The following is a 72,089-nucleotide window of genomic DNA, read 5'->3' as shown; positions in this document are numbered from 1 at the left end:
TGATGTAAACACATAATACAAAACACTCTTCGGCATTATTAGCTTTTCCAAGACTAAGTGGCCAAAACAGCAGAAGAATATTCTAGAAAGTGCATTTCAGATCCAACAGTCATTTACAGCCAGACCAAAAGAAAAGAAAAAACACTGATAAGGCTTTCCTTAACATGTTGTGTGAATACATTTTTCATGCTCCTGTTTCGTCTACAGTATGACAGTAAGTTATGTGTGTGTGCCCACCTGTTTAAACTGTTTGTACAGAACTTTGCTTATAGGATCAGATGGCCTGACTTTCCCAGCCAGAACAGAAGAGAGCATGTTCCCCAACGTAACCATACCCAGAATCTGCCTACAGAGACAAAACATTAACATTTATATTTATTAATTTAGCAGATGCTTTCATCCAAAGCGACTTACAAAAGAGGAATAATACAAAAATTATTTATGTTTTGAGCTGTCGGGATGGTTTTGGCATTGTTTCCACAACCTTATGCAACATCACAACATTTATTTCTGTCCAGAGCTGCATTAATTTTTGGCCGAGATCTTGTATTGATGATGAGGGAGTCAAACCATTCTGTAAAGTCTTCTCCAGCACATCCCAAAGACTTTCAATGGGGTTAAGGTCAGAACTCTGTGGTGGCCAGTTCATGTGTGAAAATGATTCCTCATGCTCCCTGAACCACTCTTTCACTCTGTCATCCTGGAATATGCCCGTGCCGTTAGGGAAGAAAAAATTAATTGATGGGATAACCTGGTCATTCAGTATATTCAGATAGTCAGCTGACTTCATTTTGTTGCCGCATAACATTGCTGAGAGTAGACCTGACCAACTGAAGCAACCTCAGATCATAACTCTGTCTCCAGAGGCTTGTACAGTGGGCACTATGTATGACTGGTGTATCGCTTCATGCGCTTCCCTTCTTACCCTGATGTGCCCATTGCTTTGGAATAGGGTCAATCTGGACTTATCAGACCACATTACTTTTTTCTATTGCTCCACAGTCCAATCTTTATGCTCCCTAGCAAATTGAAGTCATTTTTTTCAAATTAGCATCACTAACAAGTGGCTTTCTTGTGGTCACACAGCTGTTTAGTCCCAATCCTGTAAGTTCTCATCACATTGCGTGTGTGGAAATGCTCTTACGTTCACTATTAAAACATAGCCATGAGTTCTACTGTCGAAGCGTTTTAGTGATCTCCGATCACGATCATTCAAGATTTTTCTTCCAACCACATTCCTTCCGCAAAGCTGTCGGTTCGCTACTATCCTTCCAGGTTTTAATAATGCGTTGGACAGTTCTTAACCCAATTCCAGTGATTTCAGCAATCTCCTTAGTTGTTTTCTTTGCTAAATGCAGGCCAATAATTTGCCCCTTCTGAAACACAGTAACATCTTTTCCATGACCACGGGATACGTCTTCCGACATGGTTGTTTAAGAAATGAGAAGCTACACACTGCATCAGTTAGGGTTAAAATAATTGTTGCCAGCTGAAACATATTAATCACTGCAATAATGATCCAATCATAGGCTCTTAAGTATCTGCTTATTTAATTCCAAACAGCGACTTTTTTTTTTGGCCAGGCAGTGTATTATTGACTCCAGGGTATTTTTTTTAACTTGGCTGTAGTTTTGAGGTTCCCTAAGTGTTTGTGTGTCGTGGTTTTCTCATTTAAGTTATCACATTTCATTGTCCTTTTAGCAGATTGTCTGTTTAAAAGCCACTTTAGCCATGTAACAGATTCAAGGAATGAGGACGAGGGAGACGGCGAATCCAACTCAAAGGTAAATTTATTTACACACACAAACACATTCGCTTTTCTGCGTAACGGTGAAGCTTTATATATAAGCACTCAAACGGGAATGGCAGCGCCAACACACACGAAGCTTGTCAGCTGGGGCTCTCTCTCCCTCACTCTGAGGTCTGGCCCCTTTTATTTCCCCATCTCTCACTGTGAACAAAGAAACAGCAATTGCCAGCAATTCATCTCAGGTGACAACCCTTACCGTTTCCTCTTTCCCCAGACAAACGCTTAGCCACGCCCTGGTCTCCACAAGCTACAAGTGACTACAAGGAAGTTCTACATGAAATGTATTATCTCTTGTTGTTTATCATGTACCGATGTCATAGCACAGTAATAGTAATTTGTTTAGCGCGTAACCATCTCTCTATTATAACTTTTAGCTAAGGAAATGATTAAGGAAATGTATTATTGTAACTGTTATATTGCAAATTTCTGCATATTATTTTCATGTTTAATAATGTATATCCCCATCATTATTGAATCCTTGTTATATGTTTTTAGTTTTGGTGTTATTGTGTGCAGCGCGTATACATACTATTGTAGTATTATGGTTTACTTCCATTATCGACTGAGGCTGTACAATATAATATAAAATTGAAATCTTCCATTGAACTCGTATCAGCTCAACAATTCCACTTCTTAAAAAGTGTAGTACAATACAAATATTAATAGTAGATAAAACACTTGAATAGGAGAGTCCCCTGTTCTCTATATAAATGCGCTTTGAGTGCAGTGTCAGAATAGCGCCAAGGGTAAAATTCATTCATTCAAAATATGTAAATAAGAGTGTTGTTTATCTTCCTCAAAGCAAGAAATATTTCGTTTTAAAATGTTTATCGAAAAACATATTAACATGAAAATAGCACATTATGAGCCTAAATATCTTTGAGTCATGATCACAGGTCATGTCCAGGTGACCTCAAATGAGATTCATCTGTGCAGAAGAGCAGAGCCGAAACAACTCATGTAAAGTGTTCTTCCGCAAGTTGCTTGCAATTTTAAGTTTCAACCACAGATATCGCTAGAGAGCACTTTATACAGACAATGGCTTATTCTACAGTGGCCAAGAAGTGCACAACACAACCAAATTAGCAAATAAAAAAACAACAAAAACAACAACAGAAAAACTATAACACAATGGAAATAAGCCACAATACAAATAAGCTATAACACAACTAAATTACACAGCACAGCGTAATTAACAGAAAATAAATATTTTTTAAGCACTGTATTTGAAGTCATGAGGCAGTCTGACTCAATGCATGAGAGATCATGAGCTGCTCGGAGCATACAAAGAGGTGCTCGTCCCACTGCAAGTCACTACAAGAGTTCCCCAGTCAACACAAAGGAGAGAGTTAACCAAAATGTCCCCCCCCCCCGAGCACTTTAGTATCCAAGCAGGGGCTACAGCCAGCATACAGCCCATTTTCACAGGTCCAGGACACCTTTTAAGAGCTGCTGGTAAGCAAGAATAGCTGCAGGTTCTGTGACGTGATTTTTGCATCATTGCGCGGTACGGATTCGAGCAAATGTTGATGAAGTTATGTGCATCAAGTGTTCTGTAGAAACCCAACCAGATATTGGCCAGGGCATTTAAGTACAGGACAAATAAGTACAGTGTTTCTATAACATTTTTTTTTTTTTTTTGTGTTGTATTTTATTAATTTTGTTGTGTTGTGGCTTATTTCCGTCATGTTTTCAGCTTTTATTTGCTTTGCTAATTTGGTTGTGATGTGCACCCCTCGGACACCATATAATTCAACTCTTCTATGATGAACATGTCTTAAATTTCTGAATACAATTATTTATTTTTTTGTCAAAAAAGAGATTGTAATAAAGAGTCACTTTAAAAGGCTGAAAATCTTTCAAATGTAAAATGGTAAAATCAAGAAAACATCTTGATAATCATGATTCAGAAATATACTCTACCTTAAGGTGTAAAAGCATTTAGTAATTTTTAAGTCATTAAATCAAAATGTATGGTGAAATTGTATAAATGTTTTCCAAAAATGTATGAAAACAACATGTACTACAAAGATTACATTTCTAAGAACTTGGCACATTAACCCTTGATCCCATGCATTGCATTCATATTTCTGTCAAAACATCCTTATGTGGCAATAAATACACACTGTGACATTCCATTAATTTATTAGTATGCATGTGTGATCTCCTCATGGCCAGATGACTAAAATATTAAGAGGCTTAATAAGTTCTTGATTAACCGGTTTCTGGATGAATAACTTACCCAGCCTCATCCACCACAGGTGCTTGGTCAAAAGCTTTCTCTTTCAGAATCTGAATGGTCTTCTTAATGGACACAGAGGGAAGCACAGTGAGAGGGGCGGAGAGCCGAAGTTCCTGCAGAGTCAAGTTCCACCACCTACAGAGAGAAGAGAGTCCATGGAAAGAAGAGACACATACATATTAATTTAAGAGCCTGGTATCCTGCCACTACATTTAGAAGCTTAACTATAACAGTACTGCAGCCTAGTGTGATAATAACAGACTCAGACTGTATCTATAGAGGAAATCATAAATAGGAAGGTGCTTCCAAAGAGAATATGTCTATGTGCATGTGTGTACATGCTCACCATGGCTTGTTGACAACAAGATCCTCCTCTCTCAGGAAACCCTTTTCACACATCCACTTGTCACTAAGAAATTTAGACCTGGCGGGAGGGGGCAAGGAATGTTTGAAGCTTTATGCAAGAGACTTTGTGTTATCTCAGAAATAAATACATGCTGATAGAATATTCATTTTTGGGTGACCTATCCATTGCATCAGAAATGCATCAGAAGTTACAAATAACAAACCACATTTCTTAACCTCACCGTTTCAGCTGTATTTGTCACTTTTAGTGCCCCAAGTTTTCATTAACCCTGGTGCTCAGTGGACATATTGTATTCAAAATGGTTGTACTATAGTAGTATAAAATTCCTTTCATACCGGCTGTCTAGGTTGACGTCTAAAACACAGTAGCATTGTGGTTGCTTAATCTACCAGGCAACACAAAACATACATTCACGGCACAGCTAAGCACATTAGAACGCTGGGAACACTGAACCGTACATGTAATTGCGGATGGAGTCGGGCAGGATCACTACACAGCGCTGGCCTTCCTTAAGCTCTTTAGCTACGTGCACTGCTGCAGACATGGCTGTGCCTGAACTGCCACCTACATAGCGAACAAGAACAGATCTTAGCTACACACTTAACATTTCACACACATTAAATGTAAGAGACTACATGTAAATGTAACTACAATTCACATACCACAGAGAAGCCCCTCATCTCTGATGAGCATTCGAGACATGGCAAAAGACTCATCGTCATTAGACTTGTACCAACTATCGACCACCTGAGACAAAGCAAAAGATCATACAATATAATTGTAGCTCATCATATGTAATTGACACTTTCCTGAAGTTCCACCACCCTTGGTTACTGCTGCTCATTCAGACAAGCAGTATGGAACAACCCATTAGAATGAATGAGAGATTGCAGTAAACCTTGTGATTTCAGTTAAATGTGCTTGTAAAGTGGAACATTTTATGGATATTATTCTTAAATGGGCTAAAATAAAGTTTTACATTGCAAAGAATCTTTCATAAGCCGCTAATCAAGGTAATTGTTAAATTAAACCGCAACATGATTCTGGAGACTGCAAATCAGAATCAGAGTCAATTAGAAGAACACAAGCTTGTCTAATAACATAGCGGATAGCTACATTTGCTAATGTAGGATTGATCAGTAATGATTTAAGTAGTACCTGACTGATATATCAGTTGGCCGATATTAGCCTTTCACCGATATATCGGTATCGGCGTATATGTTTACCGATATGCGCAGATATGAAAACTTTTTTTCAGAACATATAATGCAGAAAACAATGCCTTAGAATTGGTGTCATTACGTAGTTTGTCCAGCAGAGCGCACTCCAACTCCATTGTTTACAGAGCTGAGCTGTCGTGGCTCTGCAGACAGGGTGAATTTAAGTGGTGCCGTGTTAAGCAGTGTCTTCATGGTAAGTTGCTAACTAGTTTGTGAAATACATACTGGAAAGTTAAACAATGACCCCATCGTTTTCCCTTTTCAATATAACTAATATAACATTAACCCTGTCCCTGACAACCACGTCACTCATGTTTATCACATCTGTTTACATTTTAAACAAAAAATATTTGTTTAAGAAACAGCCTTCTGAGTACCTTTGCATAGTCATATCGGTGAACAATCCACATAGAAAAGGTCTGTTTTCATTCCAGCTCAAAAATTAATGAATTAGTGAATTTTCCCCCTCTAAAATCAGTATCGGTCTCAAAAATCCCATATTGGTCGGGCTCTAGTTTTAAGGTGGTGCTTAAGTGAAGGGTCAGTTGCCATCAGTAAACACCAAACAGTCAAACATTTGTTGTGTAAATACACACTCACAGATCGGTCCAGGACAGTGGGGATGAAGTCATAACCGATGCCCTCCACCTCATACTGAGTTTTATCAGTCTTATTAAGCTCCTCCGGCTCAGCAAGAATAGAGCCCTCAGGGTCCACTCCAACAATCTAGGGCACAATGACACACACACTTATTACACATTTTTTGGTTTTGGCAAAGCAAGTGAAATTCTTCTCATTATTATCCAAGATAAAGTATGCCTTGTATGCAGATAAACCTAGTCACTAGAGGGAAATTCCTGTTGTTGTCTACGAAATGCGGGTTATTTCATTCAAGGGCAAATTAATGTGGATGATCCACAGGCTTGGAAGTCCTGCTACTGAACAACACAGCTTTACTCTAAGCTGTTCATGGGTTGATCAATGACAAAAGAGATGATGGAAAGGAGAAATCTTTTACAATTCTAGTTTAAAACAGACGTGCAAAGTTCTTAATGTAATTCTGTATTAAATGTTTCATACCATTTACGTTTATACTGGTGCCGTCAGTCGATAAAAATTTTGAAAGTGCTGAAATTTGACCCTCTATTTATACTTATTTTCCTGTCAAAATGCACTATTTCCATCATAAGAAAAAAACAATATGTAACAATATAATGCTTTATTAACATTTTCCAAACAAAGCCTTTCACAATATAAAAGATAGAAATGCACTAAAATAGCACCAATTCAAGTAACATTAAACCTTTTTCAAAGTCTAAATGGGAGTTTGACTTATTGAAAGAACTAGCACCCACATAAATTTCATTTTTATTGCAATGGGCATTAAATCTCTTAAACTCTCATCCTCCACAATGTTAATCAGCCGGTAGACTGTAGCTATCTGCTTTGCTACAGTAATCATGAATGATTCGCGTCAGGCCGCCACTTTGAACTCACCATGAAAGCGCTTGCAGACAAAATCCTCTCATTCTGTGATAGTTAAGACTTGATGTACTTCTGTGATACTTAAAATGCACCTTACTAAGCTGAAAAATACTTGCTTTCTCTCACAAGTTCCATCTAGGCTTGTTTTGTACAACAAATAGCATTACAAGCTCCTTTCCCCATCAGTTTATCACGGACACTGAATCACTGCTGTGTGTTTGTGTTGCACGTGTCAGTGTAATGACTCCGTGCGGACACATCGCAAAGGATCTGCCCTTACAAAAAGTGTTTATGCTGTTTTAATGGTAAATGCATTAATCACGATTAAGAAAAATTTACGCATTAAACTTTAATTACGTAGCATACATTAACATGTTAATTTTGACAGCTCTAGTTTATACCATTTTCAACGATTTAATTACTGTAAATATCAAGTGTTTTAACAAAATAATAAGTAATAAAATATTTTACTTACACTTTGAATACATAGTGTAACATCTCAACCATTAAGTTTTCAAACATATTTTTTCCCAGGATAAAAAAAAGAAATAAAATCATTTATTTATTTTTTTTTTCCCAAATATTTTTCATGGGTTTTATTCCTTTAGTCAAAAGAGTCAAAATATCTGATCCTTTTTTGTGGATTTTTTGGTCACATAAACACATAATGGCTTTCTGCATGTGGGTTACACAACACTTTTGAATGACAGACAGGAAAAAATTAATAATATTTTTTTTCTTAGTCTTTTTAATATGATTTATTTTATATAATGAAACTTTGTCATAGAAGATGCATTTTTAAATCATTGTCTGTATGAATTGCATTTTTTGTACATCACTGATTGTATTTAAATGCACGATCTGACAGCGATCATGCTTAACAAGCCGACAATGTGTAAGGTCATGTGAATGCCTTAAACGGTGTTCTTTAATTGGTCATAAGCATAGAAAGTCATTAAATGTAAGCAATAACTGATCAACACTGGTAGATTTTTGCACATTACCCCTACTTCACTTTGCATGCAAGCAACTTTACCAGCATTCTTACCTGCTTATTCAATGTGTGCAAGTGTTGTGTGCCTGACTGTTTAAATATTAAAGTGTCAAAACAAGAGAAGACCCAATGATTTCAAACATCACGTAAACAGTTTCCTTGCACCGTCAATGCCCCTTTGTTCATTAAGTGATATTCGGAATTTGTAAATAGATCTGAGGCTCACCTTGATATTAGGGCATTTCTCTTTTAGCTTGCGGGCGATGCCAGTGATGGTGCCACCAGTGCCGGCTCCAGCCACCAGCATGTCTATTTTACCTAAAGAGGGCAGACACAACACTTGGTGTCTACCTACAATGTATAACAAGAGCAGAAGCAACCGATCCAAATAACTCAAGGATACGGTGTATATTTTTGACAAAGCACTAAAAGGCACAACTTTGCGCCAGTACATATATTGTAGTTACCATCACACTGCTCCAGAATCTCTTCTGCAGTGGTGTCAAAGTGAGCCAGAGGGTTGCTAGGATTACGGTACTGGTCCAGAATGTGAGCATTAGGAATCTCATTCTTCAAACGCCAAGCCACACCCACATGAGACTCAGGAGAATCAAAGCGGGCCGAGGTAGGGGTTCGAACAATCTCGGCACCAAGAGCTCGGAGCACGTCCACCTGAGAGCATGAAAGGAATTTTAATTGCATTGACCATGCCCAACAGGATGTTGAATTGGAATTTCAATTGGAATGACAAGATGTGGAATTTAGTGAATTGGAATTCAAAGCTTTTACACAACAGTTAATTCATAGTCTAACACTGCATCCTGTTTGCTACTTCAATTCAAATTTAGGAAATGAATTGGAATTTAAAAGGCATTCTCAATTCTGAATGGCACAAACCCCGGGTAAGGACGCACAAAAACAGATGCCCACAAACAGATAAAACAGTCACATAAACACAAATTATTACTTGGACATTATATCATTACACCCACACAGTTTTGATCTTCATAACAATCTCACCTTTTCCATACTCATCTTCTCAGGCATGACAATGATGCAGCGATAACCTTTGACGGCAGCTGCCAGGGCAAGACCAATACCTGACCACACACACACACACACACACACACCGACACATGATGGCAAGTCAGTTTTTACCACTGTCTGAAATCAAAATAATATATGCTACATACTGTATAATTAGTAAATGTTAGATATATTGAATAACACTGTGCAAACTACATTTTTGTTATTCTTTGACTGGTTTAACTGGTACTATAGTATTCCAGTGTCTGAACTACACAATTAAAATGGAGTAGAGGCAGCGTTTCAGCAGGGCACAGTTGAATATAGACAGTAGTTGCTTAAAAAGATTAATAATAAAATTACACAATGAGAATAAACACCACAAGAAAGCCCAAATGGCAGCACACACATACACACCTGTGTTTCCTGATGTAGGCTCAATGATGGTGTCTCCAGGTTTAAGCATACCATCTCTCTCAGCATCCTCTACCATGCGCAGACTGATTCGGTCTTTTATGCTGCCGCCAGCATTGAAAAACTCGCATTTAGCCACTGAAATTACATGCAGAAGACATTGATTTAAACAAGTCAACAAAAAAAATGTTTTGTAAACCACCTTGTGTTTGTGTTAGAGCTGTAATATTGTCTGAAATCATCTTTTTAGCAGTGGGACAACTGTTTTAAGTAGATGAACTTCTGGTTATGTGCTAATGACATTATTTATGTGGGTGGGGTTTGCTCCATAAAAATGGTACTTTGAGGATAGTTACAGCATGTACCTTTCTGGCATCCTTGATCGTATCATTTGAAATTGGTGAAGTCATGACAGGGGTTGAAAGATTGGATTACAACTGCACAGACTAAATAAGTAAGGGATTCTATTAGACTGGTCCTTGATAAGTACAATGTTGAATCTTGTGTCTAAACTTTTAAAACCTTGTGCACTTTAACGTTTATTCAAGCACAACTGCCCTTTAGGCTTCCATTGTTTTCCCTTTGTTTTTGCATGTAAAGTCAGTTTAATTTTCTGTCGACAGGATGTCACAGGTTATTGAAACTAGAACATTCCTTTATTATAGGGAAAGAAAATATGACAACGTATGGTCTGAGCATAACATACACATGTCCCCATTTAACTGTACAACCTCTCCCCCCATCCCTAAGCATCCCAACCACACACACGCATGCAAATATGTACCTTCTCAGAAGCTATTAGTCAGCTACTTTCAAGTCTCCAATTCTAAAGCTTCTCAGCTCAACTGGCCAAAGAGTAATCTGTTTCACATGAATTCACCAGCTGTATTGAACTGTATTGAATTATAAAGCTTATTAAAGCATTTAAAATCAAAAGGCTTAGACTTCTACAAAATAATACTTTTAAACTTAGCTTGTTACCCTATAGAGGGGATTAACTACAGGCCCCCAACACTTTTGACCATGCGGCTAAACTCACTCACCTTTCACTAAAGGAAAAAATTGTTGCAGCCATTTTACAAGACTGTGCTGGTCGAAACATGCATAGAGTTCATTTAAACCAGAGCTGTTTTCAGCTCCTGTCCTTCCTGATGGAATGTTTTTGTTCCAAACCAAAGCCAAAACACACATAAATGCAACAACCTGGCTATATGCAAAGAAACCCTTTAAAAAGATCAGATGCACTTTTCAAAGTATGCTTGGGTCAAGACCCTGATAACTCTTATGGGCTTAGCAATCTTCTCAGCTGTCACCTTGAAGATTATCTTGCATGAAAGATCTTTAACTAACAGCCCAAACAGTAAGACGCATATTCCAGAAATAGTAATTCCTCCAATCATTTGAAACTCTGTTCCAGATTATGGTAACTAAGAAAGTGCATGTAATTTTCCGAAATAATGATTTATGCTCTCAAATGCCTGTCTGAATCTTTCATTTTGCACAGGGTGTGAAATTAATACCCGCCATTAGCTAAATGAGGGTACTATTTGTGCAGTGGTAGGTAATACTGCCTACCTACCAGAAGCAGCCAATGTGTCAGGTGACCTGTAAGACATCTCCAATTGAGATTTGACAAGAAATGCCATTGCTTAGAAGCAACAATGCATGCTTGAAGAAACTCATTTGATTTTTTTTTATTTCTTTTGTAGTATTTAAAAAAAAAAAATAAGTATGACAAATAGTGTGCAAAAAACAGTGTGAATAGAGAGTGGACTGAAGTGGCCCAGAAAGAGATTAATTTTTCATTGGATAGCAAATGGAATTTCCAATTTCCATTGGAATTCCGTTTTCTTAAGTTGTACCAAAGAAAAAAAAAATGTAGGTGTTGGGGAAAAAAGAAAAAATATCTAAGAAATCCCTTCCAGATTCTGCAACTGAGTATAGTCAGTCTGGCAATGCTCGCCCTTCCACGTCCTCCTCAGCCAAGAATGAAACATAACACCTGCATTCCTCAGTACAGCTACCCCTTCCTTCACATAAACACAGCTACTCAACCAGCAGCACATGCCGACACATGCATTTTAATGGCTGCCTTTCAGGTCCTCATAGTAACACTACAAATAATTAAATGCTTGTTTCTTAAAACTTATCTTGTTTCTCTATGTATTGTTTTATCCTGTTTTTTAGATATTCATTCCAATTAGTTTTGAAATATTTGCTTATAAACTACACTATTTTAAGTATGTGGACACACAATCACCACACCTAGTAAATGTGTTTGTTGAGCATTTAATTTCCAAACCATGGGCATTAATAGGGAGTTGGTCTTCCCTAACAGCTTCCACTCTTCTGGGAAGGCTTTCCACTAGATGTTATAATAACATAGCCATTGGGATTTGCTCCCCTTCAGAGACAAGAGCATCAGTGGGCTCAGGCAATGCTATTGTGTGATGGGGTCTGGTTCACAGTCAGTGTTCAATTTATCCCAAAGGTCTTCAGTGGGGTTCAGGTTTGGGCTTTGCGCAGGCCAGTCAATTTCTTCCACGCCAGACTCAGTAAATCATTTTACTGATGGCATCCAGTGACAGTCCCACTTTGAGAATAACAGAGCTCTTGTAGTAGAATGGGGTGTATTAAAATGTTTGTCTAAGAAGACTGTACGACCATATGGTTGAATTTATACACTTGTTAGTAAAGGGTGTAGCTGAAATAGCAAAACAAGTAAATTATAAGATGGTGCCCACATACATTTGGCTATATAGTGTATTTGTTTCTGCTCTACAACACTTTTGCCCAACTTTTGTTGCTTTAAATTTTCTGTATAAATAAATTACTTGACTTGAGAGCTCAAACTAGTGTGAAGAGACTCTGTCTCTGCACCTATAGTAAACAGATACTCACAGAGCTCACACTTGAGGCCAAAAGCTTTGGGAATCTTGTTCATGCGAACCAGTGGGGTCTCTCCAATCATACTCAGAATGTTGGGAAGTATACTGGGCCTCTTTGTCCTGGGAGAAAATGGAACATTTTGGTTTCACACATATATATATACTCACTGAGCACTTTATTAGAAACACCTGTACACCTACTTTTTCATGTGATTGTCTAAAAAGTCAATCATGTGACAATAGTGCAATGCATAAAATCATCAAATACAGGTCAGGAGCTTCAATTAATGTTCACATTAACCATCAGAATAGTGTTCCTAATAAAGTGCTCAGTGAGTGTTTGTTACCATAAACACACATTAAGGGAAATGTAAACCATCGCCAACCACAAGTTAGTAGACTGGAATTGATTAAATGACTGAAATCACTATGACTCTGCAGACTGTGGCATTGGTTTACACCAACAGTGGATAACCACACCTGTCTTTCTCTATTACTCTCAAATTTCTAGAGTCATTCTTCCTGAAAAAACACTGTTTACCTTACAGCATGACTAAGCAAATCTCTCCTGTTTAAGACTCTGACTAACATGACTAACATAAGCAAGACAAACATGCAAAAAAAAAGAAAAGCTAACAATTAAATACTACAAAGGTGTAGATTTGAGGATGGACATTTGCCTAACAATAAGAGTTAGATCAGAGACTGCTGAATAATCCCAATCAATATTTCTAGCAATTGCAGTTGGGACTGAATGTGGTGCATTTATGAGTCATGTTTTAATTCATACAAATAAATTAATTTATTTCCCTTTATAAAGTATGTGGTTATATCCTTGCTTGACGCAATCAATCTGCCGTGAATTACTACAGACACTTCAGGTGAACAGTATACTCACACATCATCTATTGCACTATTCTACAAAATGACAGGTAGCAGCAGGGTGGAGAAAATATCAAAAGAACCAGCAAGAACAGCAACTTTAAATTTGCAAAACCCAGGTACAGTGTAAAATAGTGTAAAGGCCTTTATGGTGCCACTAGCTTACCGTTGGAAGTGGTTGTGGGGTGATTTTGTGTTTGGGTCACCAAGTTTCCAGGTGCATCTGCTGGGCAAATCTGGGCGAATCCATTTCCTCTCCATTATGACCTCAGATTCATTCTCCATTTGCTCATCATTCATGCTGTTTACATGGCGACCGTTCGTTTCATTCATATGGGAGCCATTCGTACTCGACTTGTGTCCAGTCTTAAAGTTCAAGATTGCTTCTCCTTTCAGCTTGCCTTCACCTGTGATCACAGGTTCTCCATTGGTAGAGTCCCCATGCTTGAGGACCTTGGCAGCATGTGGGCAGATGGACCCACTCCCAGCAGTCTCTGAACTAGATGGTACTGATGGCATGGCTTACCTACGAGAGAAAAAATTATAAGTGTCAGAAACCAGGTTTTCATTTATACCTACTGTTTTAAAGTTCTCAAACTACCCAAATGACTGTCATAAATATTATTAGAAGACCCTACGCAACCTACACCCCACCCCCATTTATGTGGGTGTATCACTGTAGATTTTCAACTCCAATTTTTTTTTTTTTTTTTTGTACAGTACTCATATCATCCAAGCTCTTACGTAACATCAACGGATCACAACATGCCACAGAGACAGCCAAACCTGTACCAGTGCGATGAATAGCTCAAATACCTTTCAAACAAAATGTATTTGCTCATACAGCTCAAATTCAACCTCAAATGCTCTACAAGAGAGGTGTGCTTTGTGTGGAGAAACAGTACTAGCCTAAAGACATTAACCAAATGATGTAGCTGTTAAAGTTTCATTTAAAAGCTTTGATAGTTTCAGTTTCATTCTTTCAAAAAAATAGCTTAAACCAACAAAAGCTGGTTTGCTGGTATCCCAACCTGGTCAGACTCGTCTGGTTTGTTAGTTTTATAGGGGTTTGGGGCACTTGTCAGTTACCTCTGAACACCATTTTGGCCAGACTGGTAAAACAGCTTGACCACCAACCATTTTAGGCTGGTGAAATATAACAGAATATAATATTTTCTAATTGTCTTGAAAATGCTCTTAAAATATTGCACTATTACACTATCCATTTTTTGATCCATTTGTGATAGATATACGTGCCAGATCGCTAAAGACATGAGGCATGTAGGCTAATAATGTTTGCCGAAACATCAATGCATTAAGATGGTTTAAAGTTGTAATATGTAACTATTTTCATGTAATAGTCGCCTTTTTTTTGCCAATGTGTGAACAGCTTGTAACGCAACTTAAAAAAAGGTTGCCTATTAAAGCCTGTAGATTTTCATGCGAAGGGAGTGGGCCGCTTTTGCCGGGAAAATCCAAAGGATGTGACGTTTACGCACGCTCCTGAGAGCCTTACCTCAACTGTCTGCAACACTAGGTAACGCTATCTTAGAGATGGAATCCAGAAAACGTCCGGCTTCCAGCACAACACCGACTCCTACACAAAAAAAAAAAAAAAAAAACATTTATCTACTGAATCCTGTCTGGCTAAGCGGGAACATGATCGTGGTCGAGCGAAAACTAGAGTGAACATCGGCAGGGCATTTGATTCCTGGAGGGACCTTCATTCGGTTTTGGGGATCAAAATTGGCATTCTTCTTATTGGACAGGTAAGATTACATAACTGCAAAGCATGTGAAATATAGTGCCATAAGGATTGATCTGTGTCATTTTAGCTAACTTGATCTTGCCTGCACAGTAACTGTCATAATCAATGTTAATCTGTAATTATTCAGCAAGGTAAACTACAATAACACATGAAATGAATACTATACAATGTTCAAGATAATGCAAAAAGACCCATTCATTAGTTTAACGTAACTTGGTTATACAGAAAACATATACATTCTATTATTATAAAACAATAGCGCATTGATATATCAAAATGACAGTTGTGATGGAATCACTTCAATACTGAATTGTGTCAACATATTTATAATGTACAGTTTATTTTATAAACAGCTACTGTCATCATCCACCAAATTTAGCTAACAGCTATTGATAAATCAGGCTAGCTAGCTAACGCCGACATAGGCTATCGTATAAATGCAGTCAATGTATCATGCAAAGAAAAGTGATTACTTCAAACTACAGTCTGGCATAGTCAGACCTATATCCACACTTTGTTTTAGCCCTGTTCCAGCACTGGAGAGTCAAATATAATATACAGTCTCAAAGTTTGTATTAAAACAATCATAACTGTGTAATTTTAATTATGCTACCTCATCTGTCAACATGATGTCGGTGAATCACGTTCAGTCTCTTTGTATGTTACGTCATTGTTTTGGCCAATGCTCGCGTCCCTATGGAGTGTGTGCGTGAGCACGAGCAACAGGTAGCTGGCTGCAGTTCACTTAATGGCCACAGGTGTCATTAATAACAAGGGTTTTTGAATCTTACATACTGCACATTTAAGAACTTTTTTTTTCAGCAGGGTGTAAATAACCCTGTAATATAAATCATAAACATATACCCAACTGATCTTTTCGACAAGCACAGACGTCAAACAATGATCTCAAATTATGAAGATACTGCTTATCAAAGACAAAGAGAGGAAGAAAGTAACCCTGTATTATTCAGAATGTGTACAAAAACACTCACTTCTTGATAACACTATTAATCTATTAGATTATAACCATCATTTTCTCTAATCTCAAATGCCAACAATCACGAAGACTGTAAAACAAGCACCTATTACTCCAATCTGTTTCCACAGTATGGATAAGCAAAGGTTGATCCCTAATAAAAAGCTATTACCATTGATGAACACATCAAATAGAACACCATTTGGAGATCTATTGGGTAACATACTGTAAAACGGTCAATGTTATCTCTATGAAAAACTTCTTTCAGCACAAAACACATCCAGTAGGAGCTCGAGATGGATCTCTCTTGAGAACCGAACGGCTGTGCATGACCAAGTTTATACCTCACGTGTTGGTAGGTTTGCCAGGAAGAGCCTCTTACGCAATAAACGATGAGCTGAAACACAACACCAAACAAGCAGTTCAGCCAAAAGTAAACATAAGGACTGACTGAGCTTCTCCGAGAGGAAAAACCCATTGTGCATAGTGCTTAATTTCTAGGACTAATGTTTTGTTTTGTAATGTTTACCACTGTCAAACAGTATGATAGCCATGAAGAAGAAAATGGAACTCACACAACTTTCCTGACTGGCAAAAAAACCCTCTTCTGCTGAAAAGATACAATATAAATTGAAAGCATCATAAGTAACATTTGTGCCAACATGACAAACACTATAAAAAGAAAGATTCAGCTAAAACCACAACACTTCTGCTTTCCATAGTCACCCTTCAGTGAACACGTAAGGTGGAGTGAATTTCCAGACAACTCTTTAAAAATAAAAACCTGGCAATAACTCAGAGACAAATTCTTAGAAGTGTAATGCTTCCCAAAAATGTTCCCAACCAAAACATAGCACTGGATAACCACAGATGTATGCCTAATAATGATAGGACTGCACAAAAACAGGCAAGAAATTTACAGACTTGTTAAAGGGTTCCTCTAGAAATCTCTGTGAATTGAGATCCCATCTTTTGAGGACAAATAGCCCAATCTTCTGTAGACAAGTATTCCAAAATATGTATATAATTGTTATATGGGTAACTGATGTAAGATCATTATGGGAAATGGTCATTGATATGCTATACTCCAATGAAAAACTATTTTAAACAGCATGTTGCTGATTTGTGTACAGGCAATTCTCAGGGAATTAAAAAAGCTTAGCCTAAAAGAAATCGTAAACAATTAAAAGATTATTTTATGAATATAAATGAACATATATACACACACACACACACACACACATATACATACACACACATACACATGTTGGTTTTGCTATACTTGTGAGGACCCTCCACAGACATAATAATTTTTATACTGCACAAATTATAGATTCTATCCCCTAAACCTAACCCTCACAGAAACCTTTTTGCATTTTTACATTTTCAAAAAAACATCATTCAATATGCCATTCCCATGTGAGGACCACCCAAAAGGCCCTCACAACCAGAAATGTGCTCACAGAACAGGCTGATTCTCAATACACACACATACACATATATATATATATATAAAACGAGCACTTTAAAGAGTATAAAGTATATTTTCTTTTATGCTTTAAAAGAAAAAGTATAATACAGCGTAGTCATGCGGCTTAAACGTGTAATATGAGAACGGATAACAATTATTGACTCCAATTAATTCTACATTGCAGTATGCACAGCCAGTATATGTAGGCATGGCATGAAAAAAAGAATAATTATTACACGCCATAGTAATGAAACTACATACTAAAACGTAAGATGACGCAATAGCGGGTGTGCTAATCGTGATGCTGTAAAGCAGTGGGTCTATTTCATCATGCTCGCGCAGCACTCAACATCGCATTCTCATCATTTACAACAGGTGAATACAAATTCATTAAAATGTAAGAGACGAAAACCCTCTAACAAAATAAAATAGCTTCAGACGTATTCATCATCTCCATACATCATTGTGTCTTTGTGTGACATGTTGATGCTCTTACCGAGTCTTTGTGGAGATATTATTTAAATATTTTCCTTAAAGGGTTACAGCGGCTGAATGAAAACTGTCTATTTTACTCACCTGCGTTTCAGATAGAGTAGAAGTTACAAGCCGAGGAGGTCCGATTGCACAGATGGCCTGCCCGAATGTGAAAAGGAATAGGCGTGCCAGCTGCTCACATGCGTTAAAGAGTCAAGCAGGCGTCCAATCGTGAAGCAGTGTGGCTTGTTGGGGTGGAGCGATGATTGGTTACGGCGGGGGTGTCTGCACTTTCCTCTTGACCAATTACATATCGACATTTAGTCGTGCCCTCGACATGTTTAAAAGCCCCGCAGTTAGCAGTGACTTTTACCATTCAAATGTACTTAACTGACTTCGCAGGGGTATTTCTAACGTTTTAACAAATAATGGCTTTTAATTAAATTTAACTGGCAGAAAAAAGTGCACTAACATCAAGTTCTTTGAAATATGCATATCCTGTATGCTTACTTAAAGGGATAGTTCACCCAAAAATGAAAATTCTCACATCATTTATTCACCCTCATGCCATCCCAGATGTGTATGACTTTCTTTCTTCTGCTGAACACAAACGAAGATTTTTAGAAAAATATCTCAGCTCTGTAGGTCCTTACAATACAAGTGAATGGTGACCAGAACACCAAAAGCTTTATAAAGGAGATAAAGTCAGCATAAAAGTCATCTATAAGACTCAAGTGGTTTAATCATTGTCTTCTGAAGCGATCCAGTTCGTTTTGGGTGAGAACAGACTACAATGTTACTCTTTTTTTCCCCCTGTACATTTTGATATTGAAGTCTCTTGGCACGATCAAATTATTACTATTAAACTTCCTAGTGCTTGATGCATGCGCAGAGTGCTAGATGTCGCTGTAGAAAGTGTAACTGTGCTTAAAATCTTGATCGCAGTAAAGTAGACTGCACTGCAGGTGTCAAGATGTATAGTGAAAAAGGAGTTATATTGTGGTCTGGATCGCTTCAGAAGACATTGATTAAACCACTGGAGTCCTATGGATAACTTTTATCTCCTTTTTGGAGCTTTTGGAGTTCTGGTTACCATTCACTTGCATTATATGAACTTGCAGAGCTGAAATATTCTTCTAAAAATCTTTATGTTCAGCTGAAGAAATAAAGTCATTCACTTCTTGGATGGTATTAGGGTGAGTAAATGATGAGAGAAATTTCATTTTTGGATGAACTATCCCTTTCTCATTTGAATGTTTTTTATTTATTTATTTTATTACTTTTTATTCTTATTTCATGTTCTTAATTGGTTTTTCTTTTTTTAATGCATCTTGTATTTTCTTTAAAATGTATATGTAAAGCACTTTGAATTGCCATTGTGTATGAAATGCGCTATATAAATAAACTTGCCTTGCCTTAAAAAGCACTTTTTTAAATTCTATCTGTGGTCTAAGTTCTAATCTCTATTTCTATTATAATATTAAAGTTCTATTTTTAAGATTTGATCTATTGAAATGTAGAACAAATTAAAAACTAATATCTGAAGCAAATCACATTGTCCTTTTATGAACTTTGGTGTGTTTATAACATTTCTTATCTTTTGAAATGTAGAACTAAGGGTTACAATTTTATTATGACCCTTGTATTTTATTAGGTCATTCCCTGAGGTGCAGTTTTGTTGCAGGTACTCTGATATTTACAGCTTGAAATCTTAATTGACTGGACTCTATTAGGCAGATGTACATTGCCCTTCCTGCCATTAAATTAGCTTTTCAGAGCTGTATTAGTCACCTCTAAGGATTACAGCAACTTTGAGAACAGTTTGATCATTTTCATAAAACCCAGAATTGTACAAGCACTGCCTTCATTGTGAGAAGGTAAATGTAAAAATTCACACACAGACTGGCAGATCATGCCATGAAAACTGCTTATTTGATAATACAGTTGTGCTCAAAAGTTTGCATAATGATCATTGTTTGCATGTTGTAATCATAATGATAACAGAAATCACCCAAATGGCCCTGATCAAAAGTTTACATACCCTTGAATGTTTGGCCTTGTTACAGACACAAGGTGACACACACACACACACACACACACACACACACACACACACACAGGTTTAAATGGGAATTAAAGGTTAATTTCCCACGCCTGTGGCTTTTTAAATTGCAATTAGTGTCTGTGTATAAATAGTCAATGAGTTTGTTAGCTCTCACGTGGATGCACTGAGCAGGCTAGATACTGAGAACTGTCAAAAGACCTGCATAACAAGGTAATGGAACTTTATAAAGATGGAAAAGGATATAAAAAGATATCCAAAGCCTTGAAAATTCCAGTCAGTACTGTTCAATCACTTATTAAGAAGTGGAAAATTCGGGGATCTCTTGATACCAAGCCAAGGTCAGGTAGACCAAGAAAGATTTCAGCCACAACTGCCAGAAGAATTGTTCAGGATACAAAGAAAAACCCACAGGTAACCTCAGGAGAAATACAGGCTGTTCCGGGAAAAAGATGGTGTGGTTGTTTCAAGGAGCACAATACTTGTTGACCCCTCTCCAAACATAGCGCTTATGGTTGTGACCATAAAGCTCTATTTTGGTCTCGTCACTCCAAATTACAGTGTGCCAGAAGCTGTGAGGCGTGTCCAGGTGTTGTCGGGCATATTGTAACCAGGCTTTTTTGTGGCATTGATGCAGTAAAGGCTGCTTTCTGGCAGCTCATTTTTGTTCAAGTATCGTTGTGTTGTCCTGCTTGAAACAACCACAACATCTTTTCCAGAGCAGCCTGTATTTCTCCTGAGGTTACCTGTGGGTTTTTCTTTGTATCCTGAACAATTCTTCTGGCAGTTGTGGCTGAAATCTTTCTTGGTCTACCTGACCTTGGCTTGGTATCAAGAGATCCCCGAATTTTCCACTCAAGTGATTGAACAGTACTGACTGGCATTTTCAAGGCTTTGGATATCTTTTTATATCCTTTTCCATCTTTATAAAGTTCCATTACCTTGTTACAGTTCTCTTCTGCTCCCCATGGCTCAGTATCTAGCCTGCTCAGTACATCCACGTGAGCGCTAACAAACTCATTGACTATTTATACACAGACACTAATTGCAATTTAAAAAGCCACAGGTGTGGGAAATTAACCTTTAATTCCCATTTAAACCTGTGTGTGTGTGTGTGTCACCTTGTGTGTCTGTAACAAGGCCAAACATTCAAGGGTATGTAAACTTTTGATCAGGGCCATTTGGGTGATTTTCTGTTACCATTATGATTTAAAAAGGAGCCAAACAACTATGTGATCATATGGAGCCATGTATTATCACTATCATTAAATAAAAGAGTTTTTTTTTTTTTTTTGCATGATCAGTCATATTTTCAAAATCAATGCCACAATTTCTGCCAGGGTATGCAAACTTTTGAGCACAACTGTATATAGGATAATATAAATAACTCCTGAAATGAGGTAAAACTACTAATGTATCTTTATTGAAAAGCAAACAATTCTTGCATAAAAAGGCAAAGAAATCAGGAAGGAAATAAATTCATCACATCAATTTAATCAGGACAGAGTTGGACAAGGCTTGGGGAATGAAAGTTGGCTTGGAGAAGAAAGGTTTAAAATCGTCCAGAGCGTTCTCTATCTCTTGACCTCCGTCTCTCTTTGTCTCTTCCACCACCTCTATTGCGGTCCCTAGAACGAGAGCGTCGCTCACGAGAACGTGAGCGGGAGCGATGCCTGTGGAGGAGAGAACACATTTTACTAGTGAGGCAATAAATATACATTTATATATATATATATATATATATATATATATATATAAATATACATTTATATATATATATATATAAAATTTGCTGTTCATCTCATGTTTCACGAAAAAAAAAAAAAAGGCAAAACTCAGTTTATTATTATAAGTGCTGTCTTAATAAATCTATAATTACAGTAGCCCAATAACACCAATATGGAAATTACAAAAGTCCTGCAAACTGACCTCTTTCTTCTACGGCCATACAGTTCTCTTCTGAGTTCCCTTGAGATTGGCTTCAGGTGCATGAAATTGCAGAAGCCACCTCGAGTGCACTCTCTGCGTGAAGACACAAGTACTGCAGTCAGCCACAGAAAAGCTCGTGGAAAGCAGTTTAACAAGCTTGCACAGAATGAAAGACTGACACTGTATACCAGTACACACCTCCACCTGAACCAACAAATCATGTGCAACGTGACTTGTCGTGACAAAACCAACAGGTATATGGAGAGAGGGTGCAAGTGAAAAACAGGTTTATCTGTGGGAATGCGGCATGTGAGGAAGTGTTTTTGTTTTGTGTTCCTGTATATACATAAAAATGTGTACAATACTCTCTGCAGGTTATTCAGTTACTTACCCCATTTCATACTGTCGACAACAAGCCTCTCTGAAGTCAGTGACAGGCGAGAGCTCAGCATGGATGGGCTGGCCATTAAACCAGCGGTTATTCAAATTAATCACCGCTTTCTCAGCATCTTCTTCACGACGGAACTACACACAAAACAGTTTTTGTTTTTACTTAGCATCAATTAACCATAAAATAATAAATCAGGAAAGGATGTGCATTACAGTGATTTTACTACAGGAGTGTTCCTAGGGTGTTAAGCCCAAAGTAAACTTCCGTATTGACGCTTAGCGTCTGTGTATTGTGTATGCTAGCCTTTCAAAGTATACTCCATTTGACTGTGCACCCATACACAGACGGCAGGTGCATGCGCACTGTGAATGCTATGATATACTGTACTATTTATCTTCAAGAGTTTAGACTAGAGGTCGACTGATAGTGGGTTTTGTCGATACCGAAAACAAGGTAGGAAAACAGGCCGATAGCAGAAAACTTTCCACTCAATGTAAAATAGTGCTGAACTTTAGTAAGTATTATTTTCAATGGCAATCCTTTAATACATTTCTCTCACACTGGTACTATCTTTAAAGCCTTTGCCATCTGAAATTAATGAAAATACTACAGGTCAAATGTATGTATGACACTGCCTTACAAAGACAAATAGCGTTTGTATGCTTCATCATTATTTACAATATTTATTATTTTATTGTCATATTAAATATATGATAGGGAGAGAGAAAAGGGTATAGAAATAAAATCAATTCTTGTCTTGAAGAACCATAAAAACACAATTAAAGTTGTTCATAAGACTCATGCATTTTATTCAAAGCCACTTGAAGACGTGCAATAGCTCTGTGAATCACAAAAGGTTTTATAAGTAAATATATAAAATGCACGCGCAGCTCCAGCGCGTTATTGAATGGCGCTGCTCTGTTCACACACACACACACACACACACTCGCGGCTATTTTTAGCCTTCACAGCGGTGCGCAATATTTGAGCGCTACTCACAAAAACATCTCAGATGTAGATGTCCAAAAGTTCGGTTCACTTATAATATGCATTTAGAATGGCACTGGAGGAGCAATTTGTTTTTTTGGTTTTTTTACCAGAATTTGAATAAGAACCAAATTAATCTACTGTGACCTTGCCTATAAATAGACACATACAGGACTTCCTGGAGATTTCAGTATGTCATAATAAAAGCGTGAAAGTTTAAAAGGTGTACGATTGAGATATATTACTATATATTACTATTATAATATATTATTATTATTATCATTTGTTTACGAATTATAATAATATTTAAGTTGAATGAGTTCCAAAAAATAACTGTGTGAAAAGTGAGCTAAATTGAACAAAAAAGAGATCTGAATCCTTTAAAGTACAGATACAAGTTGAAAAATGTTTGTACAAAAAAAAAAAAAAAAACGGCTTCTTTTCTACTGATGACTTATACTGGAAATACTGTTAATTTTGCTGCTACAGCATAGTATACTAGTTAACAATGAAGTTGTTCTTAATAGACTATACATTTATATTGAAATGTGTAGTTAGAGGTTTGTGTTTCTTTACATATTAAAGAGTACTCCCAATTAGTTCCACACAATAATGTAAATATATTCTAAATTGATTATGCAAAAAAACAACAACACTGGTATCGGATCGGGATGGGCCGGTTCTGAGATTTTTTTATATTTCGGAATCGGTTAGGAAGAGAAAAAGTGGTATCAGTGCATCCCTAGTTTTGCCAAGTCATTTAGGACATCTTCTTTGTGCATGAGTAATTTTTCCAACAATTGTTTACAGACAGATTGTTTCACTTTTAATTGACTATATTACAATTCCAGTGGGTCAGAAGTTTACATACACTAAGTTAACTGTGCCTTTAAGCAGCTTAGAAAATTCCAGAAAATGATGTCAAGCCTTTAGACAATTAGCCAAATAGCTTCTGATAGGAGGTGTACTGAATTGGAGGTGTACCTGTGGATGTATTTTAAGGCCTACCTTCAAACTCAGTGCCTCTTTGCTTGACATCATGGGAAAATCAAAATAAATCAGCCAAGACCTCAGAAAAAACATTGCTGACCTCCACAAGTCTGGTTCATTCTTGTGAGCAATTTCCAAATGCCTGAAAGTACCACGTTCATCTGTACAAACAATAGTATGCAATTATAAACATCATGGGACCACACAGCCATCATACTGCTCAGGAAGGAGACGCATTCTGTCTCCTAGAGATGAACGTAGTTTGGTGTGAAAAGTGCAAATCAATCCTAGAACAACAGCAAGGGACCTTGTGAAGATGCTGGAGGAAACAGGTAGACAAGTATCTATATCCACAGTAAAACGAGTCCTATATCGACATAACCTGAAAGGCTGCTCAGCAAGGAAGAAGCCACTGCTCCAAAACCGGCCTAAAAAAGCCGACTACACTTTGCAAGTGCACATGGGGACAAAGATCTTACTTTATGGAGAAATGTCCTCTGGTCTGATGAAACAAAAATGTAACTGTTTGGCCATAATGACCATCGTTGTGTTTGGAGGAAAAAGGGTGAGGCTTGCAAGCCGAAGAACACCATCCCAACCGTGAAGCATGGGGGTGGCAGCATCATGTTGTGGGGGTGCTTTGCTGCAGGAGGGACTGGTGCACTTCACAAAATAGATGGCATCATGAGGAAGGAAAATTATCTGGGTATATTCAAGCAACATCTCAAGACATCAACCAGGAAGTTAAAGCTCGGTCGCAAACGGGTCTTTTCCAAATGGACAATGACCCCAAGCATACCTCCAAAGTTGTGGCAAAATGGCTTAATGACAACAAATTCAAGGTATTGGAGTGGCCATCACAAAGCCCTGACCTCAATCCAATAGAAAATGTGTGGGCAGAATTGAAAAAACGTGTGCGAGCAAGGAGGCCTACAAACTTGACTCAGTTACACCAGTTCTGTCTGGAGGAATGGGCCAAAATTACAACAACTTATTATGAGAAGCTTGTGGAAGGCTACCCAAAATGTTTGATCCAAGTTAAACAATATAAAGGCATTGCTACCCAATACTAACAAAGTGTATGTAAACTTTTGACTTCAACTGTAACAATGTGCCCTCTCATGAATATCAAATATATATTTCATATTTATATATTTTACCATGCTCTTTCATTCTTTTAGTACATAACTACATCATTACATTGGAAGCATGGTAGTTTATTTTGTCAGAACAGAGAAAAGTTTTGGGAAACTTTATAGGCAAAAAACTACAAAACTGTTCCCAAAGTTTCCGCTAAGAAATTTGGGTGCTGCCAAAGTGTCTGAGAATGATAAAGTTTGCCGGACAAATTGGAATAATTCCCGTCATCTCATTTCGGTATTTTTATTTATTTGTGCAAAATAGGCTAACAATGTCACGATCAAGTCAAATGAACGATAAACGTTTGTTCATTATAGCTGCTTTTTCATTTACATTTTTATTTTTTACATAAGCCTGGTGTCCTTCTCTTCAGAAGATGCAACACAAGGCTGTTTTAATGTGATTCTAAAATGAGAAACTTCTCACTGTGGGCATGCGAGACAGGAATAACGCAGGCTACTTTTGCCAGTGTGCGTGATACAATGCGCTGTACTCACGGATTAGGACTTTGCATGCTTCGGGAAAGTTTAATTATCCATGACAGTGAAGCACTGTTATCATTGGCATAGCGTCACAATATACACTTGTTGCATCAACTAAAGGTGTTGCTGACTTATGTTAATATTTTCACCTGACATTGTGTCCGATCATGTTTGAATTTATTGGACATTAAGACATTTAAACGGTCAAAAACCGGTAATTACCAGCTAACGGAAACCCTGGTGCGTGCATGTACTGTGCTCGTGCTTTGTCTTCTGAAGCAAGCAATCAGCCGAGCAGAGGTAAAAACTCAGGCGGCCATGGAGGAATTAATAAAAATAAAAAACTATCGGAGACTACCGGTTTTGATATTTTCCAAAAGCCAATAGTCAAAAAACGCAAATATCGACTGGATTAACCTGTAAATACAACATACTGGTCGACCTCTAGTTTAGACACATAAAGATGTCTTTATATTCCTTCACACTTAAGTTATACAAATGTAGGTATCTCATGACCACCTCACACACACGATCTTGAAGAACACATCCACTGTTGTTGTCTCTACATTCGTCTCCTGTTGTTTAGTGGTGATAACATATTCTACCACTTCTTCGTGACAGCAACAGCTCAAATGTGAGTGTTGCCACCTTGTGGACCCACTAATTAGTGCAAATAATTCCAGGTGCATTGCTCAGAGTATGCACAGTTAGAAAAATCTGGCGGCATGCTTTCAGTGGTAGAGCACTCTGCCGATGACAAAATTTGTCACATGTCCTGTACACAGACGGCAAGCATCCGCATCTGTCTGAAGTATACTTTGGGCTTTAGGCTCATCCAATCAGAATTTAGGGTTGGAATTATCCATTTTATAATTTGAAGTGCACTGATATTAATATACGCATATTTAACTAGTTAAATTGACAGTAAAGTATCTCACCTTCACATAGACATTTCCCACCAAATGATCTCCCAAGTTATCACAAACATTCATCTCCTCAACCTCTCCATACTTCTCTTCCATTTCAGTGAAGACCTCCTGTAGAAAATAAAATACATTTTAGTATAAAATCTGCAGTTTTATTTACTTTTTTTTTATCATAGAAACACTAATGATACAACAAGCACTGTCCCCTCTATGTTTCCATCATTCTGAAAGAACGGTCATGATAATACATACCACAGTCATAAAATACATACCACAGTCATATCAAGGTTATACAGGCAGCAGTAATATTTGGAGTCTTTGGCCGAAATCAGGGTTCCCAAACTTTTTGATCAAGGAATTCCCATGACCTTTCCAGTCATTTGTAAATACTGGAGAGGAAATGTAAAAAAATTATTCTGATTCAGATTGATTCGCTAAAGAATCATTCCTACTAATTTGTGAGCTGGTTCTACCAATTCATTGAAACCGACTCGACTGCGATGTCTTCAGTTAAATCTACACAAGCTTTACACAGAGCAATAGCTAGCTTATCAAAAATGTGTATTCACAATGGAAATTTCCACGACATAGTACCCATTGGATTTTATTTATTTCCATAACTTTTGCGAGCCTAGAAAACTCAATTTGAAAATTCACTGTTTTTCCATGACTGTGGGAACCCTGAAGAATGGCTTGAATCTGAAATGTGCAATATTCTGGTAGGCATGGCCACCTTTCTCACCATTTTCCACAACTCTCATAGACAGGACACCTACCTCAAAGAACTCATCGTAATGTTCCTGCATCTCAACGTCACTGACAGCATCTGATGAAAGAGAGGACATGGTACACAGGTGATACAGAAAATCAACTGCAGTTATGACAGTAAAGAGGATGCAGTTCATTTATGTGAATGTGAAGCCTAACATTAAGTCCTCTCACTCACTCACACCACCTGAATATCAAGTCATCAGTGTAGACGAGTAAAAACTTACTTATGCCATCCGCAGACTGAGCTGTGTTTTGTGGGTTCCGGTAAATGTTTAATAGAGCAATAGTCTGAAACACATTAAATTCACAAGATTACTCTGAGAGGAAATATACATTAAGCAGTACTGCATCCAATGAAAATGTATATACAACCAGGGTTTTCAACTGGGGGTCACTGACGTTACTCTACGGCAGCGCTATGATTTCCATAGTGTCCATTTTCGGAAGTATTTACGGAAGTTCTCTATATTGCTGAATCAAAATAGCCTAAACATAGAATTTTCTTAACTTTCTAACCAATATGAAGTAGTACTGTTAGGTTATGCTCTTAAAGTAATTTACTATAAAATTTTACTGAAAAATATAGGCTAGCATTTTTACATTAGGGGTTGTTGGATTGGCTGAGAGTCTGGGTGGGGGATCCGGCATCTGTAAAGGTTGAAACCCCTTGTATAAATAATAATAATAATTATAATAATACAACTATTTACCTGGCTGAAAGTTGGTTTATTGTGGAGTCTGGAGCATCGGTCTCCATGGCGACATGCTCCAATTTTAAAGTAGAAAGAGCAATTAACCCTGTTCAAAAAAGGAGAGGTACAAAACAAACACTTGTACAACAAAACAAACACAATAATGATTTGGATTTGTTTATACACAAGTTAGTGACTGTTCCTCCACACGATAGTCTGACACACCATAACTGCAAACGAAACGCAAACAATTATACTATTGTACTAATAAATTATTTTAGATAAGCTTATAAATAAGAAAGGCAATGAAAGAGACGCACTGAGACCATGTGATAAACAATACAATAACCAAAGTTTTATATAAAATAATATGATTTTTTTTTACATAGTTCATATGCCTATGAAAAACAAATATGTATTATCATTTCCATTATTGGGCGCGATGTTAGAAAACATCAGCGGATGACCACACGAGGCGTTTGTATATTATTTTGTAGCCAAATATATTATATTGTGCCCATAACGGGCGGTTAGCAACAATGCTGACGACTATTGCAAACAATCAAATGCATGCAATATTTCAAGAATAAGCTACCACTTACTTGTCTTTTTCTGTTCCAAAAATCGACGCCAAGTATTCCGCCATCTTGAATAAAGAAAGACGGTGGGCGATTTTTCTTCTACTGGTGAATCAGTAGTGGATACTTTGAACACGGACTGCCAGACTGCTGCCACCTTGTGTAGAGGAGTGAAAACAGAAAACAGAACCCCCTTTTTTCCTTTTTTTGCTTCAATAAACACCATTATACAATTTGTATAATTCTAAACATTAAACATTAATAAAGTAACTATAGAACTACGTATAAAACATATATATATATATATATATATATATATATATATATATATATATATATATATATATATATACAGGGTTGGGAGGGTTACTTTTGAAATGTATTCCACTACAGATTACAGAATACATGCTGTAAAATGTAATTTGTAACATATTTCGTTAGATTACTCAAGGTCAGTAACGTATTCTAAATACTTTGGATTACTTCTTCAGCACTGGTAGATTTTTTCACTTGTTTTGACTATAAAAACTCTGCCAGTACAGTAAGACAAAATACACATGTTAAAAATACATTCTCTGAAAAACCTAAATATCTTATGCAGTGTTGCTTCTAAAACAAGACTGAAGAAATTGATCTTGTTTTAAGGATTTTTAGATATTTTTACAGGAAAACAATACAAAAAATATTATCAAGAATATGATTTTTGCCCTAATATCAAAGGTCTTACTAGAAAAAAAGAAATTATGATCTAACGTGAATTTTCTTGATAAAAAAATATGATCGTGCCTGGTAACATGTGCATGTAAAATGGCTAGAAATAGCATTTTAGCTTAGCGTAAAACTGACAATTTACACAAGGTTTATTTCTATTTCTTCTGCTCCAAACTTACTTCAAACGTACTTCTCTGTCTGCTCGTATGAATGTAACACATCATAAGAAAATATTTCACCGCTGTTCAAATGCACTTTGGATCGCATAATTTATATGTATAAATGTTTTCCATCTGAAAAGACTAAATATTAAATGAAACAAATGACAATAAAATGCAAAGTAATCTCTTCAGTAATCAAGATACTTTTTGAATGTAACTGTATTCTAATTACCAATGATTTAAATTGTAACTGTAGTGGAATACAGTTACTTATATTTTGTATTTTAAATACGTAATCCTGTTACATGTATTGTGTTACTCCCCAAACCCCGCACACAAAATCAGCCTGAGATTTGAATCTAGCGGCTAGATTCTAGCTAGCCCAATGTAGTGCCCCCTAGAGGAAGACAACTTGGTTTGCTGCGTTTGTCTGTGTCAAGGACCTCTAAAAGTTTGTGTCAAGGACCTCTAAAAGTTTGTGTCCAGCAAGACAAGCAACAACCACTACACGTAACGCCCTCCTAGATCATAAAGCGATTCTATTAGCTAAAAGAACTATTAAAATCCTATGCAATCACTGTATGATTCATGTTGTCTTAACTGTGTATACATATAACAAAGAATAACTTTTAAATTATACGTCACATATCATATTAACAATCAGAACATATAACATGATGAAATTAAACAATTCTCTATTCTGTTTTCTCCAGTTCGCTCCCAAGCTAACCGGTTAGTCTATTCGCTTAGCATATCCCTGGCTTCTTCTCTTCATTTTCATCACATTTGTCGTTACTGTCGATCCTATTCAATAGAACTTGTAAGTTGCGGTATATTTAACAATTTTACGAACTTTTCATTTTTTAATGTTTGTGATTAGGGTTAGGTTTAAAGATAGGGATAGTTGTAGATGTAGGGTTGCTGTGGGACTCAAATAAACGCAACAAACACAGTGTATGAATGTGACATCCAACTGTTGTAAGACTTTAGCATTTCACCTGTTATTTGGAGACTTGTGTCTCGGCAGAACAAAAATGGGCGTTTACCAATCAGTGGGGGTTTTCAAACAGGGATGGACATTTTTCAACCACTATACTACAACACTGAAATTCCCTACTTTCATTGGATAGTTAAAAACGCCCATCCTGAATTGAAAACGTCCACAGATTGGGAAATGCTCATTATTGGGGAAAGCGACAGGCAGTGGAACATGCTTTTACATCAACGAAAGTTGGTGTACAGATGTAACAGTGTTGAAGAAGATGTGCTGTCTTAATTTAGAAGAGCTCATCATCAACTGTAAGCCTTTCTACTCACCACAGGAGTTTTCCTCGTTCATTCTGGTGAATGTTTATATCTCGCCACAAGCATGCGTGAATGCAGCGTTGCAACAGCTGGCTGATTACATCACAGACATGGAGCAACAACACCCGGACTCACTTATTATTATTCTGGGAGATTTTAATAAAGCTAACCTCACCCGTGAACTGCCAAAATACAAACAACACATCACTTACCCCACCAGAGATAGAAATATACCACATACAATAATAAACACTGCTACACCACTGTAAAGGATGCATATCACCCCACGTGCAGCTTTACGAATCTCTGATCACTGTCTGGTTCATCTTCTCCTGACCTACAAGCAGAAAGTAAAATCAGCTAAGCCTGTAGTAAGGACTGTAAAATTTTTATCATTCAATAATAATAAACCATGGTTTACAGGAAAACTCAGACAGCTTTGTCATGCCAAAGAGGATGCTTACAAAATTGGGGATAAAATATTGTACAAGGCAAGGTAGGCACTAAGGAAATCAGAGTGGCTAAAATAAGCTACTCTGACAAGCTGAAAAAACTGTTTTCAGCCAACGATCCTGCATCTGTGTGGAAAGGCCTGAAAAGCATCACCAAGTACAAGACACCTCCCCCTCACTCTGTAGAGAGTGAACTAATGGCTGATGAACTGAATGTGTTTTACTGCAGGTTTGAAAAGCCCAGTCTGTCACCCCACTCTGATCTTCACACACACAGCAACACCTACTGGAACCCCAATCCTTCTACTCAATCTGCACTTATGATCTGTGAGGAGGATGTGTGCTGGGTATTTCAGAAACAAAAGACTAGGAAAACTTCAGGCTCAGACGGTGTTTCACCTGCCTGTCTGAAAGTCTGCACGGATCAACTGGCCCCCATCTTCACACAGATCTTCAATAGATCACTGGAGCAATGTGAAGTTCCCTGCTGCTTCAAATGCTCCATCATCATTCCGGTCCCCAAAAAACCCAAAATCACAGGACTTAATGACTACAGACCTGTCACTCTCATGTCTATGGTCATAAAGTCATTTGAAAGACTGGTTTTTCCTACCTAAAGGACATCACTGGACCCCTGCTGGACCCCCTTCAGTTTGCATACCGAGCAAACAGGTCTGTGGATGATGATGTCAATATGGGACTGCATTATATCCAGCAATGCCTCGACAGACCTGGCACTTATGCAAGGATCCTATTTGTGGACTTCAGTTCAGCCTTCAATACCATCATGCCTGATCTTCTCTCAACCAAATTGACCCAGCTCTCCATGCCCACCCCAATCTACCGACGGATCACCAGCTTTCTGACAGATAGGCAGCAGTTAGTGAGACTGGGAAAACTCACATCCAGGACCATCACAATTTGGACTGGTGCTACTCAGGGATGCATTCTCTCTCCACTGCTCTTCTCCCTGAACATGAATGACTGCACTGCAAAGGACCCTGATGTCAAGCTTCTGAAGTCTGCAGACAACACCGTGGTCATCTGCCTCATCCGCGATTGTGATGAGTCTGCATACAGACGGGAAGTTGAACAGCTGTCTGTCTGGTGCGGACAACCTTGAGCTGAACATGCTCAAAACAGTGGAGATGATAGTGGACTTCAGGAGAAATCCCTTGTTTTATATTCTGTGTCTCACTGTAATGTTCTATGTGCACTTGTTTCTCCTATCACCCCAAAAATTTCCTTGTGTACGTGAGAACACTTGGCAATAAAACTCATTCTGATTCTGATTGTTCCGCAGAGACCTAAGATGTGTCTGAAGCTGCGTACTGTCACAGTATGTACTGTATTTGATGAAGGTCGCACTTATCTGCCAGCAAAACAGTACATCATGCTCTGTCTGACAGCAGGGCCTTACATTTGTCCATGCTACCACTAAGACTCATTATTAATTTTCTATGTGAGCTCATGTGGGGTTGTGGAAACCTATTCATATAGCGTTTTGTGTCAATTTCTGTTTCATATGCCACAATGACTTTAAAGGAGACCTATTATGCCCCTTTTTACAAGATGTAATATAAGTCTCAGGTGTCCCCAGAATGTGTCTGTGAAGTTTCAGCTCAAAATACCCCACGGATCATTTATTATACCATGTTGTAAATGCCTCTTTTTGGGTGGAATCAAAAACACGCTGTTTTCGTGTGTCTCTTTAAATGCAAATGAGCTGCTGCTCCCCACCCCCTTTCCGGAAGAGGGCTGTGCCTTTACAGAAGTCGCAACCGTAAACGACGCAAAACATAGGCATTTTGAGTTTGTGATAGTGCTTCTTATGTAGAAAATCACTTCCTACGTGACGTCATGTGCAAACAAGCTATAACGACATAGCTCTGGTCTCCGTGAATACAATCAGAGACAATGGTAACTTTAGCTGCATTAGCCGTGGAATCAGCTAACAAGCACATTCGGAAAGGCGATTTGCAAACATTCACAAAATATAAAGTGCGATACTTACATCTTCAGGATATAAAGCTGGAACACAAACAGTTGGTACTGATCCATGCTTGAAAGTCAAATTTTTTGAAAATCCTGCTTTATATTGACCCTCATTCACAAAGCAGTCCGGTGTAAAATGATTTGCACAAACATACATGAATTTTGGTACGTTTTGGGGCACATTTTCTTCAAAAACAAAACTTGTCCACTGCGTATTCAGTGGCTCTGATGCCGGGAGTACATGAAGAATCTTATGTTCACTTTTACAGCCAACAACAGAACACTTATGATGCTTACGAAGCTAAGACATTATTCTTCTTATAGCTTGTAGCTGTTGCAGCATGGGAAAAAATGGCGGACTGTGTGTCAATAACTCAGGGGAGGATCTATGATAATAGGGTGGAGTCCGTCACCAGTCGTGGCATGGCCTGCTCTAAAGTGATGTCACTTTAGAGCGGATATGAAAACCAGTCATTTTGAGACACTGTTTTTGATTAATAGAAATATAAGAAAGAGGAGTGGGTGGACTTTTAACATTGTAGGGTGGTTGTGTACACACTGCCGACTCACATTTATGTTCAAACACCATGTAAAAGTGAATTTTGCATAATAGGTCCCCTTTAATTCTTAGATAAAACTGTCTAGCCAAAAAGGAAATATAATTTGATTAAGACATGCATGATTTAACAGCATGATTTAACAAAACAAAAACCATTAAAAATGTCATGTAAAAAACACATAATTAATAAGCATTGTACTTTTGTTCGATTAATGACTGCCCAATGTTTTTTTTTCATGTGGCCACCCAAATAGTATCAAATCAGGATAAACACTCCATTATGAAGAATGACAATTTTACTTGTATTGAATGGAACTGAATTGAATATAGGCTTACTTTATTGCCCTGCTCAGGTTATTTGTTTTGGACTCCATGCACAGCAGCCAGAACACACACAAAACACAGACGTACATAGTAGCGCTAAAAGATTATAACAACAATAAAAAAATAGAACAGACAAATAAAAACTAACTATATACTTTATTATATACTAACTATGATAAACCTTCTAAAAGCAATATTGTACTGAATGTATATTGTAGTGTTTTCACAGCTGTGATCCTTGTTTTGGGGATAACCCGAAGTAACTAAACAATTGTTTATATCCCTGTGATATTTTGTACACAGAGATGGTAACTAAACTTTCCATCTACACTCACCTACAACTTTTGTCATTGATAGCAGCTCTGGTCCTAAAGATGCAAAATATCCCCTTTGGTAAATAAGCATGGGTTGTATTGTAACAAATACAAAAACATACACATAAAACTAGAATTCATTAATCCACTGTTGGCAATGTCAACAAATAAATTTATTATGTTGTTTATAGGGTTGCAAATTTTAAGAAATTTTCTTAGTCGACAATTATTGACCTTAATGAATGAAAATTATATCATCATTAATGACAATTAATCAATAACGATAACAATACTAAACTGTAAGTAGTGTACAGCTTGAAACTCAAAAAATACAAGATGCATATTTCCTTCAATCAAAGCTTTGTTTTTACAAAGTTTGATTTTTGACTCACCAACTGTTCTAAATAATGCAAACTTGAAAACATCAACATTGGAGAAAAAGAAAATTCCTTGCTGTAGAAGGAAACATGAAACAGCCACCGAAGTAAATACATGCACAGGGGCACAACTACCCATTTTCGACGATATATGCAACACTTACATTGGTGCCCCCCTTTCGCCTTCTGGAGGGGGGTGGTGTTTATATGGCGCCCCTATGCGTTGCATACATTGTATGTAGGGTTTTTGCGCCTCTTTACATGCATGTAGTCAACTGTTTAAAAACAATTTAAATACATTTTCCTCTTAATATAGTGTATTTTAATACATTCAGGCTGTGTTAAGTATAAATCTGTGAATTTTATAATTTACCGCTGATGTATTACTGTTAATAATAATTTGTATAGAAGATACAGATTCAAGTTCATTAAAACTTCACATTTTAGGTTGTCTGGTATATTTCAGACCTTATTTTTTTATTTGAAATCAAGTCAAATAATTACACACTGTTTGAATGCAGTAATAACATACTTCTACACTTGTGATGGTGAGATTTCAGGTGAATGTAGCATGCTCTCCCGGCAAGAACTGACATGATTGTCGGTGTGGAAGGAACAGGGAGACCGGCAGATTAACAGTGCATGTTGTCATGTTGTACTTCAACACACTATCAGGGTTTATGCAGTAAACGTAATGATGATCTATAGAGAAATGCTCCAAGAATACATTAAGCCTGGTTCATCTTTACAAGCTAAGAAGTGAAGGATGCACGTCTGTGTTTTTTTCTCTATCTGCTGGATTGATTACTGAACGCATGTGTGCAGAAACTGGTTAATTGACATTCAGTACAACGAATAATCGATCAGCGGTTAATCAATCAAATTCCTGGTTGTTTAAATTAAATATTTGTTAAATGCCAGCGAGAAAAGGTGAATTATGTCCAGGATTAAGTGTTCAAAGCTCTGAATGGTTGTCTTCCATCTTTTCTCCTAAAAGAGAGATAAACCATGATAAAAACTACAGCCTAAACACTGTCATCAAAACATGCCCACTCAAAATATTTGATTACATAACTTTTCTTGGACATGTCAGACATTCCATATCACTCTCATTTCAACTGCTAACACAACTTATTTACCACAACTTTACCTTTGTGCCAGTACAGTGAGCCAAATCCAGCACCATACTCGTTTGAAGCATTGCAGATATACAGGCCACTGAGGTCAGGTGTCAATTTCAGGAAGTACAGTCTGTTCCCCTCTACATTAATGGATTCGTCAGGCATTGCCTGGTTCATCCTACTCCATGAAGAGGAAAGAGCAGACAGAGATTGTCTGTGTGTCTTTAATGTTTACTAGAATATAGAATCAGTTGAGAGCAATCTGATTTTCAAAACCTGACAAAGCACTGAAATAAAAACTAGGTGTAGGCCTATACAGACTCATTAGAAAACAAGACATGGGTGTTATATAAATATAGTGACCATCCCTGTAGTACAGTGGTTCTCAACTGGTGGGTTACAATCCAAAAGTCAGTGTAAAGTCATTTCCATAAAAGACCAGCCCTGGGTCAATAGAGGTTCATGTCAGGCAGAGAGAGCCGACTGTAGCCTTTAACTAACTAACCCTAACTCTAGAGGCCTGATAGCCTAAAAAAAGTCCAAGTACAATGATCAAAAGACAATTAGGCTTGCAAAGAGAGACTACAGAGACAGAGTGGACTCAATGCAGTTCCCTTACGTATTACTGGTTAATTCACTGACAGTTTTCTGCGTAGCCAGTTCCTGAGTGGTGTTGCATCTTTCACTTCCTAATTATATTTTCTGAAAGGATCTATTTGCTTCTAATATGGTCTTTATTTCATCCCTGAGGATTGGTTTCATATTATGATCCTTTAGCAGTCCATTAAAAATGTTAAACTGCAGCAACCCTCAAGTGTCTACAGCAAAACCAACTCGGTAACTGCAGGGCTGGCACTGGCTAAATTGATGCCCTATCGATCGGGGAGGGGTGGTGCAAGGCATAGTGCGAGCTGCAAGGCGATTGTCTGTTTTCCGGGATTGCTATAAGGTCTTTAATATAAAGTATTACGTGTGAGGAAGAGCAGCCGGTGGACTTTCTGGTGCCCCTCTAGGGTAAGATGGTGTCCCCCCTGGGAGTTGGTGCCCTATGCAGACTGCATAATATGTGTATAGGGAGCGGCAGTACTGAATAACTGCTTTGTGTTTACTATTACCAACAGTCCACAAAAACAGTAACAATGGGGACTTTGCAATCTTGTCTTTTGAGAGTAAATATTGAGATGACAGTGCTTATTTTTCACTAATTGAAGTTTCTGTGCTAGTTTAACAATCACATTACATTTACATTTATGCATTTGGCAGACACTTTTATCCAAAGCGACTTACAGTGCCCTTATTACAGGGACAATCCCCCTGGAGCAACCTGGAGTTAGGTGCCTTGCTCAAGGACACAGTGGTGGTGGCTGTGGGGACTGAACCAACAACCTTCTGCTTATCAGTTCAGTGCTTTAATCCACTACACCACCACATTAAGGTAAAGACTCTGGACAACACTGCTATTTCATTAGTGGTGTTGATATGACCTGTACTGAGAAAAATCCTAATATGTGTCACATCATCTCTACTTACTAAAAGACAAGATCAGACGTCCTACCTGTGCCAGCTGAAGTGTGTGGCTGCAGGATTGGCATCTGCCTCACACTGATACCCGTGAGCACTAAAAAAGTTCTCAAGTGGTGTCACAGTGACCAACTGAGGTGGATCTAGAAAACACACAAATATATGACTGCAAAGTAGGGCTGACAATGGGTTGAAAATTTTAATTGAATTAATTACATGGCATGGCATGCCGATCAATTAAACATATTAACACAATTAATCAAAAAGCTACTTTGGAAGTCTGCATATTGTTTTATTATTATTATTATTATTATTATTATTATTATTATTCCCATATCATTGAGCAACCCTGTAGCTGACAGTGATCCATTTTGCAATTGAGTTTGTCAATTTGTCCTGTTTTCACATGTGTGTTCTTGCATTCCATCAGCGCTATTTTTAATTTTCGTTTTATGGACGTGTGTCATATGGATGCTTTAAGAGCATCTCACTGGTCTTCAGCATCATAAACTGGAAACTTTAATAATCGCCATAGCCACGGGAAAAATACCCCTCAACATTTTAATCATTAAAATTGTTAACAAGATTAACATAGAATCCGGCTGTTTTCAAATGACAATAAATGTTTTTTTTTTTGTTTTTTATGCACACTATTTTAACAGCGCTTCACAGGGTGGGCTGCAGCACCCCAACACCACCACTTCCTGCGGCTATAAAAATTGTGTCTTGAAATGCATTATGTTGTGCTTTGTCCAGCTGTGAAGCTGGCTGAGTTCGAAATTGCATCCTACCCATACTACTTGTTCTACTTCTGCCATACTTGTCAATGGCAGAACTAGTAAGAGCAGTATGGTAGTAAGCAGTTCCGAACTCAGTCCCTCTGTTTTTCAGTGGCTAAGCTACTTGTGAAATTTGCTGACTGCCCCCTGCTGACACACACTGTAAATACACAAAGGGTGCATCTCATCGTGCTCCCTAGTTCCATGTTGTGAATCAGCATATTGTGAACACAAATACGGGCACTGGCAAGGGTGTTCATACAATGAACATTGGGACACTTATGACTCAATTACAAGATTTGGAGATTCAGCTTTCGGTCTTTCCCCACATTTACGTAGATAGGAGCTGTACTTTTATGCCGTTTGTATTAATAGAAAATAGCTACCCGGGAACATTCCTAAGATGGCCGCCGGCTGGACTGATTTGCCTTGAAAGGGACTTTGCTGTCTAATAACAGCCTCAATGAGCAACCATTATAACATTAAAATAAATGTCAGTACTGGATTGCCACTTATAATAACACACACAACCAAAATGGAAACTCTTGCTCAATAACAAATGTCCAAAAATGGTAATACCATGGTATTTTTCTGAAAGTGATTAATCTATTTGTTTAAACAAAAACCAAACTGTCTTTGCCTGAATCAGACAGCTCCCTCAGTTAATGGCAGTGTTCATAAAAGATGTATTCAGTTTATTATCAGATTATCAGTTATCAGAAACTGAATCAGCATGAGCTTTATTGCCAAGTGTTGTCAAGTACACAAGGAATTTTGTTTTGGTGATAGGAGTAACAAGGGTTACTTTATTCTGTCTCACTGTAATGTTCTGAGTGCACTTTCTCCTATGACCAAAAAAAAAAAAAATGTAATAAAAATAATAATAATAAAAATAAAAAATACCTTGTGTATGTGTAAACACTTACAAAAAAGCTCATTCTGATTCTGATTCCTGGAGACGTTTCTTCTGCATTAGACACTTACGTGACGAAAGCGATTTCAAAAAATGGTGGGGACAAAATTGGCAAAAGACAAAAGTGTTAGGGACATGTCCCATCTGTCCCACCTGTGAAATAACACTTATGATTAAAACATACAGTTTAATTATGAAAGATGAATGACATAAATGAAGAAATAGAAATACAGGAAGGAGTTTCTTTATAATCTTCTTCTAAAAACTCTAATATTTAAAAGTCTGTTTTTCTTTCATGCACAAATAGATGAGCGATATTACAAACAACAGTGGCGTGCACAGACCTTAGCAAGCACAGGGGCAAAGGGATAAAAAAGGGCACTGATGTTTTATTTTTTTATATTTATTTTATTATTTTTAATATTTTTAAGAGTAGCACTTATGTATACTTAAAATTGTCTTTGTTTTTCTTGTATTATAAACTTTTTTCCCCCCCTTATTTCATCTGACAAATAATAGCTGTAATATTCCTAACATAAAGCACCATATTTTACATTTTCTATTTTTCAGACATGGTCTGTGATAATCTCATGTTTTTGACATGTGTCTTAGTAAAACCATGGTATTTTTTTAAGCGTCTTTGGAGTACTATGACAGTACCATGAAATATGAATATAATCATTCAGTATCATGGTATTACCCTGGTAACGGCAGTGTCTTTTTTTTGTTATAGGGCTCAAATCTTTTTCTTGTCTCATCACTCTTTTCACCTCTCAGCTGTCTACACTGCAGGTGTGCCATGTGATGTCGGAAATGCGGTATCAATCGAGTATTAATCTGTTGATTAACTTACAACACAATACATAGAGTGGACATTTTATCTGACCTGTGTTGGTTTGCATTTATAGTTCTGTGTTGGTGTGTCTGCGTCGTTCTGTGTGTACACAGCCAAAATGCTAACTATATGTTTCATAAATAAACAAAAGCAATGCAAGCGATGTAATTTCTGGATTCTAAAGTATTTATTAAATTATTGTAGCATCAAAAATGAGTTCAAAGTATGTGAATATGTTGAAATGTAGGCTATACATTATTTATTATAGAAAATAAATGAGGAAATGACTTTATGCTTGCTCTTGAGTCGCTTAAATAATAATGCGTAAACATGTTTTGGCATCCTTCTGACCATTGTGCTGAAAAAGAAATCATCAAAATAATTAATAACTACTTGCCTCAATAACACAAAATGGGTGTCGTTTTAAAGACTTTGCAATGCATACAGGCAATAAAACCAACTCTTACCAGGTGCTTTTTAATTAGCTGACAAATCAGAAGTGATCCGTTTCCATAACTTATGAAATACGATTATTTACTCAAACTGTAAAACATACGGTCAGATCGTTGTGCCGATCGGAAAGTTCGCGAACAGAAAACAATACATATTATTTCACTCACATATTGTGAGAGCTTTTAGAGTTCAATGCTGTAAACAGATATCTTCTGTCGCGTTTCGCTAGTAACTTCATGAAACAAACAGAATAATAATAATAATAAGAAGAAGAAAAAATAAAAAATAAAAAACAAACTCCATTTTGATACTCCGGGGCAAATTCAAAACGACATTTTTGCTCCCACAAAGGGCACTGCTGTAGGAGGGGACGCTACTCGAAAGCTCATGCCAAACGAAAGTGTGCAGGGGCTGCCCCGTTCTGTGCCGGCTAAGACAAAGAACATCTCTTTTGAAGAAAAACAAGGCTTTGACTAGAAAGACTTCAGAAGACATGACGACTTTGCAGTAAGGGTACATTGTGAGCAACGATTTCCATTGCATTCTGGGAATTTTTAGGTAGTGAACATTTCACTGCATGTCCTCTGGAACGATTTTGCGATTGGGACAGCCCTAGACATGGCCTACTCTCTGGTTAGTGCCCTGACTACTGACCTGAAACATATTGAAGTTGCATGTTCTTTAGAATTGAACTGCTCCGATAGTAGGGAAATACGTGTTATTATTACGAAATAATTATTACTTTGAAATAAGTGACAAATGATTGCTCCATTTCCCTTTTTACTCTCTGTCACCATCAGCCAGTATAAACCATCCAGGAAGTTGCACAAAAAGAGAGAAAACCTGCTAATTAGACATTTTCAGAATCAGATGTCTAACCACACTTGTCAAAGACCACTGCAATAGCAAACTTGTGTCTAAGGTTTTGAAATGTCAACCGTTTGGGTCTTCTTATAGGGCCCGTGTCACTTACAGTGAACAACAATAGTATGATCAATTTCCAGATCCTCTTTCAATGTAGAATGTCTCACTACACACTGGACATGTTGTTGATTCATCTCTACAGTTGGGGATCCAATCAAACTGCTTGTGACTGTGTATGTCCCATCCAGATGTTTAACAGTGTTGGTCAATACCTTCACAGAATCAGTCAAGGTGTCCAAATGCCATGAGACCTGGGCTGCGGGCTGGGATCTGGAAGCTGTGCAGGTCGCCAAGGTAAACTCAGAGTATCCAACAACGGGAGTCTCATCAGAAGTAACACTCACATTCGCAGGCCTTCCTGTGGCTAGTGAACATGAATAACTACATCAGTCAATAACATCTTTTAAAGCATAATTAAGTGAAATTAGTAGAAAATATAAAAACAAATATCTGCATAGGCAGTTCTTGTTTAAAGTAGTTTTAAAGAAATGAGATCCAATAGAAAGTGAATACAAGTAGTTGAACAAAGGCTGACCTCAATAAGTCTTCATAAATCAAGCCACATTATAAACAAAATGCGTGACTTAGCATTTACGTAGCTCAATTCTTTTAAACCACAAGTCCTCTTTTTCTAGATTCGATGAATCAACAGCAGTATCTTGGCAAGTTAAAAAACATTCCATTTATGACGTCACAACTAAACACACAGCTGATGCCGCTCAAGACAGATAATATTGTATTTACACGTGAAGTCAAACAATATGTGTATATGTTTATTAAACCTTTGGCAATATTCCTTTTTCCATGCCATTAAAAATTTGATCTCCCATTGAGTTCACTGCATACAAATGAAAACAAGCCTCAGCAAAAGCCTGATGGTACATAATTTGTTAACCCTAAAACAGGCAAGAGTGGAAAATGATTAGCAAAAAATCCTTTCATGTCACTTTTTATATCATTTGGAATTTTTAATATATTTAATATATTTTGGATTTTATGAGTTGTATCTCCCAGGATACGTTGCCCTATTAAGGTACAAAAAAGTCAGTCATCAATATTTCTGTGTTTTATTTGATGCAAAACATGATGAGTTTCTGACTTCCCCTCTTATTTTAAAACATATCATACATATGTTTGTGTGTGTGTGAGAGAGAGTGTGTGTGTTTGTGTGTGTAACAAAACTGAAAAGTTTAGCTTTAATGTTGCATTTTTCTGCCCTTAATCTGGCAATGTATCTCAGGGGATACACACTTCAAAACGTGCTTAATAACAGCATGAACAACATATGACTTAATTTTCTTTTTCAGCATCTTAAGACAATGTTCACAATTAGTATTAGCAGTTGTATTGTTTTTTTTTTTTTTTATTTGTATTTTTTTTTTTATTGAAGTAAGATTAATATATAATTAATTATCACAAAGTCCTGCACGGTCCAGCGTGTCCTGTACATGGGCAGCCATGTTGGTTTTAGGTCAGGATGACTTGACAATCACAGAAGATTTGAACCAAGTCATGTGACCCACACACTCAAAACAGACCCAACTATGATAAATAATAACAAGATTGGGTGAGAAACTCTTTCTCATACCCCCTATAAGAAACTAAAGAGTATGTATCTTGTGGTGCACATTGCCTGTTTTAGGGTTAAACAAATGCACAGAGCTTTACTGTAACCCACACTGAATGATAAAGGTTGGTGCATACAGAAAATTAAAAGCATAACATGAAAACTACACATTATAAAAATCAAACACCTTATAAAAATATTATAAGGGTATTACCAGTGTTTGGGGTAATGCATTACTAAGTTATTAATTACTGTAATTAAATTTTTCAGTAATTTAATTAGTTCTGATGTAATTGCAATAAATACTGTAAAGACTATAGAGCAATTCTATATAAAACAATAGTGAATTTAAAATCTAAATGTTAAATATTTTAATATAAAATATAAATATTTTGGCCCCTTAAATTCTTTGGCCAGTTCATGTATAATTTATACATTTATTAATTTTATATTGTTTTTTTGAAAGAATTAAAAGAACAGTTTTTAAAGAACCTTGTATTTTTCATCTGCTCGAGGTTGATAAGGGTTTTAGAAAGTAATTAGTAATAAGTAATGCATTACTTTTCAGACAGAGTAATTCATATAGTAATCTAATTACACTGCAGAAGATGTAATTAGTAGTTAGTAATTCATTACTTTTTTAGAGTAACTGCCCCAATACTGTATATTACTATATAGTTTACAGAAAGAAAACATGCACAATAGGCCTTTTGGAAAGGAATTTGAATAAGAGTTTTGTGGAAAGTTCCTGTTACAGTAATAGCTAATGGTAATTCAGAGTGGTGCAACTTGTTTTAAGATTAAACATTTTATCTGAATTATTTTAACTCCATTATTATGTTAGATTATGGCAACATTGGCTATATAATACCCTATACATTAAACATATACATAATGGGTTACATTTCCGGATTTAAATTTCTAGCAACTGTTTCTTTTTCCTTTTTTAAACAATCAGAAACCACAAATAGGGAAATCGCTTACCTAGTTCTCCTTTGCTGATGAGAAAATAACAAGCAAAACTTATTGTCATTAACTGACGGGAAAGCTTGCTTAGATAAAGAGGGAACTGCTTCGCCTAACTGTTAGAGGAATGATGCCGGTCTTCGCGGTCTGATCAATGTTGAGAATGCTCGCTCGTTCACCGGCGTTAGTTGTCTCTTTCACTTTCCACTCTTCATATGGGTTGGCACTTGGCAGGGTAGCCTACACATTAATGCAGCCAATTATCTTGTAAATTAATAATAACTTAAGAGTCCGTGTGTCCATTTAAGAAAAGCAAGACATCGACTACGTATTTTTAGACATGCCAAGAGATTACGTTTTAAAAACTGGAAAGTTTATGTAGCATCAACTTGGTTAATGCAAAATTACTGGGCGCGGGTGAAATGACTCGTTTGTCCTGGTGGTGGCTTACGAATACAGATTCTTGGTGGCTGAGGCTGAAACAAATTTACTTGAATTTGATTATAATGCAAAAGTTAACACGCTGTCACGGAGGCACCATCACTGTCATGTTGCCAAATCTGGAATTTATGCACTTTTCATAACCATTTACCAGCCGCAAGATTTCCCTGTATTTCAGCAAGAAAACAGTAAGCAATCAAATCAAAGTCATAATGCATCGTAATGTTGTGTTAATATTGAATGTATACACTTATATTAGCTTACATTGAGGCGGTTACGCACTTGTTTGTAGTCAGACACATTAGTATCTGTGTTAAATTAAGAATTCACAGATATCTGGCTTATATTTGTGTGCTCATTTGTTCAGCCTGCTATTGGTCGTCATGGTTGCGTTTACCCTGTGTTGTCAACCATTTCTCATGGGAAGTTGTGAAAATCTCGCTGAAATGTTACGAAATCACGCGATGACGTCATTTATTACGCAAGACGTCAAATTTATATATGTAAAAGATTTGGCATAAAGGAGGCGCGCAAGATGGCGACCGGTGAGTAGGTTGTTTTGAGAAGCTGAGGATAAAAGTTTGTTCCTTCACCTTAAATCGTTCTTTTTGTTTAATAAATTGGCCAGTCACGGACATCCAGATGTAAGGTCTTATAACTAATCATAAAGTTAATCAGGTGCTGTAACTTTTTCTTCAACTTTGCAACTCGCCGATGTGTAACCCAATAAGCTTCCAAAGTAAAACCAAAGAAAAAAGCCTAACAAAGTCGCTAACAAAGATGAAAAGCAAAGATGATGAAGTACACATTTGCGGCACTGACATTAAAGCATTGCACTCATATTCGGTGCATAACACTTCATTTGCTACATTACCAGATTCGACCCCCAGCACTCCTGTTCTGAAGAAAGGTAAACATGAACCTTCCTTGTCTGAAATTCAAGAAAACATTGTGCGATGCATAAATGAGAGAGTCAATGGATTAGAGGAACTCTTAAGGGCAAATACGGTGAGCATTGAAGCTCTGAAGAAAACGACAGAATTCCTCTTCAATTAAGTAAAAGACGTCAAAGAAGACATGAAAAATGTTAAGAAGGAGATGAAGATAAATCATGAGGTCAGCGGTGCACATGGTAAGAAAATGTCGGAGATTGAAGCCAGGCTTAACGAGGTAGAACGTTACAAAAGAAGATGGAATCTGAGACTGTATGGACTAGTGGAACAGGCAGGCGAAGACATAAAGGCACGAGTGGTAGATATTTGTTGTGCAATTCTTCCAGAACTTATCAGCAAACTTCAACAAGATGTAGATATCGTACACCGGCTTGGAAGAAAACTTGAAGGAAATGCCGATGGAGATACGATTTGGAGAGGATTTAACAACTGTGGCCAAAAGTGGAGGCTGCTCGGCAGGTAGGAAAGAAGGCTTACTTTGTCGGCGTACGAGCCTTTGTTGATGGAAAAGAGATATATGCCTAAATACTGAATACAATTGTGTGCAAATACAGTATCTTGAATAATAAATGCATGTGGTCACAACTTTAGTGGACTAAGTACCTTTAACAAGTACAGTCATTACGTGGAATGGACTACGTTGAGGACAGAAATGCTCATATAGATATTATTGAAATATATCCAAAATGTTCATATGCTGTACATCAGAGTTCTTAAAGATCTTAAGTTAAGTATTATTAAGGTCAATCTGGGTTGTAGTTACATTATTGAGGTGATGGGAACATATTTTGTTTCACTTTTGATAAGGTATTGTTAATACAGCACATTGGTATCTTTGTCAGTTTGTTCTATAAATGTCAGGGGAATCCGTGATTTGCTGAAAAGGAAAGCAGTATTTTTATTTTGCAAGAAATTTAAATGTGACTTTTGTTATATTCAAGAAACACATGCTTCTTTGTCAGATTATAATTTTTGGAAGCGTCAATGGGGGGATGATTTATGGATGTCATATGGGAATAATCGATCAGCTGGTGTTGCAGTTTTAAAAGGTACATTTAAGGGGAAAATAATTCAAACTAAATTGCATGACTCAGGTCGATGGGTGATATTGGTAAAAGAAAAGAATGCTGACATTTTTATTTTGGGAAATGTCTATGCAACAAACTTTACCACGCAAAATAAAGCTTTTTTTTTTACATTTCGAAGATCAGATTAAAAAAATAATAGAAAAGTTTAGCAATGCAAAATTAGTAACTGGAGGAGATTTTAATACAATATGGGATTCTGAAAAGGATTGTTTTCCTCCTCGTCCAAATGTCAGGTCTGTTCTTCCAGAATTGAATAATTTATGTTCTACTTTTGACTTAATTGATATATGGAGACATAAGTATCCAGTTCAAATTAAATTTACATGGTGTAAAAGGAACCTTACTCAGCAGTCACGTATAGATTATTGGTTAATTTCAAGGTATTTAGTGAATTTTGTTAAAGAGGTCTCTATAGAGCCGTCTGTTCTTACAGATCACAAAGGCATTTTTCTCTCACTAGATACAACAAAATCCAGTGATGTAAAAACAATTACGTACTGGAAAATGAACCAAAACATATTGAAAGATGAGCAGTTCAGAGAGGATGTTAAAAATATTATTATAGATTGTTGGAATGAGGCACATTCAACAAATACTTTCGGTTTAAATTGGGAATTAATGAAATATAAAATAAGAGCTTTAGCCATAAGGAGAGGAAAAGAAATGGCAAAACAGAGAAAAAAAAATGAAGAAAAATTATATGTGAAATAATAAATCTCTCTGGAAATTGCAATTTAGATCAAGAAGGGAAAAATAAATTATTACAATTACAGTTAGATTTAGATAAAATATATGAATATAAAGCAAAGGGTGCCTTTATTAGATCAAGGAAGAAATGGTTAGAGGAAGGAGAAAAAAGTACAAAATATTTTTTTAACATGGAAAAAAGAAATGTAGAACTCACATCTATGGCCAAACTGAATATTAATGGACAGTTAACAGAAAATATTATGGAAATATCAAGATATGTGGCAAAAGTTTATGAGAAATTGTATTCTTATGACGACAAATTGAGTAATGCACAGTCATTCTTGGATTCTATTAAAGAGGATGCTAAAAAGATAAGTGAGCCTTCTATGAAAATGTGTGACCAAGAGATATCTCTAAATGAAGTACTTCATTGTATTAACAAACTTAAAGACAATAAGTCACCCGGGAATGATGGTTTAATTAGTGAATTTTATAAATATTTCCAAAACGAGTTGTCACCTTTTTTGTTAGCTGTATTTAGAGAGGCTATACAATACGGTTATTTACCAAGTTCACTGAGACAAGGTTTGATAACTTTATTACCAAAGCCCAATAAAAATGTATTACTTTTAGAAAATTGGCGCCCGATTACATTGATTAATAATGATGCAAAAATTTTCGCAAGTATATTTGCTGAAAGACTAAAGGATTGTATTGATCCCATTATTGATGATTGTCAGTCGGGATTTATGAAAGGTCGACACATTTGTAATAATATAAGGCTCATTTTGGATTTAATTGATTACAATGATTTTATTACAGATAATAGTTTTATTTTGTTTGTTGATTTTTTTAAAGCATTTGATACTATTGATCATAATTTCATGTTGGAGACCTTAAATTTTTTTGGTCTTGGAGAATTCTTTAAACGAGCTATTCGAACATTATATAATGACTGTAACAGTTCAATTAAGTTGACATATGGAACAACATCAAGGTTTAAAATCAATAGAGGCATACGACAGGGCTGCCCAATCTCACCCTTTCTTTTTTTACTTGTAACACAAACTATGGCCATACATATTAAAAGAGATACATTTTGCGGTATTACACTTTTGAAGAAAGAAATAAAATGCTCCCAATTAGCGGACGATACTACCCTTTTTTTGCAAAATGTAATTGAAATAAAAAAAGCTATTGATTGTCTTCATACTTTCTCATCTGTATCTGGTTTATTTTTAAACATCAAAAAATGTGTTTTGTTTCCTTTGAGAACTTGTAACCTTGATAACATACATGGTATACCAGTGAAGGAGGTGGTAGATTATTTAGGTATCAAGATCTGTAAAGATCAGAAGGAGAGAAATAATTTGAATTTTACACCAATTATTGGGAAAATTAAACAAAAATTAAATTCATGGTTAATGAGAGATCTATCATTGAAAGGTAGAATATTATTATCTATAATTGAAGGGTTATCGCGCTTAGTTTATACAGCTCTTGCATTAGACGTTCCACAATCAGTTATAAAAGAAGTAGATACTGTTTTGTTTAATTTCATCTGGAAGAACAGACCGCACTATTTAAAAAAGACGATTCTATGCAATCCAATTGAAGAAGGTGGTCTGAATGTACTTGATTTTAATACTGCTAATTGCGTATTTAAGAATAAATGGATAAATAATTATTTATGCTTTAAAGACAAAATATGGAACATTATCCCTGACCTGATTTTTGGAAAGTTGGGAGGTTTGGAATTTTTTTTGAGATGTAATTTTGATGTAAACAAGGTTCCGATAAAGCTATCTTGTTTTCATAGACAGGCTTTTTTGTTATGGATGCTCATTTACAAACATAACTTCTCTCCACACAAATCTGTAATATGGAATAACAAGAATATTGTGTTTAAAAACAAATCTTTATTTTTTAGAAACTGGTATGATAACGGTATTGTACTGGTGAGACAGTTATTTAAGAGTAATGGACAACTTTTTAATTATTGTGAATTCCTTAATTACTATAAGATTCCGGTGACTGCTAAAGAGTTTGCAATAGTTTTTGATGCCATTCCTGGTGGCCTTATTCAACTCTTATCGGGTGATATATCCTCTGAGTGTATTTCTGTATATAATACTCAGATAAGTATTAATGGTGTGGAGATTTTAGATAAAAAATTTAACAACTTATTTATAAAAACAATATGCAGAAATACATCGTTACCTAAATGCAAACCATATTGGAATTCATTGTATAATCAGATTGAATGGAAAAATGACTGGAAGTTACCTAGTAAATACTGTCTCACCAATAAAGTTAAAGAAGTCACATATAAAATTATTCATTTAATTTACCCAGTGAGACAAGTAGTCTCAAGATTTTTTAGGGACACGAAGACTACATGTGTTTTTTGTGACTTAGAGGAAGAATCCATAAAACACTTATTCTTTGAATGTGTGTTTACCCAACTTTTTTGGATTGATATTGAATATTTAATACTTAAACACACAAAATTAAAGATTCGACTAACTGGTAAAGATATATTTTTATTATTTAAGAATAAGAGTTTGGAACAAAATTTGGTGATAAATCTGTTAATTATATATGGAAAATACCATATACACAAACAAAAATGGGCAAACAATAAACCTAACATCATACCATTTAAAACTGAACTGATGCATTATATTGAGACTCTAAAAGATATAAGAAATAAAAAGGCAAAACGAATGAATAGAATACTTGAAACCTTTTCTCTTGTTAATTCATTTTAAGTTATCCCCTGGTTGTTTTTTTTTTTTTATTTTTAATTTTTTTTATTTATTTGTTTAATTATTATTATTTGTTATTGTTTTTTCTTTCTTTATAATTTTACTTTTTGCTGCTACTATAATTGTATCAGAGTTCATTGTGATCATTGTATGTATATTTTGTTGTAAGTGTTCTTGTTCTGTAATAATAATAATAAAAAAAAATAAAAAAAATAAAAGAAAAAAAGATTTGGCATAAAGAGCTGGCAATTCTTTAAAGGTGTAGAACCATATGTTGTTGTTTTTTTTTTTCATTTTGTTTTTTTTTCTAATGATTTAACAATTAGTATTTAACTACTAATCATTTAGCTATCACTAAGTGAACTTGTCAAACATTTAGACAGTGGGGTATTTCTATTTATATATTTATTTATATATTTTGTTTTGTAATTAAATTGCATTATTAAACAATCACAAAGTCCAAAATTATCCTAGCAATAGCAACCAGGGATAGGAAGCGGTGAAGTGTTGGGGATTTTTTTTATTATTTTTTATTTTTAAACATGGATCTATATGCCTTATAAGGCCTCACATGGAGCTGTTTTTGAAATAATATGTAATATACCTTTTTTTTGGTGGCGTTAGGTTTTTTGTTGTTGTTGTTGTTGTTGTTGTGTGGTGCGGAACCATCAGTGTGTATTACTTGTTTCAGTGTTACTGTGTCGCAGTGACACTTCATCTGTTCATATCACTTATTTCTACACTTTATTATAGATCAGGGGTTCATATCCATTCCATTCTCTCTCTCTTTCTCTCTCTCTCGCCCTGCTAGATAATTTCTCAATGCTCTTCTATCGCTGTAGGCTGACTTTTATTTTCTAAACGGAGAGCATGCACGAGAATTGAGATTGAGATTGTCACAACAAATACCAACAACACCTAAGCTCGTCAGTCATTCGATTTATAGAACATCCATTTGCATAGAAGTTCAACTGCTGATGGCATGCAGGTCAGTCTTATTACTTGAAACAGAGGGGGGCGATAGAACACTGAGAAAAATTAGACATCATTCACGATGGAGCTGATGTTTTTTGTGTCCCCAGATGTGGAAGAATATCGCTAAAGCAGACTACAAAAGTCTCAAAAATTGTCGCTAGTCGCTAGATGGCTCTTTTACTCGCTAAGGGGTTCAAAAATTCATAAATCTAGCGACAAATTTGCTAAATTGGCAACACTGCCTGCTGCCTCTGTGCCTGGCAATAGAGCGCAACAGTCTGGTTCTGGAAATAAAATTCACATTCATTTATCCCATAGACAAACTGATTTTCAGTGATAACTTATACGCCTTTAAAAACAGACCTACCGTGAGCTACGAGGTTGTTCACTGATGGTATATGCTTCCATCGAAACATTGTTTAAATATCTTGTTTGATAGTGGAATACATGTAAACATCTACATTAACTATGGCATAGCAGAGAAAGATCCACCAATCAGAGAACCACGGCCGCTGAGCGAGCAAGCGCTACCATGACGCACTGTGAATGACATAATTGAGTCGGTCTCCCTTCACACTTAAACTACTTATATATTGGAATATTTTGCAAAAAACAATGTTATATATATTTATACAGTGGTGTGAAAAAGTGTTTGCCCCCTTCCTGATTTCTTATTTTTTTGCATGTTTGTCACACTTAAATGTTTCAGATCATCAAACAAGTTTAAATATTAGTCAAAGATAACACAAGTAAACACAAAATGCAGTTTTTAAATGAAGGTTGTTATTATTAAGGGAAAACAAAATCCAAACCTACATGGCCCTGTGTGAAAAAGTGTTTGCCCCACCTGTTAAAACATAACTTAACTGTGGTTTATCACATCTGAGTTCAATTTCTCTAGCCACACCCAGGCCTGATTACTGCCACACCTGTTCTCAATCAAGAAATCACTTAAATAGGACCTGCCTGACAAAATGAAGTAGACCAAAAGATCTTCAAAAGCTAGACATCATGCCGAGATCCAAAGAAATTCAGGAACAAATGAGAAAGAACGTAATTGAGATCTATCAGTCTGGAAAAGGTTATAAAGCCATTTCTAAAGCTTTGAGACTCCAGAGAACCACAGTGAGAGCCATTATCCACAAATGGTGAAAACATGGAACAGTGGTGAACCTTCCCAGGAGTGGCCGGCCGACCAAAATTACCCCAAGAGCGCAGCGACGACTCATCCAAGAGGTCACAAAAGACCCCACAACAACATCCAAAGAACTGCAGGCCTCACTTGCCTCAGTTAAGGTCAGTGTTCATGACTCCACCATAAGAAAGAGACTGGGCAAAAATGGCCTGTATGGCAGAGTTCCAAGACGAAAACCACTGCTGAGCAAAAAGAACATTAAGGCTCGTCTCATTTTTGCCAGAAAACATCTTGATGATCCCCAAGACTTTTGGGAAAATACTCTGTGGACTGACGAGACAAAAGTTGAACTTTTTGGAAGGTGTGTGTGTCCCATTACATCTGGTGTAAAAGTAACACCGCATTTCAGAAAAAGAACATCATACCAACAGTAAAATATGGTGGTGGTAGTGTGAAGGTCTGGGGCTGTTTTGCTGCTTCAGGACCTGGAAGACTTGCTGTGATAAATGGAACCATGAATTCTGCTGTCTACCAAAAAATCCTGAAGGAGAATGTCCGGCCATCTGTTCGTGACCTCAAGCTGAAGCGAACTTGGGTTCTGCAGCAGGATAATGATCCAAAACACACCAGCAAGTCCACCTCTGAATGGCTGAAGAAAAACAAAATGAAGACTTTGGAGTGGCCTAGTCAAAGTCCTGACCTGAATCCTATTGAGATGCTGTGGCATGACCTTAAAAAGGCAGTTCATGCTCGAAAACCCTCCAATGTGGCTGAATTACAACAATTCTGCAAAGATGAGTGGGCCAAAATTCCTCCACAGCGCTGTAAAAGACTCATTGCAAGTTATCGCAAACGCTTGATTGCAGTTGTTGCTGCTAAGGGTGGCCCAACCAGTTATTAGGTTTAGGGGGCAATCACTTTTTCACACAGGGCCATGTAGGTTTGGATTTTGTTTTCCCTTAATAATAACAACCTTCATTTAAAAATTGCATTTTGTGTTTACTTGTGTTATCTTTGACTAATATTTAAACTTGTTTGATGATCTGAAACATTTAAGTGTGACAAACATGCAAAAAAATAAGAAATCAGGAAGGGGCAAACACTTTTTCACACCACTATATATATATATATATATATATATATATATGTGTGTGTGTTATAAAATATATTGTTTCTATACTTAATCAACAATCTAAAATCAATAGATTTTTATATTCACAGTTTATTCAATGACACCATTCGCAATGCTTCATGGGACTGTAGTTTGTGCCCTCATTAAAGACTTTAAAGTACACAGCCTTGTACCCTTGTCTTTGTCTGATTTTCAAATACTTTACCTCAAAACAAAGTTCATGATGTTGCGATTCTCCTCATAGCTGATTGGTTTGGTTCATGACTTACAACTCCTTTAAGGATTTTATAAAAATTCAAAGGAAGAAAAAAATGGGGAAAATACTTCCAGAACCAGGACGGCTGAAAAAGTGGGCGGTCACTGTTGTGCTCTGTTGAGCTAGCTGAGCCGTCACCATTGCTGACGTCACTCACAACACACTTTTGCAGGGCGGACATGGGCTGTGTGGCAGGGAAACCAGGGGACCAGAAGGGGCTAGAGACCAGGGGGTCCAGAGGATGCTGGAAACCATGGCGGAACAGAGGGCAGAGCCGGCAAAGAACCCAGACACCAGGACGAATCAGGAGACCAAGGCTGAGCTGGCAGTGGGCTTGGTGAGCCATGGCCTGGCAAGACAGGGTGTGGAGCAGTAGACCAGTGTGGAGCCAGTGGCCAGAGAAGTGGCTCCAGGAAGGGAGCGGGGTCTGGCGGCTTGGGTGGTGACCACAGGGCAGGGACAGGTTCAGGAGGCCTGGGAGGCGGCCACAGGGCAGGAAAAGGGTCAGGAGGCCTGGGATGCGGCCTCGGGACAGAGGGGACAGAGTTCTGGGCTTTGGCCGCTGGACAGGGTTCAGGAGGGAGTGGCTCAGAGGGCGGAGCCGTGGAAGGCTCAGGGGGCGAAGCCATGGAAGGCTCGGGCACTGGCCGTGACAGGGGAACAATCTCCATGGTCGTGAGCACAGACAGTGACAAGGGAACGACCTCCGTGGTCATGGACACTGGCATTGATGGGGAACATCCTTTGTGGCTGTGAGTACAGGAAGGGAAAGAGAAATGACCTCTGTGGTCATGGACACAGGCAGTGACAGGGGAACGGCCTCCATGATTGTGAACACTGGCAGTGACGGGAATGACCGCCGTGGTCGTAAGCACGGGCAGTGACAGGGGAACGACCGCCGTGGCCTTGAGCACGAGCAGTGATGGGGAACAACCGCCGTGGTCATGAGCACAAGCAGTGATGGGGGAGTAGGAGCCCTTCTCTTCCACTTTCAGAGGACCGTGAGCACAGCTGTGGGAGAATCGGAAGGCGGAGCTGTGGGAGGCTTGAGGGGCAGAGCATAGGAGGCTCAATGAAGGTAGTGTCCAGGACCACAGAGGCTGGGGAGAAAGTGGTCTCCGTTGAAGGGAGCTCGGAGACCACTGGAGCCATAGTGGCCCCCCAATAAAATTCCTCTAGGGCTGGAGCTGGCATGAACGTTGGCTCTGAGATAGACGAGGCTTGCAATGCTGGCTCTGGGACGGATGAGGCTTCAGGAACTGGCTCGTTGACCGTGGCAGCCGTTGGCTCGTTGACTGTGGCAGGTGTGGGCGTTGGCTCGTGGCCATGGCAGGCGTGGGTGTTAGCTCATGGTCCGTGGCAGGCGTGGGCGTTGGCTCATGGTCCGTGGCAGGCGTGGACATTGGCTCGTGGCAGGCGTGGGCGTTGGCTCGTGGTCCGTGGCAGGCGTGGTGGTGGGCTCCGATGTGGTGCATTTGGATTTGGTGGTCAGTGTAGGAGTGCCGAGTTCCTCATCCACTACTCCAACAGTAAAGGCCAAACCACTCATTAACAGGGCAAAGTCAATATACTTTGAAAGAGTCCAACTGACTCTACCTCCAGGCATCCTGGAGCATACTGGCTCATTTAAGCCCATGCGAAAAATGTCTTTGAGGGCAATACCATTAAAGTCCACCAAGTGACACAGTCCACAAAACTCAGCCACGTAGTCCTCGAGGGGACGATTCCCCTGGAGTAACCGCAGAAGTTTAACTGCTCGGTTCATTTTGTCGGTCGAGTATTCTGTAATGTTCAGGCAGGGCAAAGCAAGCATGAGCAGGACAAAGACGAGATGATTGTGAACCCAAGTGCAGTTTATTATACAGTGCCAACGAAACAAAGGATACAAAACAAGAGACTAGACTTGACTATAAGAAAACAAACAAAGAACAAGAATTAAGGAAACAGTTACCGGATTAAACAATCACAATACCTGAAAATTGACAAGCGAACATGAGGGTATAAATACAAGGACATGAGCAAACACATGTGTAACAAAGGTTAAGATTGGGAAAGGAGGAGGCGGGAACCGGATGAACCAAAAAAACGTACTCGCCGGTTCCCAGACACAGCGTCGCCTGGTCCTCGATCATTCCTCGAACCTCTGACGGACAACAGCCGCTCCTCCCCGGGTGGACCGGAGCCAGTCCTCTGACCCCTGATGGCCGGAACGCCCTTCTGCGTTTCGGCGGCTGGTGGGGTACTCCTCCGCCCCTGGTAGTGGCTCTACCACTCCAGGTGGTCGGCAGCGAGCCTCTCCTCCCCTCATGGACGGAGACCGTTCTTCCAACCCCGCCACATTTTGGCAGCCGGTAGGGAACTCCTCTGCCCCTGGCAGCGGCCCCACCGCTCAGTGAGCCCCTCCTCCCCTTGCGGACGGCGGCTGGTAGCAACTCCCCCGGATGACTGCGGCTACTCATTTGGGGTGGATGGTAGTGGCAAGACTCTACGATGGTGCATCCCTCTTCCTTCCCAGGTTTCGGCACCAATGTAACAAAGGCTAAGGTTGGGAAAGGAGGAGGCGGGAACCGGATCAAAATAATGTTTAATGAGAAATTAAAACATAAACACAAAACATAAACACAAAACCCAAGAATTTCACACACCATTGCACTTGTGTATATGGCTGTGTGACAATAAAGTGATTTGATAAACACAAACGCAAACACTGCAGCTGCCTGTAGCTCTCTCTGTCTCGAACTGCCGCATCTCATTGCACTTATCCCTCTCCTCAGCTGATTAACCCGATTGAGGGCCGGGCGTGCGTAGTCACGGGCAATATATATATATATATATATATATATATATATATATATATATATATATATATATATATATATAATATAGAGAGAGAGAGAGAGAGAGAGAGAGAGAGAGAGAGAGAGAGGGAGAGAGTACAGATGACAAAAGAAGAGCTTAGCAGGACCTAAATCCATACTTGTTTATGGCAGTGTGAAAAGTCTTTTGTGATGAGTCCAAGTCAAGTCTCAATTCTTTAAAGGCCAATTCTATGTAAAATTTTGAATTTTATTTTTTTTGTCACAAATCTAAGTCAAGTTTCAAGTTTTTCAAGGCCAATTCAAGGTCAAGTCTTAAGTTTTAGTCTTTGGTCACAAGTCCAAGTCAACACTGCTGTAGAATATAGGAACAAATAAGTGCATGCTGTATTCAGAAGAGCAAAAGAGTGACAGTCTGCACTAGAGTTAGTGACTGCACTTTTTGTTGTGACTTAAAGACCCCATGAAATTGCTTGACGAGCGAAGTTTTCTGTTCATATTTGTTATTGAAACTTTAGGTTTGGATGAGACATACCGAAGGTCTCATCCTTTTTTATTATTTTATTTATTTATTTATTTATAATAGGCTTTAGTTTCATCACAGCCATGAGCAATGATCTGTTTCTTGCTGTGCTTGACGAGCATAATTTTCTGCTAATATTTTGTATTGAAACATTAGGTTTCGGTGGGACATACCAAAGGGCTCATCCTTTTTTTTAATTTTATTTCCAATAGGATCAAGTTTCATCACAGCCAAGGATGCCAAGGATTTGTTAAATTTTTCCTTTAAAATTTGCCCTTGTTCTCTCTTGTAGATGAGGCAGTGTCACAAGAGGGAAATGCCAGATCTGTAGAGAAGATTAAGAAGCGTGTGAAGACACCTTATTCTTTGAAAAGGTGGCGTCCTTCCACATGGGTCATCTCCACTGAAACACTGGATGGAGAGGTGAACAACAATGGGCACAGCCAGCAGACAGCAATAGCAGCAGCTGGAGGAGGTCATGCAAGTTCTGGAAAATCAAAATCCAGTGTCGCTGAGTTTCTGGTCAGTGGAGGAATGGCGACTCTCACTATAACCTCTGACTAGAGCCACCAACATTCTACCAGCCAAATACGGCAAATTCCAGCTCTAAATATGGGATTTCTTTTCTCACTGGGGCTCCTGTGCAAGATGCTGTGCAGCAGTTAAAGAGCTTCATCTAGAGCTTGTTTACATCGGAAAACAATTGAAAAACAGTGCAGACGATATGAATGGCCCCTAATTCACATCAAATGAAAACTTTAATACAATGACCAGGAAGAACAAAATTTTTGTCAACCTTCACTTTTAATAAAAATGAATTTTTGCTAGAAGAAAGAAGCTGCAATCAATGGAGACAGCTGTGTTCTTCCCTATAATTAAGCTTACGCATGTTCCGTTTTCAAAGCTCATACCAGATTTCTGTTTAAAACTGGGGACCACAGTTTTTAGACAGTATATGAATAATTTGTTAAAATATTAGGCCTATGTATAACCGAACATTTGGCCTTCCAGGCCAGTCTTAGTACAAGTCTTAGTACTGTTTTAAACAACCATGCATTATAATGGATTTTTTATGGCTTAATATAAAAATACTGAACTTCTCCTTGGATTACAGATTTTTTTGGCAGTAAATAGTGTTTATCACAGGGTAAATGTAAGAAAATGACATTAAGCGTTTTAACTAAACCTGTTCTGTACTGTAATTTTGTACTAAAAGTGTTTGTCTCACAATAATTTAATTGAGTCTCCCTTCCAGAATGACCTCTGACATATGAAATGTAATATCATGTCATGGTCATTTATCTTTCCCCTGACCACTTCTGTCAAGTGTGGCATCCATGTAACGTTTAACAGCCATTCCCTTTCAGAAAGGAAACTTCAATGCTGCATCAGAAGCTGACACTGTAGGAGTACCCCTCATGGGGCGGTGGCCTTGAAACCCCATACCATCACGCAAATTTGATTGGCTGGTGAAACTTGCCGCTTTGGCCATATTCTGTCATCATAGTAAGCATATAAGCCAGAGCCCAGCTACACACCATTAGAATTTTCCTCTTTCAGGGCTGCATAGACATCTCTCGTACCCTAAATCAATGCTTCACTGTTTGTCTTGCATCCGGTCAGCGGGAACGAGTTTTACTCTTCTCCCTTTGTACGCCAGCAAACAGGCACCTCTTGAATACTCTTCCAGGTTTGTATTGTGTTTAAAGAGGTAAATGTTTAACAAGTGTTTTCCATCTGTGAGTGATACATCCCTCTGGCTGACGTGCTTGAGCGCTGTTCTCTAACAGTGCTCATTGAGACTGATTGCTTTCAATGTGAGCATATGAAACTCATGAAGCTTGGCTCTAGCGGCTCACTTTTGATTTGAAAGCTAAAGCCTCTTCCAGGTTGCTCCTCTGCAGCTCCCAAGGGACCATATGAGTAAGACACGAGAGGATGGGAAGTAGAGCGGCCTCTGAGATTGAGTTGCTTGAAGTTCTCACCTGAGCCCTCAAAAAAGGTTCAGCTGCATATAGAGCATTTTGGTGCCCTGTCAGTAAGTGTCCTTCCTATGAATGAAACTTGACTCATTTGCAAGTCAACATAAATTACCAACTAACGTGTTCAGTCCATTCTCCTATGGTTGACAATGTTCAAGCTGGAGAGAACCCTGCCACTGAAAAAAGCTGAAAGGCGTTTACCGTGTCGGCGCACCTTTGAGCTTCGCCGCTGGTACTGCCCTTTCCAGAGTTGCATATTTTGACTTAACGTTCTCTTCATTCAGTGAGAGTATCTGGAATCTGGTGCAGCTGCCTTTGCGATGCTTATGAAAAGTGTCATGCCACAAATTGGCACTCCGGTCACCAAGATCTCTGCCCAAGAAATTGGCAGGTCTATGGGCAGCCTGGTATCAGTGGAATTACACTTCTGGCTAAAATTGTCAGATATTTACTACTCGCTTTCTCCACCATTGTGAGCCAGGAAAGCGAGTGTGACATCTCCCCAGTAACACAGGTCGTTTACCCCTGTTTTTACTGTTATTGTTACCTAAGCAGCCCTTTTGGTTTCCCCGCTGTTGTAAGCTGGAAATCAGTCTGTGGCATGACACAAGTCATTTCAATGCCTGCTTTTACTGTTTCAATGCCATGCCAGAGAACTGGCATCTCACAACACAAACTTAAATCCTTGTCACATAGCATGTATGCTGAATAGACCCTGTGAAGCAGTTTCCGCCTCACCTCAATAATGTTCTGTCCTCTCCTGTACAGTGTGAAACTGAACGATTTTATGCTCAGAGGTACAATACCTCCTCTTCAAAGATGCGATAGAGGAAGTACCAGAATGCGAGGCACAGAACGGCTTCTACAGCCATTATTTTCTTATTGCGAAGTAGGACGGTGGGTTGTGGCCCATACTAGACTTGAGGTTCTTGAATTGGACACTTAGAGTATAAGTCTCCATTCAATGTAATTAATAAAAGACAGATTTTGTCTCATGTCCATTCACTGGACCGGTTTGTATCAAGTGATCTGCAGACTCATATGTGCAGATATCCCCTTGCAGCAGATGTACGAAATGTGTTGATGCAGTCACTCCGATGAGACTGAACAGTGTCCGTATTACCTCAGTGATTGGCTGCTGGTAGCTCAACTGATGGTACAAGCCTGTTTCCTCTTGTCACTTCCAGGTGTTTATACAGAGAAGGTGAGTCCGGATTGGTTCCTGAAGGGTGTTGTCACATTAACTAATGATGATTGAAGTGATAAATAACCAATCACAAAACCTAAGAATCATGAAAGTAAAGAACAAATGAAAAGATGAAAGAAAACAAGCGAAATACGCTGCAGAATGTAACACCCACACCCTTAAAAACAAACATCTATACATAATATAGTGTTTGACAAAAGAACCAAATTATTGACAAAAAATGAACTCACCTCATCAAACCCGGGACAAAGCGTCTGCAACTATATTATCCATACCTTTTTTGTACTTTATCTCAAGGTTATAATTTTGAATGATGAGGGACCATCTCATCAACCTCTCGTTCTGGTTGTACATGCGCAGAAAGAAAGTCAGTGGATTATGGTCTGTATAAACCATTAGAGGATGAATTGTGGAACCAACATACACATCAAAATGTTGAAGTGCCAACAGTAACGCTAGGGCTTCTTTCTCGATAGTAGAATAATTACGCTGATATTTATTAAACTTCTTCGAGAATAACAAACAGGATGATCAATCCCATCTATCCCCTCCTGCAAAAGAACAGCACCTGCTCCTACATTGCTAGCATCTACTTCCAGCTTAAATGGTATGGAAAAATCTGGGGTAGACAACATGGAAGCACGCATAACAGGGTTTTAATATCGTCAAAAGTATTTTGACATTCAAGTGACCATACAAACGGCTCTGAAGGACTAAGTAAAGTAGTCAATGGAGTGGCGACAGAAGAAAAATTCCGGCAAAAACACAGATAGTAACCGCCCATGCCTAAAAACCTACGTAGCTCACATCTGGCAGTTGGCACGGGAAATTCACTAATAGCCAAAATGTTTGCTGTCAAAGGATGCACTTGACACATGTTTTCCTAAATAGGTCACAGTTGCTTTCCCGATCTCACACTTAGCAAGGTTTAGTGTCAGAGATGCCTTCTCTAGATGCTTAAACACAATTTCTAGCAACGATACATGCTCCGACCAACTTTGTGAATAGACTATTAGATCATCAAGGTAAGCATTGCAATTTGGAACATCAACAAGCACTAAATTGACCAGTCTTTGAAATGTTGCAGTGGCGTTTCGCAAACCAAACGCCATAACATTATATTGTAGGAAGCAATCTGGTGTCACGAAAGCAGAAATTTCCGATGGCCTGGGGGTCAAAGGAACTTGCCAATACCCTTTAAGCAAGTCGAGCTTACTGACAAACTTCGCTGACCCTACACCATGAATGCAGTCTTCCATTCTTGGTAATGGAAAGCAGTCTGGTATTGTAACAGTGTTCACGCGTCGATAATCTGTACAGAAATGTTTAGTGCCATCTGGTTTCTGTACTCAAAGGCATGGAGAACTCCAGGGACTAATACTAGGACTAACTAATCCTCTCTCCAACAAGTACTGTGTTTCCTCTTTCATCATAGCTCTCTTAAACGCATGAATCCTATAAGGGTATTGTTTAATTGGCTGTGCATTACTTACATTAATATCTTGATGCAGCACATTCGTTTGTGTGGGAACATCACCTAAAATAGTAGAAAAATTGTTAAGAAGCTCAACAATATCCTGCCTTTGATCAGCATTAAGATGAACCAAAAAGATTAGGCAAGTCTGCAAGTGTTTCCGAATTCAATAACCTAGCGGATAATAATGGAATGTTGGGCCCCAATATACCATCCAGGTCAGCATCATGCTGCACAGCATCTGGACGCATCTCACACACAACGGCTACTGGAAAGACAACAGAACCTTCATTTTTCATAGTAAGGGATTCTGTATCAGAGCTACCTCTAGTATGATAAGTTTCAGCATATTAACATGGCATACTCGTTTCTGACGTTTTCTGTCAGGGGTACTCACCACATAATCTGTCTCACTCTTTTTCTCTAGGATCCCCATAAGGTCCAGAAAATCGTGCAGATAATGCAGATCCAGGAATGGGAAGCAAGACCAACACTTGGTCACCAACTGCAAAAGATCTGCCTACAGCATTTTTAGCATAACACTCTTTCATCCTCTTCTGAACATTAGACAAAGATTCACGAGCTAGAATGCAAGCTTTATGTAAATGCTCACGAAACTTGCTTACATAGTCTAGCACATTTGTCTACTCACAACTCTCAAACCCTAACATTCTCTCTTTCAGAATTTTCAGTGGTCCCCAAGACCAACTCCGACGGACTAAACTTGAGGGATTCCCGCACAGTTTCTCGAACTGAGAATAAAACCAATGGAACCCCTTCATCCCACTCTCTTCCTGTCTCAATGCAATATATCCTCAACATTGCTTTTAGTGTCTGGTGGAACACTGGATATACGGGATGTGATATTTAGTGACTTGAAAACCTGTGAGCACAATTTAGATAAAAAATTAGTTCCCTGATCGGTTTGTATGACCTTTGGTAAACCAAAAGTCATAACAACCACTTTGGCTGTAATTTTGCGCAGTGGAATAGCCTTTGGATACCTGGTAGTAGTGCACATGATCATGAGCAAAAATTGGTGTAAAGGCCCCACACAATCCACTATCACATGTTCAAAAGGTTCACCAAACACAGGAATTGGGATTAAAGGAGCTGTTGGAATAACCTGGTTAGGTTTTCCCACATACTGACAAATGTGTCAAGCCTTACAATACTGTATCATATCGTGCTTAAAACCATACCAAAAAAAAATGTTGAAGGACGCAGTTATAGGTCTTTGATATTCCCAAATGTCCCGACAACAGGTGATCATGCGCGAATGACAAAACCTGCTGCAGAAAGACAGTGGGAACCACTACTTGATAAACTATGTCCCACTCATTCTCTGTAGTACTACTTAAGTAAGGAGTAAACCATCTTTAACCAAGAACGAAACATTGTTAAATTTGCTGCTCTCCGCCAGTTTGAAACATTTTGCTAGCGAGGAATCATTTTTTTGAGCTTCGATGAGTTTTTCACAAGTTACAGTTAACGTCAAAGGGTCACTCACTACAACTTCCCTCAGATGGCTGTTGTCACAAGACTTGGTTTCCACAACCTCCTCAGTTTCTCCTTCTGTACATAAGAAAGAGTCAGATAAAGATATATCATTCCCTTTCTTAGATTGGACACATGTAACAGCACACGCAGAATATGCACTCAGGTATTTCTGAAACAACTCATCTGTCTTAGGTTGGGTCGGCAGAGTGTCTAATATTTCCAACAAAGGTAATACCTTTCCCCCGGCTAAATCATTGCCTAGGATGAAAGATACTCCCTTCATCGGCAATAACGGATATACTCCTACCTCCACAAAGTCTGTCACCAACTCTGATTGGAGATGAATACCATGTATGTGAACCTTCATTACCTCCATACTACAACTTCCCTCAGCTAGCTGTTGTCACAAGACTTGGTTTCCACAACCTCCTCAGTTTCTCCATCTGTACATAAGAAAGAGTCAGATAAAGATATATCATTCCCTTTCTTAGATTGGACACGTGTAACAGCACATGCAGGAAATGCACTCGGATACTTCTGAAACAACTCATCTGTCTTAGGTTGGGTCAGCAGAGTGTCTAATACTTCCAACAATGGTAATACCTTTCCCCCGGCTAAATCATTGCCTAGGATGAAAGATACTCCCTTCACCGGCAATAACGGACGTACTCCTACTTCCACAAAGTCTGTCACCAACTCCGATTGGAGATGAATACGATGTATGTCAACCTTCATAACCTCTATGCTATTGTCTTCTAAGAACTGGTCCAGCTAATGATGCGAAGAAATATTTTTTTTGTTTGTTTTTTGGGAAAAGTAGGCTTTTGAAGGTTTTCAAAAGCCTCCTTTAAGACAGGATTGACTGCATCTCTAATACCTTTTAGTCCATATTACATTTATATGTTTTGTATTTGTTGTATGTATTTGTGGACTCACTGTTTTTTGTATCATTTTGAAATGTGCAATTGACTTTAGCTTTGAGGTGCTCCACAAGATTTTTTGCAGCATTTGTTTATTTTTTTCCTTTAGATTATATTCTAAAGAGCTGCACTCAGCAGTAGCAACTCTATGTCCAATTAGCCACCCCGACTGTGTTTGAAGAAAATGTAACGGATGACGAACCTATACCTTTTCAACAATGCCATGAGAATTTTGTTCTTTTTATTGTTTATTTGTTTGACCAATATTAATTTACACATGAATAACCCCGTAAATTCGCTCATGGACCACCACTGCCAAAAGCATTGTCTCTAAAACTGAAGATGGTGGTGTTTCAACTCAGAGAAACATATTCCACCATCCTCAGTCTATGGCAATAAATAAAGATTCCATTCTATTTAAGTCTAAAGCCTTGCAGGATTGAGAGGCCACTGGCCCATCAAAAACTTGCTATTTAAGTTGTGCAGCCTAAGTGTATTCTGTCTAATTTACAAATGTCATGTGCACTTTATAGAAATAAATTGCTATAAAAGACTTATGTTTTCAATGAGTCAAATAAATATGACTGCATAAAATGAGGTTGAGCTCATAAGGAGCTCATGGTTTCTTTAATTGGCTTGTTATTGCTCCCTAAATCAACTGCTGTGGGAACTTCAAGCCCTGAGTCTTTATCAGTTAATAATTGCAATTACATTGAGGTTATTATTTTTACAGTCTGGATGTGTGAGTTATATAGTATGTGCAAAATGTGCTATATGTGCAAAATCTGCAGACATACACATGAGCAGGATGAGTGCATATGGTGTAGGTAAAGGAAATGGAAACCACAAGTATGAGAATGTACAGAAGATGAGGGAAGATTGCAATGACAGAGTCAAAGTGTATGTGTTCAACAGTGTGACTTTGATGGCGGCTCTCAGGATAAGCCGGAATGAAAATCTGGGTTGAGTTTGAGGCCATCTGTGACATACCTTGCTTGTGTTAAAGATGGATTGGCAATATTTGAGGAATACTGCTTTATTTGTGGCCCTATTTCTGATTTTCATCCTCCATGTGAGCACTGATGCACAAGGTGGGGTTTTCTTCATGATTTTAACATGTGTGATGTCCAAAACAATGCAGTGATTTCCACTGACTAGTTCTGTGGTCATGAATATTCTGTTGAAATTGCTATTGCTAAAAGTGTAACAACGTGGGAGAAAACCAAACATAAACCTGATTTATTAGACTTTAAAACAGAGATTCAATGTGAATTTAAAGTTTAGAAGGTAAATGATTCATTTGAAAGTAAGGTACAAATTATTAATTTGCACTGCAATTAAATTCTTGGTTCGTTACACTCCCCAGCATGTTTAAAACATTGATACATTTGGAATAAAGGTGACATGGAAAATTAGGAAGTAGACCTACATAAAATATATTGTTTTAGTTCACACATGTGAGCTTTTACTATAAAGCCGTGTTTCAAACTTTTAACGATTAATGATACTTTGTTTAGATATTTTTAATAACATATGCCAAATTTATAAAGTGTGATTGGAGGAATAAGTTACAGTATATTATATTTTACATTAACAAGGAGCCACAGCATTTCAGGTGATATAACACAAGGCTACGGTACATTTAAAATCACATTCACATTTAATTTGCAGACATGTAAAAAGTCATTGCAAAAGATTAATAATTGTTTTACAGTTGGGCATTTTTAGCCTGTTTGCCTTTAGAACCGCTGCATGCGGAAAAGTAGTAAAGTAGAAACAAATAGCATTTCTACTGGAAAATTTATGCTGAAATTAAACTTTTAAGTATTGACTAATTTTAACATGGTCATTATTTATTAAAATCATTTTGGTTTATTGTTGTCATTGTACAATGTTATGTTTTTAGGTCATGCCCCCCAATGTCCTGTCTTCAAAGTTCAGAGGAGGACTGTTCATAAAACTTGCATAAACAAGCCTTTGCGGGTCTCCTGCAATCTGCAGTATTGTGATGATCCGGCAATCAATGTTACCTGGACTAAAGCTGACAACTCAGATGAATGGATTTCAGTAACTGGAATAGCTCAAATGCAAACTTCACAGGAACATTTACTTTCTGATCTAAAGATATTGACTTCATATTTAACTTTCACCAATATATCAAAGCATCATGATGGCCTCTACAGATGTGAACTTAAATTACCAAAATCCACAACAGTTAGCCATTATATTAATGTCTCTGTCTCAGGTTATTATGTCTTCTCTACTATTTAACAAATTTCTAATTTTATTTCATTTTTTGTATTATTATTATTTTTTTTTTTGCACCACATCTAGGCTAAAGTTATAAGAATCAGTTGTGTGGTGAATAATACAACTTTTCAAATTATTTTTTAACAAACCATTTTTTGAACTTCCACAGATGACAACATTGGAGGTGGATTGTTGTGTAGGCCCACTGAAAGTAAGAGCAGTTTCAATCTAAATCTCAAAGTGTTATTTCCATACTTTGTCAAATGTTCCACTCAAAGCTATTATTATTTAATGCATTAAAAATTACCATGGAAATCTGTATTTTACACTATCAGTCAAAGGTTGGATACATTTACTCATACTTGATTATCACTATTTTCCACATTTTAGTATGTGTTTCTATTGTAACACTGCTTTTAAAAACTTTTGAAGTAGTTTCCAGGAATGCTCTTCACTTATTAGCTTTTTCTCTCTCCAGTCCATTTGAACATTTTAATCAATATTTTAAGTTTTGTAAAGAAATTTGTTTATCTGAGAATTTATAAGAAAACTAATTCAGTCACGTGTGTCCAAACTTTTGACTGGTAGTGCACATGTTTGGTTGCATTTCCAACTCAGAAGAAAAGAACATTGCCTCTCCTTTTTGAAAAGAATGGATGGCACAGTTTTATTTATTTATTTAGTGTCAACAGGAAGAGACAACACTGATACCATCTCTGATCCATATCCATGGTGGCTGCCTTATTTAATTATCTGTTTGGGTATTGTGATTCTGGTCCTCATTGTAATGCTTGTCTCAATCCTGTGTATATGTGGATTTAAATGTAAGTAATTTAATATCTTCTATTATTTAGAGATATTTAAGTACTGTACATAATATTTGGCATGATCCTGACCTTGTTCCTTTAATGATCATTGTTAGGTTCAAGAAAAAAGGGCACACAAAGGGCACAGGTTCAGGTATGTCTTACTGTATACATTACTTAATATATTGTGAAAATGCATTTATTATTTAAAGGGGTCATGTCATGAGGAATATTGATATTTTGACATATAAGAAGTCATTCTACTATAAAAACATACTGTAAATTTCGAACTCAATGCAATAAAAGCATTTATTGAAACCAAGCTGCAAAAATGCCTCATTCTCTACTTCCGCGACCTCCCTATGTCTATAGGGGGCCCATTAATTCATGACCTCCTCTACAGTGAAAAAACATAAATGCCTACTTACATTATCTCACCCTTGGCCCCTCCCAAGGTGCTTCAATTCGTAAACTGAGAGAGAGCAGGACAAACAAGCCTTATGTGGCCTAACTATGGCTGAACACCAAAGGAGACCCATCTGGACTTTTTTGAATTATTTTTGTATCTAAACATGCACTAGTCAGATGTCTTTGATTGTTGTCATGTATCTTGCGCCGCTTTTAAAAGACGCTGTGTCAAGTTACAACTCTAAAGAGGAGAAGTTATTCTCTCTCATTCAGCTGCTCTGCCTCTTGCTGTTTTGAGCATAAACACATAATGAATAAGTTATTTCGCTCATCTACACTTATTTTAATTGTAGGTGTGTGTGTAAACATGCACTAGACAGACGTCTTTGACGATTTTGATGCGTTTTCAGCGATGTGATACTATACAGTATGCTTGTGCATCTATTCACTGTGCTTTGGACTATGTATGTACGTTTTTTTTTTTCCGGCTCATATCAGCATGGATTGTTTGTGAATCCGTTATAATACCATTCAAGCTTTGCAAAGGAACTGCTATTGAAGGATGGGGCAGTAAAAAACACTTGGACCCGATCAAAAACTTAAGTAAACCGTTTAATTCATGAATATTTCAAATGTTACGACTGATAGTTTACGGTGCTGAGTGTTAACAATTGCGCTTGAGATGAAAAGTGTAATATTTTTGGATGCAATGTGTTGGATGTGCGTTATGTGTAAATCCTGAAATTTTGTTTTATAATATTGTGGAGCTTGATCTTTCTCTTCTGATTGAGTTTGCTGAATTTGAGGGGCTGCACGATGTTAGCCAATCATAACAGTGGGTGTTTACGTTAAAGTTTTAACGAAACTGAGCGTTTCAGACAGAGGACCAAAAACAGGATGGAAAAATGATCATATGTGAATAATTTATTACTGTTTTGGTGCAAAAGAAACTTTGCTTACATTATCAGTGGACCTCAGGGAAGATAATAAAACTGTTAAAAAAAACAAAAACAATTCATGACCCCTTTAATGCTTATACCAGGGTTGTGCAGCATTCAGTGTTGAATTGAATTCCTTTTAAAATTCCAGTTCAAATCTTGATTTCAAATTGCAGTAGCAAACAGGATGCAGAATTGAAAGCCAAATTTAAATTGAAAGGAATAATTCACCCAAAAGTGATAATTTTTTCATAATTTCACTCTTTCTTCAGCCATCTCAAACTTGTATGACTTTCTTTCTTCCATGGAACACAAATTAAGGTATTTTGATGGAGATGCTGTATGATGTGAATATATCCATGTAACTCAAGTAAATATGATCCAACACTTCCAAGCTTCAAGAAGGACAAAGGCAGCATTAAAGTAATCTAGAAGACTTCAGATGACTTATGATTTATTAAAAAGGAGTTACATTTTGGTCTGTTCTTACCCAAAACCAATCATATCACTTCAGAAGACATGGATTACACCACTCGAGTCGTATTGATTACTTTTATGCTACCTTTATGTCCTTTTTGGCGCTTGAAAGTGTTGGAATCAATTTACTTGCATTGTATGGATATAAACACATCATATCTCCATCAAAATATCTTTCTTTGTGTTCAACAGAAGAAAGAAAGTCATACAAGTTTAAGATTTCATAAAGGTGAGTAAATGATGAGAGAATTTTAATTTTTGGGTGACCTATTCCTTTAACAAAGCAGAATACAATTCAAAGAAATTCATATAACTGCTGTTAGTGCATTTTTAAAAAAAGCATTACATTTTTTCAGTATGAATTACTTATAAACATGTTGTCACACAATTTATGGAAACATTAGATTATATTAAAAATCAATGACTGAAATGCCACCTATATTAATTTTGTTTTGTTTTAATATATATTATCAGATATTTATGTTATATTATATTTTTAATTATATTTAATAAATTCACTTTTTTTTAATCATTTTATGGACCATGGTGGAAGTGTGGTTTCAGTTCTCTAATTCATACAAAGTCTTCTACAAAGTCAAGAGCCAGACAAATTAAGCAGGCTCACAACATGATAACCTTAAATTGAACATTAGTTAGACTAATGAAATTTATTTTTTGGGTTGAATTTCTTTTAATTCTATACATTCCTCTTCATGTCATTTCAATGCAACATATAGGGTGTGGCCAATTCAATTCAAATTTAAACTCATCAATTGAAAGGGAGCTAATTCTTACATTCTGAACTTTTCCCAATCCTGTATAACCATTGTTTTGTTGTGTTTACAGTATACAGTAACATCCATGTTGACGTCACCTAGCCCAAATGCTCCGAAGCGTGGTGAATTAGTCCAGCACTCAGAAGAAACACATCGCCACTATAGTGACCGCAGCACATCTAATGTTATATTTTCCCCTGACCACTCTACACTGCATGTGTCAGATGATGGTGTTGATACTTTGTCCAACAGGAGAGATAATACATCAAGCCATATTTTATATGCATCTCTGAATCACCTCACACCTACACAAAGATATAATGCTCCCTGTCAGTCAGGAGAGTTTTCAGAGTATGCATCAATCCGGGTCTCCTGATATTCTCATTGTTGAAAAGACCAGCATATGTTGTGTTTTGGATGCTGGTACCAAGTATGTGATTTTGGTGTGCTGTGATCTCCATCAGGATTCTTAACTCCTTGGTCAACCAGCTTCACCAGTAAGATGCTATCAGTAAAACCATGCTGGTTGACTGGTATTATTTGCTGTTGAACAATATGACACCAACACTAAACCAGCACTTACCAGCAAAAACCAGTCTGGACTATAATGGACAATAATTTTTTTTTTTTAAGCAACGCTATCAGGATGTCTGGCAAAAGTCAAGCAAAATTTGTGTCTCCAATGTCTCCAAGATTTAATTGTGATTTCTGAGACTGTAGCTGTGTGTTCCCTCATGCTATTCCAACTAACAGGAAGCAGAAGATGTATGCACCCTACCTACCTATTTTTTCACAACCCATCGTGCAAACAAACACCACATTATGTTACTTTCCTTGTTACATCACGGAAAACTTTTGCTACGAGTTCAGTGTGGTTTCTCTAAGTGAAACTCCTACTGAATACCACTAATCACATAAGTGGCTGATGCAACACATGCAAATCCTGAAGACTCCTTAGAGGTTAGTTTAAGGACTAAAATGAAATAGTTACAGTTAATAGTTAGAAACAATAGTAAAAAAAATAAATAAATAAATAAAATAAGCAGCAGTCTCTTTTTGTATAATAATTTTCATAACTTCCAGTTGACCTGTCAGATTTGTGATTTCTATAACAGATTCTTATATCTTATGTATTGCATTGTTTGATTAATGTGGATAGTTGTTAAATTTGTTCTTTTTTTTAATCTTTTAAATTTTTTCTTATCAAGAGGTAAAATACCTTCTGCCTCAGCCAAACAATGAAACATGAGTACATTTTTAGTTATGTGGCAAGTTATCTGGGCCCAGTGAGCGTCACTTGCTGAGAAAACAAAGGACTTCTGAGAAAAGCAATAAATGGACCTTCTTACAGATTAGCATCACTATCTGAGCCATCATACCCACTGAGAGAATAATGAGACCAACCCAGTAATACAAAAACATTAGGTTATGATTATATCTAAAATGATGATCAGAAATAGTTTGGAACATCATTCTAAATTTGAGGTCTATTAATTATTATTAGAGTCATATTATATTATTAATGGAGTCAGTTTCGATCTTAACTAAATCAAACAGTTTAAGGCAAAAAAACTGTTTGGATACCGCCAACGGACCAGCAAAATGGCCTCTTACAGTACTCCTGACCTTAACCCTTTTTTTTTTTTTTTTTTTTTTTTTTTTTTGATAGCACACAAGAACAGCAAAAAACAAAAACAAAACAGTAGATGGAGCCATTGCTCTAAATATTACTTTAGTCTACCAGCGCTGAAGACCTAAGCTTTATCTTTTTATTCTTTGACCAAAGCTATGTATGACTGGAATCTACACAGAGTTATATATCTTCAGTATATCTTTGAATAAATACAGTTCTAGTAAGACTTTGTCAATTTATTTAATACTTTACAAGATAGTGAAGTGACTAACTGTGAAGTGACAATATTACAGTGTATACGTAAATATAGTCTCAGCTTCAGACGGCATGCCCACGGACGACCCGCAGTCCGTTCTATGCCGTAGTTATAGGTCTGGTTACGCGAGACAAATGTTAACATGGCTCATGAATTACTCACATGTAGCTACTCTGCTGTGGATTCAGATTTACATTAGTGGCAGCTGCAAATACAAACTATTGCTTTTATGTTTTAAACCTAATTTTGTCATGGTGTAGATATGTAAGTGAAACATATTTAACTGCCTTGTAGTTCAGTCCACTTGTAACCACCATAGTAGTTTATGAAACAAAGAGTACAGCACTACTATATGCTAACCTCCGACAAGAGGAGTACAATAGTCACAAGGGTCTGGTCAAAACAGAGGTTGGCCATATCAAATAAGTGGCAAATGGAACTGG

At 37.5% G+C, this 72,089-nt stretch overlaps 4 protein-coding genes across 9 annotated transcripts in view; 1 reads left to right on the top strand and 3 right to left on the bottom strand.

Moving 5' to 3' along the window:
• Nucleotides 1-18,228, bottom strand: part of LOC127447077 (cystathionine beta-synthase-like protein) — a 20,800-nt gene extending 2,572 nt beyond the window's left edge. The window contains exons 1-16 of one of the 4 annotated variants that reach the window (XM_051708593.1): nt 18,120-18,186; nt 16,648-16,682; nt 16,417-16,469; nt 14,845-14,925; nt 13,495-13,854; nt 12,460-12,566; nt 9,562-9,696; nt 9,139-9,218; nt 8,586-8,790; nt 8,345-8,436; nt 6,240-6,365; nt 5,082-5,166; nt 4,878-4,983; nt 4,399-4,476; nt 4,053-4,187; nt 238-346 (exon numbers count right to left, since the gene is read on the bottom strand). In XM_051708593.1, the coding sequence (XP_051564553.1) occupies nt 238-346; nt 4,053-4,187; nt 4,399-4,476; nt 4,878-4,983; nt 5,082-5,166; nt 6,240-6,365; nt 8,345-8,436; nt 8,586-8,790; nt 9,139-9,218; nt 9,562-9,696; nt 12,460-12,566; nt 13,495-13,847 (1,611 nt within the window). In that variant the 5' untranslated portion in view covers nt 13,848-13,854; nt 14,845-14,925; nt 16,417-16,469; nt 16,648-16,682; nt 18,120-18,186. Of the gene's footprint in view, nt 1-237; nt 347-4,052; nt 4,188-4,398; nt 4,477-4,877; nt 4,984-5,081; nt 5,167-6,239; nt 6,366-8,344; nt 8,437-8,585; nt 8,791-9,138; nt 9,219-9,561; nt 9,697-12,459; nt 12,567-13,494; nt 13,855-14,844; nt 14,926-16,416; nt 16,470-16,647; nt 16,683-18,119 lie in introns of all 4 variants that reach the window. The other 3 variants (XM_051708594.1, XM_051708591.1, XM_051708592.1) reach the window with 3 other exon arrangements.
• A 3,252-nt stretch (nt 18,229-21,480) lies between these two features.
• LOC127447064 (splicing factor U2AF 35 kDa subunit) lies at nt 21,481-29,122 on the bottom strand. Its single transcript, XM_051708567.1, has 8 exons — nt 28,990-29,122; nt 28,406-28,493; nt 27,920-27,983; nt 27,701-27,750; nt 26,937-27,035; nt 22,400-22,533; nt 22,009-22,101; nt 21,481-21,752 (listed from the first exon to the last, which is right to left on the bottom strand). The coding sequence occupies exons 1-8, from the start codon at nt 29,031-29,033 to the stop codon at nt 21,632-21,634; spliced, it is 693 nt and encodes a 230-aa protein (XP_051564527.1). The 5' UTR covers nt 29,034-29,122; the 3' UTR covers nt 21,481-21,631.
• Nucleotides 29,123-34,489: 5,367 nt separating this feature from the next.
• LOC127447066 (nectin-3-like protein) lies at nt 34,490-44,409 on the bottom strand. 2 transcript variants are annotated; one of them, XM_051708570.1, is made up of 5 exons: nt 44,261-44,409; nt 41,759-42,073; nt 37,840-37,948; nt 36,314-36,465; nt 34,490-36,153 (listed from the first exon to the last, which is right to left on the bottom strand). In XM_051708570.1, exons 1-5 carry the CDS (start codon nt 44,307-44,309, stop codon nt 36,119-36,121), a joined length of 660 nt encoding a protein of 219 aa, XP_051564530.1. In that variant the 5' UTR covers nt 44,310-44,409; the 3' UTR covers nt 34,490-36,118. The 2 variants fall into 2 exon arrangements, with proteins under 2 accessions (XP_051564530.1, XP_051564531.1); XM_051708571.1 differs by having other exon boundaries at nt 36,314-36,462.
• A 324-nt stretch (nt 44,410-44,733) lies between these two features.
• Nucleotides 44,734-70,799, top strand: si:ch211-214p13.8 (uncharacterized). Of its 2 annotated transcripts, XM_051708557.1 has the most exons (10): nt 44,984-46,095; nt 57,312-57,541; nt 61,901-61,982; nt 62,110-62,283; nt 62,366-65,193; nt 66,009-66,347; nt 66,522-66,563; nt 67,036-67,176; nt 67,275-67,312; nt 69,828-70,799. In XM_051708557.1, exons 5-10 carry the CDS (start codon nt 65,109-65,111, stop codon nt 70,131-70,133), a joined length of 951 nt encoding a protein of 316 aa, XP_051564517.1. In that variant the 5' UTR covers nt 44,984-46,095; nt 57,312-57,541; nt 61,901-61,982; nt 62,110-62,283; nt 62,366-65,108; the 3' UTR covers nt 70,134-70,799. The 2 variants fall into 2 exon arrangements, with proteins under 2 accessions (XP_051564516.1, XP_051564517.1); XM_051708556.1 differs by lacking the exon at nt 44,984-46,095 and adding an exon at nt 44,734-44,871 and having other exon boundaries at nt 57,312-62,283.
• The last annotated feature ends 1,290 nt before the right edge of the window (nt 70,800-72,089 follow it).

This window comes from Myxocyprinus asiaticus, chromosome 10, assembly GCF_019703515.2.
Source record: "Myxocyprinus asiaticus isolate MX2 ecotype Aquarium Trade chromosome 10, UBuf_Myxa_2, whole genome shotgun sequence".
NCBI lineage: Eukaryota > Metazoa > Chordata > Actinopteri > Cypriniformes > Catostomidae > Myxocyprinus > Myxocyprinus asiaticus.
The sequence above is the reverse complement of the archived record's forward strand: the minus strand, read 5'-3'. Positions and strand labels throughout refer to the sequence as shown.

Bases quoted from the DNA above. Each gene is read 5' to 3' on its own strand.
- LOC127447064 (XM_051708567.1), bottom strand. From the start codon at position 29,033: ATGGCGGAATACTTGGCGTCGATTTTTGGAACAGAAAAAGACAA. The intron at 28,494-28,989 runs GTAAGTGGTAGC...TTTTTTGAACAG, and splicing joins TTTGGAACAGAAAAAGACAA to GGTTAATTGCTCTTTCTACT. The intron at 22,102-22,399 runs GTAAGTAACTGA...GTCTTCACGCAG, and splicing joins TGTCGACAGTATGAAATGGG to AGAGTGCACTCGAGGTGGCT.
- LOC127447066 (XM_051708570.1), bottom strand. From the start codon at position 44,309: ATGACAATAAGTTTTGCTTGTTATTTTCTCATCAGCAAAGGAGAACTA. The intron at 42,074-44,260 runs GTAAGCGATTTC...CATGTTCACTAG, and splicing joins CATCAGCAAAGGAGAACTAG to CCACAGGAAGGCCTGCGAAT. The intron at 37,949-41,758 runs GTAAGTGACACG...TGTGTTTTCTAG, and splicing joins TCATACTATTGTTGTTCACT to ATCCACCTCAGTTGGTCACT.
- si:ch211-214p13.8 (XM_051708556.1), top strand. From the start codon at position 65,109: ATGGATTGGCAATATTTGAGGAATACTGCTTTATTTGTGGCCCTATTT. The intron at 65,194-66,008 runs GTGGGGTTTTCT...TTATGTTTTTAG, and splicing joins TGTGAGCACTGATGCACAAG to GTCATGCCCCCCAATGTCCT. The intron at 66,564-67,035 runs GTAAGAGCAGTT...TTATTTATTTAG, and splicing joins GTTGTGTAGGCCCACTGAAA to TGTCAACAGGAAGAGACAAC.